Source organism: Loxodonta africana, chromosome 4 (assembly GCF_030014295.1).
Source record: "Loxodonta africana isolate mLoxAfr1 chromosome 4, mLoxAfr1.hap2, whole genome shotgun sequence".
In the NCBI taxonomy this organism is placed as follows: Eukaryota; Metazoa; Chordata; class Mammalia; order Proboscidea; family Elephantidae; genus Loxodonta; species Loxodonta africana.
This window is the reverse complement of record NC_087345.1, coordinates 130,965,553-131,024,414: the sequence shown is the minus strand read 5'-3', so window position 1 is coordinate 131,024,414 and position 58,862 is coordinate 130,965,553. Positions and strand designations below refer to the sequence as shown.

Sequence of the window (58,862 nt, the reverse complement as noted above, 5' to 3'; positions counted from 1 at the left end):
CTTCCTGGGGAGAAGAAAAATGCGCTTGAGGGGAAAAAAATGACTAGATCAGTTGGCAGGACACCTGAGCCATAGTTCTGCCTCAGCCATATGGTTCTGAGTAACTCGGTTAACCTTTCTGAGCCTTAGCTTCCACGACAATAAATGTAAGAATAATAATATCTGTAAGAGCCTGGTGGCACAAACGATTAAGTGCGTGACCACGAATTGAAAGTTTGGTGATTTGCATCTACCCAGAGGTGCCTTGAAGAAAGGCCTGGCAATCTGCTCTCCAAAGGTCACAACCTTGAAAGCCCTATGGAATGCAGTTGTACTCTGTACACATGGGGTCACCATGAGTCTATTGACTCAATGGCAATGGTATATATATATATATATATATATATATATATATATATATATATATATATATATATAGCAATATATATATATATATAGCAATATATATATATATATATATAGCAATAATGTCTTTGCTATCAGCTTAGTGGGGTAGTTTTTAAAACTGACAGAACATTTAAAACTGTAAACCTTACTCTACAAGCATAAGCTAATATTTATATTTTAAATCTTAAATTTTTTTATTGGGCTTTATATCTCATTCAAATTAATATCTCATTCAAAAATGTATATACGAATTGTTTTGTGACATTGGTTGCAATCCTTGCAAAGTGTCAGCACTCTCCCCCTTTCCATCCTGGGTTCACCATGTCTATTTGTCCAGTTTTCCTGTCCCTTCCTGCCTTCTCATTTTACTTTTGGGCAGGTGTTTCCCATTTGGTCTCATATTCTTGATTGAAACCAAGAAATACGTTCCTTCTGTGTTATTGTTTGTTTTGTAGGCCTGTCTGATCTTGGCTGAAAAGTGGATTTTGGGAGTGGCTTCAGTTCTGAGTTAGAAGGGTGTCCGGGGGCCATAGTCTCAGGAATTTCTCCAGTCTCTGTCAGACCAGTAAGTCTGTTCTTTCTTTTGTGAATTTGAATTTTTTTCTACATTTTTCTTCTGCTCTGTCCAGGACCCTTATTGTGATCCCTGCCAGAGAGCAGTTGGTGGTGGCAGCCAAGCGCCGTCTAGTTCTTCTGGGCTCAGGCTGGTGGAGGCTGTGGTTCATGTGGTCCATTAGTCCTTTGTATATTTTGAATGTTAGTGACTAAGGAGGAGGCCTATTTCATATCTGCTCTCTGTTTTTGTATAGGGACAGCATCACTCAGCATTTCCAGGAAATAAGTAAGTTGGGTTACCGGAGTAACAAGTGCTTGACAGAAAAGGAAGCAAACAAGTTGACAGATTCTATACGATTTTGATGTATTTAGCAAGTTATTACAGCTAGGAAGCCGAAGGGGTAAGAGAGAAAAGAAAGTAGGGGAAAGAAGAAAGGCAGTTCATAGACAAGAAAGCAGGGGAGCAAAATACAGGAAAACACATGACATAAAGAACGAAGGAGGAATATTTGAGAACTGAGAAAGAAAATAAGATTAAGCAGTAGATGGGCCCTAATAAAAATAAATACAAAAAAATACTTTTCCCTTGTATAGCTGTAGGAACAGTATTTCCAGGAACTGGGTGCTGTGGTTAGGTGCCATTGAATCAGTTCCAACTCATAGCAACCCCATACACAACAGAACGAAACACTGCCTGGTCCTGCGCAATGCTCACAGTCGTTGCTATGTTTGAGCTCAGTGTTGCAGCCACTGTGTCAATCCACCTTGTTAAGGGTCTTCCGCTGTTTCGCTGGCCCTCGACTTTATCAAGCATGATGGCCTTCTCCAGGGACTGGTCCTTCCTGACAACATGTCCAAAATACCTGAGACAAAGTTCCGACATCCTCGCTTCTAAGCAGCGTTCAGGCTGTGCTTCTTCCAAACCAGATTTGTTCATTCTTCAAGAATAGTCAATATTCTTCACCAACACCATAATTCAAAGGCGTCAATTCTTCTTTGGTCTTCCTTATTCATTGTCCAGCTTTGGCATGCATACGAGGAGATTGAAAATGCCATGGCTTGGATCAAGGTGCACTTTAGTCCTCGAAATGACATCTTTGCTGGATAGAGAGTTCTATTCAGTTCTTTTCGTGGATAGCAGTGGAACATGAAAGGAACTGGATAGAACTCTCTAATTTTAACAGTTGTACTCTTGGTTCACTTCGCATGAAAAAAGAGGACTTTAAGGCCACGTGTAGTTCCTGATAATAGTGATAATGAAGGACTTTTCAGCCTTTTACATATTAACCATCTTCAAAGTAAGAACGCTCACTAATGACACAATCATTTTTATCCTACCAGAGAGTGTGTATTCACTTTATCACTGCACAGAGTATCTTGGGCAAAACATGGAGTTAGAGAAATATTTACCTATAGAGATGTTCTTAAAGATCAGTGTTTCTCATTTGTGCTTCCTCACTCACCCATTTTCCCTAAATTTTAATGAGAGCAATATCTGAATGAACAAAGATAAAAGCATAACAAATTCTTCAATTGTTGCTATGTAAACAATATGCTTGCCGCACCTTCTCAAAATTATTAAAAAAAATTAATAATCATTTTACCTTTGCAATTAAAAACTGCTTGCCCCTTCAAGTTTCTAAAGAGGACTGATAACCATAAACGCTCAATTTTACTAAACCCTAGCTTGTGATATAGAGGAATTAGCACCTCAACTAAAATAATCTACTACAGACAATAAAATTCAATGACCATTCTTACATATACATACTTTTGGGCATGTAGAAGAATTTTTGTATGATGAATCTGTACTGTGAATTTGCTAGGTCAAAGAGCACGTACATTAAAAAATTTCATTGATAATGTCATATCACCTTTCTAAAATGACTGCCAATTTGTCTTCTCACCAGTAATACCTGAGAGTATGTATTTTCCCACAATGCATCTTTCTAAATTTTGCCAAATCTGATTGCTAGGGAGCATGATGTATTTTTCTTTTCTTTTTCAAGTTAATTTGACTAGTGATGTTGAGCCTCATTGTTGCTTGTGGAAGCTCTGTCTGCTGTTTGTGCTTTAGTTTTATTTATGTGTTTTGTTTTCAGATTAGGAAGTCCTGCTACATACCTAAATTATAAAAATAGTCTCCTAATTTATATTTTTGCATTGTATATTTTTAATTGCTAGCGGTTTATTTTTGAATATGGAGCAAGGTAGGGGTTATGTCACTGGGTGGATTTTCCTTTGGTGAAAGAAAAATGTACGTGTGTGTGTGTTTGCATGTGCAGCTGAGTACTTAACTGTTTGGACCACCTAGGGACTCTACCTAAACAGTACCTGGTATATACCTAATACTTGGTAAAAAAAAAAAAAAAAAATACTTGGTATATATTTGTATTTCGTTTAATGATGAAAGGATTATCTATATGCCTATCTATATTTATTTACATTTCTAAGATTTAACTTTTGAGCTGAGTCCCAAAAAATTAGAAGATATTTTCCAACCTGACCCTGGCAGACCGTGTTCCTTGGATGCATACAGCCTCCTTCCCCACACAACATCCTTCTCCCCAGCCATCTTTATACTATGTGTGGCTGTTTGGTATAGTCTGGCCAATGAGTTGTAAATGGAAAACTGCTGGGTGGGACTTATGGGGAAACTCTTGCTTTCTTGATGAAAACAAGTAGGCATACCAGTCAATGTCTTTCCTCCTTCTTCCTGCATCGAAAATTGATGTGATGTTTGGTTTCAATGGCCATTTTGAGACGAAGAAGCAATGAGCAGGAGCACGGAGGTCTGCATGCTAAGCAAGGCCAAAAGATAGAAGGGGCTTTGGTCCCTGCCAGCGGTATTGGGCAATTGCATCAACCTTGGAATCTCAACCTATAGACTTCTTGCCTATTTGTTTAAGCAACTGCTAGTTGCTTTTCTGTTATTTATTGCCAGAGGGATTCCCAGCTGACACACAGACAGATGGGAAATATATTCTGGATAGATAGGGCTGTGTGAGCAAAGGCAGAGAGTTGTGAAATAACGGGGAGTGTTAGGTAATCTGCAAGTCCAGAAAGGAGCTCACCTTGGCTGGAGTTTAGGGATAGGACTGGAGAGTCCAATAACTGTACTCCTCCAAAACTCCGATCTCAAACTCCTCCTCTGATGTTTCTCATTCTAATTTCTTGGCTCTTCTAGACTACTTATCACTTTTATATTATCTATCAAATCCCCATATCCTCACTTTCTACCTTTCTTAGCTGAGTTTTCATGGCTCACCATCAGCTTCTTTACCTGCTCGCCTAGAAGAAAGCCAGCCCTCTTAAAATCCAACTTCCTGCTTATTGTCTACTTGTACCAAAATTAAAGAGCATGCCTGATGAAGAACTTGCAAGCATATTGACAGACCTCACTTTCGATTCATGGCTACTCACTTTGATATAAACATCTAGTGCTTCCCTGCTGTCCTACTATATTCCTCAAGTAGCTTCACCCTCCTTCACTCTCCCAGGTAATCATTTTAGGCCTTTTATTTTCTCCTCAATGTCCCAAAAGACTTCCTTCCTTTATTCTCTCAACTAATGACTTTGTTTCTTATCTTATTGGGAGCACAAAAACAATCAGAAGAGAATGTTCATCTTCTTCCACAATGAAACTACCAACTAATCTGAATCGTACCTATGTACCCTTGTGTTACATTGGGTGAATTATCTGTGCTTCTAAATCCAACCTTTCAATTTTTTTTTTATTGAATCTTATCCTTTTTTGCATGCTGAAGGACTTCATTCCTGAAATTATTTCCCTCTTTCTAAAAAAAAATTTTTTTTTGATACATTATAAAATTTCCCCTCTTTATTATATCATTCTTATCAGCATATAAATATATATGCCATCCCTTGGAAAAAACAAAACAAAAGCAGAAATGAAATTCTTGACTTCACTTTTTCCTCTGCCTACTACTTCATTTTTCTGCTCTGTTTTACACAACTCTCCTCTCCAAAGTTGTCCACACTTACTGCTTCCACTTCCTCTTCTCTATAAACCCATTCTCATCAGGCTTTATCCCCTGACTCTACCTAAACAATTCTTGTGAAAGCCACAATTCCAGTGGTCAATTCTTAGCCCCATCTTTTTTCCATCTCTTAGAAGCAACTGACATAGTTGCTTACTCTGTCCTTGAAAGAATTTCTTCACTTGGATTTCAATACCACACGGTCCTTTGGTTTTCTTCCTGCCTCACTGAAAATCATTTTCAAAGTACTCTTAAATGTTGCTGTGTCTCAAAGTTCAGTCCTCTGACTTCTTGTCTTTTGCAGCTATTCTCTCCCTTAAGGAATCTCTTTTTGTCCTGGGGCTCTAAATATTGTATTGATAATGACTTCCAAACAGTTTCTCACTGCAAATAAAATTGCTCCCCTCAAATTCAGAATTATATTCCTATCTGCTTACTTTGACACTCCATTTAGATGTCTTACAGTCATTTTAACCTCAACTACCATCATCCTAGTCTAAACCACCATCATACCCTGCCTGGATTAGTGCCTCCTAACTGGCCTCCCTCCACTGCTCCAGTACAATCCATTCTCTTCATGCAAGCCAAAATAAGTTATTTAAAATGGAAATTTAATCATGTCATGTCCTGGAAAAAAATTTCCAACAGCTCCTCATTAACTGTAAAATAAAATCCAAAATTCTTTCCAAGCCTAAAAACTCTACAGGGTTTTCCTATTCCCTTCCATGGCCTTTTACTACTCATCGTCCACTCCACTCACCCTGCTACAGCCAGACTGGGCTCCTTCTTGTTCCTAGAATGTGGGACTCCTGCTTGTGCCTTAGGCCCTTTGCATTTTGTTTTTTCTTCCTGGGGCACTCCGGATATTTATATGGCTTTCTTTCTTGCTTCCTGTATTTCTCTGTCCAATGCCTCCTCACAAACACCTTTCTCGACTACTGTATCTAAAATAGCAGCTGCTCCACCCACTACCCTCTATTTTCTTACCCTGTTTTTTGCCTTCATAGCACATTTCACTACATGACATTTTATATATCTCTCTTTATATATACATATCCATCACCTGTCAGTTTGTCATACTGTGGTAGCGTGTGTGTTGCTGTGATGCTGGAAGCTATGTCACCAGTATTTCAAATGCCAGCAGGGTCGACTATGATGGACACGTTTCAACAGAGCTTACAAACTGAGACAGACTAGGAAGAAAGGTTTGGTGATCTTCTTCCAAAAAATAGCCAGTGAAAACCCTGTGGATCACAACAGAATATTGTCTGATACGATGCTGGAAGCTGAGGCCCCATAGGTTGGAAGGCACTCAAAATACACAATAGCAGCAACAGTGGACTGGAGCATACCAATAATTGTGAAGAGGGTACAGGACCAGGCGATGTTTTGTTCTGTTGTACCGTACATGGGGTCACCATGAGTAGGAGCTGACTCAACCGCAAATTCAACAACAACAATATGTACGTATATATGACTATGTGACATTATATACACAAAATACATGTGACTATATGACATATCGTAATGTGTGTGTGTGCCCGTGTGTGTGTATAATGTTGGCACCTGTGAGGGCAGGCATCATGTCTGCTTTATTACAGTATCCTTAGTGCCTAGAACAGTGCCAGGTTTGTATTAGGTATTCAATAAATAATTGTTGAAAATAAATGACTGAAATCATGTATAAAAAATACTGTGCACTGGCAACTGTTGGTCTCTACTATTAGTTTTTCAAATGTGATTCCAATGTCCACAGAGTTGTTGTCTTTCCCAGCACTGTGTTATTTGAAAAACTGATAAGTGTTCCTCTTGTGCGTTTAGTCACTGACGGAACATGTAGAACTAAACAGATTAAATATTCAGGGCCTGAAGTATTCTACCAGGGAACACTCTGTAAGTTAAAATTTATTAATTAACATTCTAGGTATTGTATTTTGACTATGTATTAAGTTATGAATTCACTATCAAATATGTAACTCACATTTCACTATTTTCTTGCACTAAGATATCTTGACTACATTCAATTCTTTGCCAGTATCTTGCTGTACAATGGCTGTATCTCCATCCTGCATTAGCAATTCACTCCTTGTCTTTCCATCTATCCATCCATACTTATTGAACACACACTAAGCTCAAGGGGAATAGGTGTCCCAAATGGAAACGAGGCTCTTTCTCTGTGAACTCCTGTGGGTATAAAACCTTGGCATACACAAAGCACTGGCAGTTGTATCTTGGACATTACTTGAACAAACATTTTAGTCAGGGTGGCACTGGTGAAGAATATCTCACAACAAGCTACCTGATAATATATTTCAAGGATGTTCAAGTTGTTTCACAGGACAGACAAACAGGAACTCAAAACTCTTCTATGGGCTGGGTGTAACGTTGATGTCAAAACCTGGGAAAGATAATGCCAAGAGATTAATTTCACTTGTGAATACTGAAAAAAAAAAATCTTAAATTCACCTTCTCAAAATTAGGAAACATAATCCATTCAGTACATTAAAGAATTATAAATTATACACCATGTTCAAGTTGATTTTATTTTCATAGAGATCAATCAAAAGGCATTTGACAAAATTAAATAGCCACTCTTTAGAAACATATACAGTAAAGCACTAATCAATGGATAATTCTATAATTATTTAGTGTATTATATACATACACTGTATATATGTCTATGTGTATAGATTATCTTCCCCTGAAAGCCAGTGACATGCTTAATTAAAAAAAAAAAAATTTACAGTATTTCCAAATAAGACAAAAAGGCCAACACTTTCCCCTACTCCTTAACTTTGTACTAGAGGTTTCAGTTAATACAAAAAAATAAATAAAATAAATTACAAGTATTAAATGTAAAAGGAAGAGTTACTATTATCACTATTTGCTTATGAGATAATTTTATACCCTGGAAACACAAAAGAATCAACTGAGAAGCTACTACAAGCAATAAGACAGTAGTGAGCTCACTGCACATAAAATTAATATGCAGCAATATTTGTCAAGCTATCAAAATACCTACATGACTATCAAAATCACACTTGCACAAATCACTTGACTCAGCATTCACATTTCTAGGAATTCATTCTATAGTTAGACTTGCACACTCACGAAATGATATATGATCAAGGTTATTCATTGCAGCATTGTTTGCAGCAGAAAAGATTGGAAACAGCCCAAATTTACATCAGTAAGATTCTAGTTAATAAATTTTGCGTCCATACAAAGTAATGGTGTGAAGGCTTAAAAATAAGATGAAAAGTCTCTGAACCAACATGGAAACATGTCTAAGATATATTGTTAAGTGAGAATAAAAATAGTGTGCTTACAATATTGTGCCTTTTGGGTTAAAAAAGTGAAATAAGAATCAATACTCATATATTTGCTTGGCTATGGAAAAAGAAACTCTGGAAGGTTACATAAAAAACTAAGACCAGAGGTTACCTAAGAGGAGGGGCAGTGGGGATTGGGCAAATCAGGAACAAGGGTTAGAGGGAGATTTCACCGTGTCCTTTTTGTACTTTCAAGTTTTTGAGCCACGTGACTATTACCCATCTAAAAACATCAGTTTAAAAAGTTTAACAAAAATGAAGTAAATCACTTTTGAATAGTTGTTTGAGTTCTGAAAATTTTTGATCACAGTCTCTGAAAATGCTCTTTAACGGGACAGTTTATAAACCCACAACAAAATTAAAATAATTTGTGTGGATCCACAATGCCACTTTGTGTAAAAGTGAATTCATTTCACAATAATTTGTTGCACGGTTACTCTATAGAAGGCGCTCTGTAAATCCTGAGGACAGAAAGCCCTGAGAGAACTTAAAATCTATTGAAAGACAAATGAGTAAATAAAAGATGACATCACTTTGTATCAAGTGCCCTGAAAGAATGAAATGTGGAATGTTTGGAAAGGAGGCGGGGAGGACCTAAATCTAGCAGGAGAGAAAGTTACTGGGAGCGATACCCCTGAATCTGAATTTAGAAGGAAGAGTAGGAGTTATCCAGGTGACAGAGTAGAGCGAAGAGACCACCCATGGAGATATGACAAGGCACGGCCTCACTGCATGGCATACAGCCTAGAACAGATGTGAGTAACAGAAGAGGAGGAGACGGGAACATATAAGGGTTTGGGGGCTACACTAGGAGACTTCACTCAAGGGTTCTAAAATAGGGAAGGGACGCGATCAATTTTGTACTTTGGAGCCGTCATCCTGGCAGCAATGCGGAAGTCCGATTAGCAGATATCCAGAAAAGAGGCAGGCATGGTCACTCATAAGCTATTGGTGTAATAGAAATAGAAGCGACAAAAGCCTGAAAAAGTTCCCATTAATGAGAATGATCAAAAGAGGATGGATTAGAGATAGATGAGGTACAGAAAATTATCACCACTTATTATTTCAGTAAATATTGAGAACCTACAATGTGGAAGACACTGCTGAATATAGAATACAACCCCAAACAGAGGTGACAGCCCTCATGGGATTTACATTTTAGTGGGGGAGACTTGACAACAAACACAAACATGTATAGGAAAAAAAATCAGTTCTTGATAAGTACATGAGAGAGTTGAAGTAGAGGTTATGAAAGCAAGTGCCTGCCTTTTTTGTAGACTGGGTGGTCAGGGACATCTTCTTTGAGAAGGTTATATTTAGGATGAGATCCGAAAGACAAGAAGACCTAGCCATATTAAAATAATGGGGATTGTCACTTAAGCAAACACACACAAAAAAAGAGCTGGCAAATTTGGGAAAACTTTCGGTAAGTAGGTTGATGTGGCAGGATCATGGTGGCAACAGAGAGAGTTAAGACAGAATGCCAGACAAGTAGGCAGGAGTGGGGTAATACAGGATTTTGTAATCTAAGGTAAAGAATTTGGATTTTATTCCAGGTACAATGTGAAGATAACAGGGGTTTTAAACTGGGAAGGTTTATGTTTGAAAAGTATTAAGATAATTCTATATTTCTATAGAACTCTAAAGGAGCCCTGGTAGCAAAGTGGTTAAAGAGCCAAGTGCTAATCAAAAGGTTGGCGGTTCAGCTCAGCCGGAGAAAGATGGGGTAGTCTGCTTCCATAAAGATCACAGCCTTGGAAACCCTATGGGGCAGTTCTACTCTGTCCTGTTGGGTTCCTAGGAGTCGGAATTGATTCCATGGCAAGGGGATTTTTATAGAAATCCACAAATTTCATTAGGTGGCTATTGCAGTTCTACAAATACAGTGGCAAAGGCAAAAATGGAGGAAGTGCACAGATTTAGGATGAGTTTTGTAGGTGTAGCGCACAAGAGGTTAATAGATTGGATTGTGGCATAAGAGAAGAGGAGAATCAAGGATTTCATTTTAAATAACTTGGATAGAGGGTGGTTGTGTTCACACACGCTGTATCTGTGATGCATTCCCTGGTTATTTCAGCAATACACATTTATTATTGTGGTGCACACAAGGTTGTTCACTAATAATATCACGTTCATCCGATCCAAACCAGAATGCACAGAACTCTCCCCAAAAGCAACACATGGAATGTAGATAACAAACAGTACATAGAGATAGCAAACAATACATACGAATCAATGCTCACTCTTAAATAACAGTTTAATGGTGAGGAAATGGAACTGGGCTGGCACATCGCTTGGCTCTGTCCCCTTCGCTGCTAATCCAGCCCTCAACCAGCAGCCTTGGGATTGTCCTAGGCTGCTGTCTTTCTATGGGGGGTGTGCCCAGGCTTGGTGGACAGGCCTCTCCCCGCTGCCGCCCTCGCCTGTGCCTCGGACAGCGCCCCCCGCCCCCCTTCGCCGCCTGCGCCTCAGACAGCACCCTGCCCCCCCGCCCCCTCGCCTGCTCCTCAGGTAGGGGCCCCCCTTGCCTACGCCTGGGACAGGCCACCCGCCTCCCCTCTCCTGGGCCTCGGACAACGCACCCCCCGGCTCTCGGCTGGGGTTTCTGCGGCGGCCTGGGCCAGCTGTGGCTGCACGGGCCTGCTGTGGTCTCAGTGGCCCGCGGTGCTGTCGCAGCCCCACCACGCCTGTTACAGTTCTCAGCCCGCTCCTCTCAGACTGCTCTGCTGCCGCTGCTCCGCTCAGCAGACGCTGGCTTCTGCTGCTTCTGGCCTCTGCTGCTGTTTTCTCCAGGCTCTGCCTTTTACCGGTTCCAGGGTTTCTGCTTTTACTGGCGTCGGTCCCTTCGGATGAATCGTCCAACTTCTTATCCTGCGGCTGACGTCTCCACCCCGGGACAAGGATTGGGGAAGGGGGCTGTCCCTCGGTACAGAGTTGCCGAGCTCTCAGGCAACGCGCTCAACGTTCGCGTTCTCCAGCCCAAGAAGCTCCAGTGAGCTTTTGGTTTCCTAGGCTTTTACTGGCGTCACCATGAGCCTCCAGGTGATGGCTCTTCGTTGGGTTGGCCCGCATCTGTTGCCCTCAGGTGTGGTCCTACTCTCAGAACCAGGACCACAGGCCAAATCATTCACTGCAATGGGACTCCATACCAGGCAGTGTTCACCCCCCAGTACTTTGGTCATGGTTATTTCACATGAAACAATAAATCTGATCATCATCGTAATAAAAATTCATGTAAGGAAGAGGGAGGGAAAAGCAGATTTTGGTGGGGGAGGGATTCCAGGGCCAAAGTTCTCTTTTAGACATGTTAAATTTGGGCTGCCTAGACGGCACTGGGTTTGTTTTTTTACTAGATATGTAAATAGAGATGTCAAGAAAGCTGTGGGGTATACAATCTGGGAGTGGGAGGTGTTAATTTTGGAGATGCTGTCATATAAACGCCATTGCCGGCAAGTCCATTCTGACTCATAGCAACCCTACAGGACACAGTGGAACTGCTCCATAGGGTTTCCAAGGAGCTGCTGGTAGATTCGAAATGCTGACTTTTTGGTTAGCAGCCAAATGCTTAACCACTGTGCCACCAGGCCTCCACTGTAAAATAGAAGTATTTAAAATCACAGGACTAGATGAAGTTGGAGTCCCTGAGTGGAACAAATGGTTTAGCACCCACCTACTAGCTGCAAGGCTGGCAGTTCAAACACTCCCAGAGGCACTTCAGGAGACAGGCCAGGCAATCTGTTCTGAAAGGTCACAGGCTTGAAAACCCTGTGGAGGAGTTCTACTCTGTACACATGGGGTCACCATGAATTGGAGTCAACTGTACGGCAACTAAAACAACAGATGAAATCACCTAGCATATTACGATGAAACCTGTCAGAGCAAAAACTCAACGCAACTGCCTGGTTTTTCCAGGGCTTGAAATTTTCTGCCTTTGACAGGATGCAGTCTTACCACTTTTCTATCACTCGTTTTAGTGGAAAATATTTGAGTTTTCCTTCTCTGACAGGTTTCTGCCTTACACAATTTCCAGCTTTCTCAGGTTTTACTTTTTTCTAAAAAGTTGGTTAAGGACTGAGCCCTAGGCCTCTCCAAAATTGAAAATGTCAGAGGACAGGGAGATAGACAAGGAGCCTAATGAACAACCAGTGAAGCAGCAGGATGACCACAAGAGTGTGGTGCCACTGAGGCAGAGATGAAAGTGTTCCAAGAAGGGGGGAGTGGGTGATTTTGATGACAGTCCACTGGAGCCTGGGAGGTCAGGTGAGATAAGAAAGTAAGATAAAAATTCTTAGTAATGAACCAGTCAGGGACCTTGTCCTCATGTAGCTTTAAGTCTGTTGAGAAAAATAGGCACAAAGAACATTAACAAATAAATGGATAAATCTTTACAAACAATACTAATTGACAGGACTGCATTCTATTGGGGGAACATAGTGGGTAATTCAGAATACCCGTTAAAACTCATTGCTATCAAGTCAATTCTGACTCATAGTGACCCTAAAGGACAGAGGAGAACTGCCCCATAGGGTTTCCAAGGAGCGGCTGGTGGATTCGAACTCTGACCTTTTGGTTAGCATCCAAGCTCTTAACCACTGCTTCAGTTCAGAATGGGAATCAGAAAAGACTTCCCTGAGGAAGTGACATTTGTGTTGATTCTTGAGATATATAACTGTCCAGCAAGAGTTAACCAGAGCATTCCAAGTAGATAGGTTAGCCTTTGTGAAAGACACAAGAGGAGAAGAATCTTGGAGCATTTAAGGGTACGAAGGAAAGCCAGTGTAACTGGAGCATAGTGAACAGCGAAGACGGTTTGGAGATGTAGGAGAGTGCAGACTAAGCAAACACAGATATTAATCTAAGTGTAATGAGAAGCCACTGAAAGCTTTTAAGCAAAGAGTAATATAATCTCATAGACATTTTAAAAAACATTACTTTGGTTGCTATGTGGGAGACGAGCAAAAAAGCAAAGCAAAGAAATTCTTGGAGTGGCAAGAGATAATAGTGCTCTGGATTAGGATTTAGAATGAGGGTGGAAAGAGTAAATTTGACTGATTAAATCATGATAGTGCCATTATTAAGATAATTCAAATAGGAAGAAAGGAAAAGTGAGGAGGAAGGAGCAAGGTGTTTATAAGACATTCATGTCCAGAAGGCATTTGCATCTTTGGCAGAAATATCTCGGAAATGACACTGTGTACTTCTCATTGCATGCTATCGGGGACGCTGTTTCAATTTATTCCATTTCTGGTGATGTTAACTTTGATTACTTGATTAAGGTGATGTGTGCCAGACTTCTTTTTGATTTATAATTAGCAAGTATTTTATGGGGATATATTTTCAGACTATGAAAATACCCTGTTTCTCATCAAATTTTTAATTTACTCATTTATTTGTTTATGTCAGTGTGGAGGAGGATCCAAAGACCAGGAATTTTTCTTCTTTTTAATATATATATTTCATCGATTTTGTTTCTGCACGTACAATTTGGTGACATTGATTACAGTCTTTGAGTTGCACAACCATTCGTACCCTCTTTTTCTGAGTTGTTTCCCCCTCATTAACATAAACTCACTGCTCCCTAAGGTTCCTATCTAATCTTTCCAGTTGCTCTTGTCGATTTGAGCCCATACAGATAGTTCTAACCCTTTCAAGGCCTGTGGGACAGGAGGTATCCCACCCATTTTTTATGTCTCCGGAGTTCTTCGGAAAGAGGGTTTTAACACATTTAGCCTCGAGGTGGTAGCCTTTTGAAACGTATGAAACTAAAAAGTCCTGAGCAGGAGCCTCATTTGTGTGTAGATTGAGCATTGTCTTAGGTGATGCCTCCCGAATGTGTGAATTTTCTAAACTTTTGACAGTTTTGCCTTTATTTCTGTGAGATAAGCATTCTCACTATATTTTCTAGTTACTAAGTTCTCATAAGAATGTACTTATCATAGGAACAAGCTATTGCCAGTCTTCATTCAGTCATAGTGGCCATTTTCTCCTTTATGCCATTCATCATTTCCAGGTATTACTGGCTCCCTTCTTTTCTAGCTTCTGAACAGTAAAAGCTACCTTTCCAATAGGGAATAATGCATTGCAACGGTACTTTTCAAGAGATTGGAACTCCTGTGTAGCTATTCTTAACCTACATTCAATCTTAGGACCCAATCATTGCTTCCATGTGTAGCAGGTGGAATGTACCATTGTGAACAGTTCTGCAGTATTTTAGGGCAGCTGTTTCAGCTTCTTAGCTGTTAGTACTGCTTTTGTTATAAGGAAGAATACGTAACTCAAAACCAAACCCCCTGCCACAGAGTCAATTCAGACTCCTAGTGACCCTATAAGACAGAATAGAACTGTTTCTAAGGAGCGCCTGATGGATTTGAACTACTGACCTTTTGGTTAGCAGCTGTAGCACTTAACCACTACACCACCGGGGTTTCCAAAGAATACATAGTAGTGATAATTTTCCTGAGATTCAAATTCTTTAGTTTTATTTATTTTGCCTCTAAGTACTACTTTTGCAGTAATGAAGAGGTAATTTTCCAGAGATAAAAGAAAATTCCTTGGTTTTATTTATTTGGGCTTTAACTATTGTTTTTGCAGTAAAGAGGAATGCATTATACCATTTTTAAAAGTTTCATGAAAAATAATAAAAAGGGTAAGAAGAAGGAGACTAAAATAAGATGCATGTTTTGCAAATTTTCAAGAAATCACAAAAAAAGATTTTAACTTGACTCATATTGGCAGGATTTTCATCGTCCATTAATCAGCATGCTTTCATTCGTGAAAACAAAAAGTATCAACAAAAAATTCAAAGAAGAAAATAATTGAGTCTTGAAAGGGTTTTAAAAGAGCCCAATGCTCAAGGCAGAACTAGTTAAGCTAAACTATTGCTTGGTTTTAAGAAGTCTTCAGGGGATATTTTTGGTTTAAGATTTAAAGATTATCTCAGGGCAGTAGTTTCAGGGGAAGACCAGAATCTTAACCCCTGTCTATTCTTTCTCCTTTTTCTTTGTCTTATTTTTTTTTCTTCAGCAACTATTCTGTGTTCCTGAGCAAGTAATACGAGAAGCTGGACTATATGAAGAACAGGGCATCAGGATTGGAGGAAGACTCATTAACAACCTGCATTATGCAGATGACACAACCTTGCTTGCTGAAAGTGAAGAGGACTTGAAGCACTTACTAATGAAGATCAAGGACCACAGCCTTCAGTATGGACTACACCTCAACATAAAGAAAACAAAAATCCTCACAAATGGACCAATGAGCAACATCATGATAAATGGAGAAAAGATTGACGTTGTTAAGGATTTCATTTTACTTGTATCCACAATTAACAGCCATGGAAACAGCAGTCAAGAAATCAAAAGGCATTGCATTGGGTAAATGTGCTGCAAAGAATCTCTTTAGAGTGTTGAAGAGCAAAGATGTCACCCTGAAGACTAAGATGCACCTGACCCAAGCCATGGTATTTTCAATTGCATCATATGCATGTGAAAGCTGTACAATGAATAAGGAAGACCGAAGAAGAATTGATGCCTTTGAATTGTGGTGTTGGTGAAGAATATTGAATATACCACGGACTGCCAAAAGAACGAACAAATCTGTCTTAGAAGTACAACCAGAATGCTTCTTAGAAGCAAGGATGGCGAGACTGTGTCTTACATACTTTGGATATGTTTTTAGGAGGGATCAGTCCCTGGAGAAAAACATTATGCTTGGCAGAGTACAGGGTCAGCAGAAAAGAGGAAGACCCTCAACGAGGTGGATTGACACAGTGGCTGTAGCAATGAGCTCAAGCATAACAACAATTGTAAGAATGGCTCAGGACTGGGCAGTGTTTCATTCTGTTGTGCATAGGGTTGCTATGAGTTGGAATTGACTCGATGGCACCTAACAACAGCAACAGCAATAAACAAAAAGACCCCTAATGGAACATAGAAAATTTCTAGAAGTCTTTTTTATTCATCATCTTTCTTGCAACACATTTCTTACATAAGAATTCTAGGATTAATTGATTAACAAGATATAAGAACTGACCATTGTCTTAGGCTGGGTTCTCTAGAGAAGCAAAACCAGTAAAGTGTGTATATACATATAGAGAGAGAGAGAGAGGAAGAGAGAGAGAGAGAGAGAGAGATTTATATCAAGGAAATGGCTCATGAGTTTATAGAGACTGCAGCATCTCAAGTCTGGATCAGGAAAGAGTCTTCTCCTGATTCATGTAGCTGCAGGGGCTGACAAACCCAAGATGGGCAGGCTGGAGAGTAGGGCTGTTGCTCACAGGCTGTGAAGATCGATGAATCCCAAGATTGGCAGGCAAACCCGCGGGTAAGCTGCTGGCTGAAGTTCCAAGAATCAGAGGTCAGTGGAACAGGAGCTAGCTGCAGGACCCAGAATGCAGCTAAAAGCCCCTGACCCTTGCCTGAACCTCTGCCTGCACTTAATGCAGGCCGTATGCCCAAGGTAATTCCCCTTCAACTGATTGGCTACTCACGGCAGTCCCATCATGGGGGTGATCATGTATCAAATCTTAACACGGAAGTGATCACAACATTATACAACTGCCAAGACACAAAGAATCATGGCCCAGCCAAGCTGGCACACAATCTTGACCATCACAACCATCCACTTTATGCTGGGCCCTGTATTAGTCACAGTGGTTTCACAGTTGTCACGGATTGAATTGTGTACCCCAAAAATATGTGTGAACTTGGTTAGGCCATGATTCTAAGTGTTGAGTGGTTGTCCTCCATTTTGTGATTGTAATTTTATGTTGAGAGGAATAGGTGGGGTTGTAGTGCCACCCTTACTTAGGTCACCTTCCTGATCCAAGGTAAAGGGAGTTTCCCTGGGATGTGGCCTGCTGAAAGGGAAGCAAGCAGAGAGTTGTGGACCTCATACAGCCAAGAAAGCAGCACCATGAACAGAGCGCATCCCTTGGACACGGGGTGCCTGCGCCTGAGAAGCTCCTTGACCAGGGGAAGTTTGAGAACAAGCAATCTTCCTCCAGAGCCAACAGAAAGGAAAAGTCTTTCCCTGGAGCCAATGCCCTGAATTTGGACTTACAACCTACTAGATTGTGAGAGAATAAATTTCTCTTTGTTAAAGCCATCCACTTGTGGTATTTCTGTTATGGCAGCACTATATGACTGAGACAATAGTGATGGTGAATGAAAATAATAATAATAAAAATTCAACTTTCGGTGACATATTTTTAAGAAGACTTAGCGCTAGAACAGATATGAATTTATAACCACAAACTCTGGCATTCAAAAAATAATCTATTGTTTTATTTCCTTTAGGTCAAATTAAATCTGACTCTGCTTTCCTTCTTCTAAATTTCCTGGTGGAAATAATGCTCAATTTTTACTAGAGCTTTCGAGCACTTGGGTTTTGTAAAGCAAAATATTTGGAGATATTGCTTTAGTCTTTGCCCCAAACTGGTTACTCTTGATGTGATCATACCACCGCCCAACTCCAAAGGCCATTTGAAGTCTGGCCACTTGGCTGGTACTGTGCCATATTGGGCCATGAGAATCTTTGCTGAGACTGAGTGCTCTGTGGCTCAGGGTCTGTCCCACACAGCCATTAAACTCAGAGGTCCTGCCCCTTCCCCTGGGTGCAGTAAGGGAAGGGGCTACCGGTACCACTGTTCTGGGTCCCACAAATGTCCACCTTCCTCCTGATTTTGGATTCTCTCCACAACTTGGGCTTCTGCCCTCACCTCCCTGAAAGTGTTACCAATAGCCAATCTGACACAAAGGGTCTTTGTCTTTTCCCAAGTAAGAATACACATGAAAGGCAAACTTTATCTTCAACAAGCTTTATTTTGCTTGTGTCAAGCAGAAGGAGTCAGCGGGGATCTAAGCCTCTCTAAAAGACTGACTTGAAAAGGGAAGCAAGGCTAGGGTTTATATGGGTTGGGTGGAAAAAACAGAGTAATGAATATTTAGTGGGCTTCTTTCAAGGGGCGCGTGCTTCTCAGAATGGGGGTGCATGTTAATTACGTTGCACACGCATCTGGAATCCAAGATGGAACCCGCTGATATTCAAGATGGAGTCCTCTCAGCAGCCCTTGCTATCACTTATTATGGGACATAGTGCAAGCACACTGATCTTTGGCACTACGTCATCATCTTCAGAGGGCTAAGAAAGGTTAAACAGTGGTCACATGCTGTTCTGTGCATGCAGGAGCCTGTAAAGAGGGAAAAAGAGACTAGAAAAAACTAAGAAGGAGAGAGCAATTTATGGCTTGTTTCAGCCTTATCTGATGTTGACAGGGTGTGGTTCTTGTTTACCCAACTTTTAGACGGTAATCTTTTAACAGCTCTTTTGTTCTGCCAGTAAAGTTAACCTTATCTGTCTCAAAAGGACCTCTTTCCCCTCTTCTCCAGGAATGTCTAGCATAATTTCCTCAATTAGCTGAGGCTTCCTACGTGGTGCAAATGGTTTGTGCTCGACTACCAACCTAAAGGTTGGCAGTTTGAACCTGCCCAACCGTAGTAGAGAAGAAAGTCCTAGTGATCTGCTTCTATAAAGATTATAGTCTATAAAACCCTATGGAACAGTTCTACTCTGTAACGCATGGGGTCACCTTAAGTCGGAATTGACTCAGCAGCAAAGGATTTGTTTGTTTGTTTTTTGGTTTTCACAAAGGCCAGGGAGTTATCTATAAGCAATGTCTGCTTCTAGCTTGAAAGTTCTTGAGGAAAAATAACACAATGGTCTGGCTCTCCTTTTGAAGTGGAGAAAGGAAAAATATTAGGGATCAACACTAATCCAGCTCACATTCTTCCTGAATCCCCTTCAGTAGGGAAAACAAACACCTGTTTCAATATATTATCTTGTCATACTAGTCAGAAGGAAAGCTAGGAAAAGCTGGGAAGCATTTTGTTCACTTTGGGTAAAGAAAAATGAGCATATATAATTTAAGTAAATTTAAGTACATTTTCAGAAAAAAAGATGAAAAGGGAAAGGAAGGGGGAGAATAGACTAGTTTTATTATCATTTTGGGAATTTTCATTCTCACACACATAATAATTAATTTAATATTTAAAACAGCATCACGTTGGCACATAAAATATAGAAAGACCAAGGAAAGAAAAAGTTCTCCTTGGGGACACTTGATATTTTTATGTTTAATTTTTAAAACAGGAAGCATGCTAATATATTTTAAAGTATGAAAAAGTATATGGTATATGTGCCTTCCCACATTGACCCACTTCCTACTATTTTCCTCCACACAAAACCATTAGAAACTTCTCGGGTATACATTAAGAGTTTCTTTGTATAGATAAAACAAAGCAAAACAACAAAAAAAAGTTGGTATCTACATATATGTACATACATACTTTTTTTCTTTTTCAATGCAAAAGCTAGCTTACAATATACACTGTTATGTGTTTTCCATTTTTCCTTACTTAATAACATGTCTGGTAGAACTTTTCAAATATACTGTTTTCTCAGTCTTTTGTTTTTGTTTTATTCTTACAGTTGCATGTTATTAAACCATAATTTAACCAGTCCCTTACTGATAGAAAAAGTTCTGTGGCAAACCTAAAATGAAGAAGGTCGTTCATATAGCCCAGATACGTGAAAAATAATATTGCAGTTTGGTTTTAATTTGTATTTCTTATTATGCGTGAAGTTGAACATTTAATTTTCGTGTTCCCTTCTCTGTTCTGTGAACTGTTTGCACACCTCCTTTACTCAATTTCTAGGTTCTTTTTCACTATTATTTCTGTATGTTTTATATATATAGATAGGTATTTTATATATATGTGTATATATATATTCCTGTGATATAAGTTGTAAATATTTTGTTTCCCATCTTGTCTTTTGAATTTGTGTATGATTTTTTACTCCACTAAATATTTTGGAACAAAATTCATAAATATTTAGTAATTTAATAAGTATCTCTAAAAAAGAGAATTATTTTAAAAAAGAAAAACAGCCCTGTACGTGATAAACACATAAACATTTAGCAAAATATTTTAGTATCACAAATATTCAGCCAGTGTGCAAATTTATAACTGGTTATTAAACATCATAATATATATTTTTAATTTTGTTTGAATCAAGATCTAAATTAGGTCCACACATTGTGATTGATATGCTTTTTATAGCTCTTTACTTTTATAGGTTCTTTCCCTTTCTGAGAAAATTTGTTTGTTGGAGAAAATGAGTTGTTTGTCTTACAGAGTTTTCCACAGTCTTAATTTTGCAAATTACATCCCATGATATAATTTAACATGTTCCTTTGAGCACTGTATTTTCTGTAAATTGGTAGATGTTACTTCATAGGCAGTATTGTATTCCTCTATCACCATTCACATAATGTTTGATTCTTTCTTTTTTTTTTTTGCATTTAACAAACAAATTTATTTTCTAACAGTTTAGGAAGCTAGAAGTTCGAATTCAGGGCACCGGTTCTAGGGGAAGGCTTCCTCTCTCTCTGTCGGCTCCGGGGAAAGGTCCTTGTCCTTCAGCTTCTGTTTCCTGGTTTCCTGGAAATCTTGGCATCTATTTTCCCCCATCTCTCCTTACTTTATCTGCTCTCTTTTTTTAATCTTTAGGTGAAAGTTTACAGAGCAAATAGTTTCTCATTAAACAATTAATACACAAATTGTTTTGTGACATTGGTTGCCAACCACGAAATGTGTCAACACTCTCTGGTTCTCCACTCCAGGTTCTCCTTTTCCATTCATCCAGTTTTTCTGTCCTTTCCGGCCTTCTCGACTCCTATACATGACTGAACTAGACGTACTTCCTCACATGTGCTATTGTTTGTTTTATAGACCTCTACAATTTTTGGCTGAAGGGAGAATTTTGGGAGTGACTTCAGTTTCTGAGTTAAAAGAGTATCCGGGGCCATACTCTTCGGGTTTCTCTAGTCTCTGTCAGACAAGTAAATCTGGTCATTTTGTGTGTGTGTGTGAGAATTTGAATTTTGTTCTACATTTTTTTCCAGCTTTCTCTAGGACCCTCTATTATGATCCCTGTCAGAGCTGTTGGTGGTGGTAGCCAGGTGCCATCTAGTTGTTTGGGGCTCAAGCTGGTGGAGGCTCTGTTACTTGTTGTCCCCTAGTTCTTTGGACCGATATTTCCACATGTCTTTGGTTTTCTTCATTCTCCTTTGCTCTGGACAGAATGGGACCAGTAGATGCCTCTTAAGTGGCCACTCACAGGCTTTTAAGACCCCGGATGCTACTCACCAAAGTTGAATGTAGACCATTTTCTTTATAAACTGTGTTATGCAAATTTATCTAGATGTCTGCCAAGACCATGGTCCCCAGCCCTCAGCCCAGTAACTCAGCCTTTCAGGAAGCGAGTGGATCTATGAAGTTTCTACGACTTTGCCTTGGTCAGGTTGTGCTGACTTCCCCTGTATCGTGTACTGTCTTTCCTTTCACCAGAGTCACCACTTGTCTACTATCTAGTTAGTGTTTTTCCCTCCCCACCCCTCCCCTCCCTCAGAACCATCAAGGATTGTTTCTTTCTGTGTGGGAATCTTTCCTTGATAATAATAGTGGTCTCATACAGTATTTGTCCTTTTGTGGTTGACTTATTTCACTTAACATAATGCCCTCCAGAGTCATCCATGTTATGAGATGTTTTGCAGATTCATCATTGTTCTTTATCATTGTGTAGTATTTCATTGTGTGTATGTACCAGAGTTTGTTTATCCATTCATCTGTTGATGGGCATTTAGGTTATTTCCATCTTTTTGCTATTGTGAATAGTGCTGCAATGAACATAGGTGTGCATATGTCTATTTGTGCAACAGCTCTTATTTCTCTAGGATATATTCCTAGGAGTAAGATTGCTGGATTGTATGATATTTCTATTTCTAGCTTTTTAACAAGCACCATATCATTTTCCAAAATGGCTATATCATTTTCCATTCCTGTCAACAGTGCACAAGAGTTCCAATCTCCCTGCAGCCTCTTCAACATTTATTATTTTTTGATTTGTGCCAGTAATGTCGGGATGAGGTGGTATCTCATCGCAGTTTTGATTTGCATTTCTCTAATAATTAATGATTACGAGCATTTGCTCATGTGTCTTAGCCACCTGAATGTCTTCTTTGGTGAAGTGTCTGTTCATATCCTTTGCCCATTTTTAAAAATGGATTTTTTGTCTTTTTGTTGTTGAGGTGTAGGAGTATCTAATAGATTTTAGAGATTAGACCTTTGTCAGATATGTCATAGCCAAAAATTTTTTCCCAGTCTGTATGTTCTCTTTTTGTGAAGTCTTTTGATCAGCGTGTTTAATTTTTAGAAGATCCCAGTTATCTAGTTTATCTTCTGGTGTTTGTGTATTGTTAATTATGGTTTGCATACAATTTTTGCTGTATATTAGGGCCCCTAGCACTGAGCCAATTTTTTTGCCATGATGTTTGTAGTTTTTGGTTTTATCTTTAGGTCTTTGATCCATTTGGTATTGGTTTTTGTGTTTGGTGTGACATATGGGTTCTGTTTCCTTTTTTTACAGATGGACATCCAGTTTTGTCAGCACCATTTTTTGAAAAGCCTGTCTTTTCGCTATTCAGTGGACTTTGGGCCTTTGTCAAATATCAGCTGACCATAGGTGGGTGGTTTTACATTTGAGTTCTTGATTCCATTCTATTGGTCAAAGTGTCTGCTGTTGTCCACTACCATTCTCTTTTGACTACCCTAGTTGTATAATAGGTTCTGAGGCCAGGTAGCATGAGGCCTCCTACTTTGTTCTTCTTCAATAGTGCTTTTACTTATCAGGGGCCTGTTTATAAAGTAGATTGTCTCTTTGTTCATTATATAATGATCTTCCTTGTCTTTCATTGTGGATTTTGCCTTAAAGTCTATTTTATCTGAGATTAGCATTGCCACTCCTGCTCTTTTTTTTGTTGCTGTTTGCTTGATAATTTTTTTTCCGCCCTTTAATTTTAAATATATTTATCTCTTTGTGTCTAACGTGTGTCTTTTGTAGACAGCATATTGATGGGTCTTTTTTTTTTTAATCCATTTTGTCACTTTCTGTCTCTTTATGGGTATATTTAAGCCATTTATATTTAGTGTGGATTATCAATAGGAGTGAGTTTATTGCTGTCCTTTTGTCATGCCGTTTTTGGTGGTGCTGACATTTTCTTTGTTCCTGTTACTTTCTTATGCTGAGTTCCTTTTGTTTGTGGAATTTCTTTCATTATTGTTTATTGAACCTTTATGGTTTTCTTCTTTTTTATTTTTCTGGATAGGTTTGTTAACTTTCTTTGTGGTTAGTTTGAAATTTATCTTTATCTTCCTAAGTTTGAACCAGTCTTTTATTACTTGATATCACCTTGACATCTTCTCCATTTGAAAGTTCTATACCTACACCATTTTTCCCCTTTTCATTGTTCTAATGTAGTTGTCATTTACAGATTAACATCTTTTGGTCCCTGTTTTAAATATTTCAGTTCTGTTTTACTATTGAAAATTCATTACCTGGGTTGATATCTGGCTGATGCTGTCCTGCGTCCTAGATTCAGGATTTTGTCTGATGTTGTTGGTTCTCTAACTGAAGGACTCTTTAATATTTCTTGTAAGTGTGTTTTCGTGTTTACAAATTTCCTTAATTCTGTTTATCTGGAAATGTCATAATTTTTACCATCATATTTGAGAGAGAGGTTTGCTGGATATATTATTCTAGGTTGGGAATTTTTTTCTTTCAAGGTTTTATATATGTCATCCCACTGCCTTCTTGCCTGCATAGTTTCTGCTGAGTAATCAGAGTCTAGTCTTATTGTTTCCCCTTTGTAAGTGACCTTTCATTTTTCTTGAGCTGTTCTCAGGAGTCTTTCTTGGTTTTTTGTTTTGGCAAATGTGATTATGATATGTCTTGGCAACTTTTTTGGGGGGGGACCTATCCAAATGGGGTTCATTGAGCTTCTTGGATGGTCAACTTTTCATTGTTCATTATATTAGGGAAATTATTGACAGAAAGTCTTCAATGATCTTCTCTGTGTTTTCCATTTTCTTCCCCTGTTTTGCAAATCCGATCACATGCCAATTTTTGCTGTTGATTTTATCTCACATAATTCTTAGGTTTGCTTCATTTTTCTTCATTCTTTTCTCTAATTTTTCCTCAAAACGGCATCAATGTATGTCTTCAATTTCACTGATTCTATCTTCCATTGTTTCAAATTTGCTCCTAAAACCTTCTATTGTCTATTCCTCAAATTTTGTTATCTTTTGAATTTATAAGTACTGTGTTTTTATGATTCTAATTTTTTTTTTTTTATTTTGATGCTTTGTTTCTGTATTATTTCCTGAATTCTTCTATTGCTTTTTCTGTGTTTTCCTTGATTTTGGCTGTGTTTTGGTTGGTTTTGTCTGTGTTTCCATGACTTTATCCTTAGTTTTGCCTGTGTTTTCCTTGATCGCTTTCCTAATCTCTTAAACAGTCCTGAATATTAGACTTTGGAATTCCTTATCAGGTAGTTCCAGTTCCTTTTTTTTTTTTTTTTTTACCAAAGGTCATCTGGTTCTTTATTTTGGTTACTTGCTGGAGCCATCTTGTCTTGTTTTTTAATAAATTTTCCTATTGTATGCTGTCTCCAAGACATTTAGTTATTATTTTCTTTCTTTATTGATTGTAGGTTTGTTTGTTTCATCCTGCTTTTTTATTTTGTTTGGTTATTCCTGGGTGGGTGAGCCAAGTGTGCATCTCACCACCTTGACCAGGTACCACGGGCTGGTCACTTAGCTATGCTGTAGCAGGGCAGATCCGGCAGGGATGGAAGATGGGTGGAGATGGGTCATTTGTCTTTGTTGCAGAGCTGGGGGAGGGAGAAGGGGGTGTCACAGGGCTGGTTCTGCTTGGGACTGCAGAGTGCAGCAGGGTGGAGCTGCCAGGGAAGCGTGTGTCATGAAGCCAGTTCTGCTTGGGGCAGTGGGATGTGGTGGGGTGGAGGAGAGAGTTGGGAAGGGGCGCTAAGGTAGGGGTGATAGGGTTGTATGGGGAAGGGAAGTAGGAGGGGTTCCTACTATTGCTCCCAGCAGTCGGGGCTGCTAGGATGGGGTGGTTAGTGCTGCTATTCACCAGAAGGGTGGGGGATGTAGGATTGTGCCCCTGTGGTTACTGTGTGAGAGTATCTTGGCACTTCCTTGAGCTGCAGCCAATATACATGGTCTTACTTTGTTGTAGGTACGTCTGCACTGTACCTCTATCTTCAATCAGGAATATCATGAGGGTGCCATTCTGTGCTCTTCATGTGGAGTTTTTAGCTTTATTCCAAAATACCCATGCTGTGTCAGGCTGGTTAGCAGAGAAGCTTCACTCTGTATCTGTACTCATTTGCTCTTTTGATCAGCTTCTTCTTCTTAGTGAATTATGATCTAGTACTTTATCCCTTTATTTAAGGTTCGGGGTTCTAGGATTGATATCTGAATCTGTTCTACTTGGTTTTTTTGGGTCTTTGTTGCAGGGGAATGGCTTAGTGAGTCTGACTAGTCCACCATCTTATCTCTGCCTCCCTGATTATTTCTCTTTTTGTGATGTTAGAGATTGCTTGTATTCAAGGTCTGGATCCATTATTTCATTAAGGGTTGCCAAAATGTGATTTTGGAGTTGTACTTCAGTGTAGAAAGCTGCAAGAAAACACCCTCACCCTAACAATGAGGAAGAACTGGGTAATCTACAAAATTATAACTTTTCTTGAGCCCATAAGAGATCTGCAGTTGCAAGGTAATTAAACTGAATTGCAAAGTGTGAGGAAGCCTTCTAAGTAGAGAAGGGAGAGATGGGCTGTTTCATCTTTGGCAAAGCTCAATACAAGTAGATAAGAGAAACTAGCTGAAATTTAAACTGTTTCATAAAGACCAAACACGGACTAGTTGATCAGTTTGGAATTGCTAAAAGCTCCAGACTCAATGGGGATTTGCACTCACTGGGTACTCAAGAAAAAGGTTGAGGGTAGGGCAGGAGAATGGAGATGGATTCTCCTGAACAAGTAGGTGTGTGGGATGTGATTGGCTGCTTCTAGGGGATGTTGGGAAAATAATTAAAAATAAGATATTGTGAAATCCTCTCCATAAAAGTAGAAAATAATTAAATGGTTTTATTATTGAATAAGCATTAATGCAAAGCTGATCACAGGCAACTTGCTGGAGAAATTGCAAATACAGAACAAAAGGAAGTCTTACCCTTTTATATAATCAGGCAGGTACAACCCATTATATACATGTTCTCAAGATAAACAATAACTTGTCCTCAAGTAAGACAATTTGATAGCACCATTTCCTACACATACCAAACTTGTTGCCTTTGAGTCAATTGCAACTCATAGTGACCCTATAGGACAGAGTAGAACTGCCCCATATGGTTTCTAAGGAGCACCTGCTGAATTTGAACTGCTGACCTCTTGGCTAGCAGCCGTAGCTCTTAACCACTATGCCACTAGGGTTTCCCTTGCTACACAAGTTCATCCTAAATTCACCTGGTAATAAGGGTGGCCATATGTGTTAGCTAATTACTTTTATTCAAAGGAAAAACAAAAATTCTCATATCTCTATGACAAGCAGGTAGTTACAACTTGGATTCAGGCACCTAGGTTAAATAAACTCCCACAGAGTCAGGGAGAAGAGGCACTACCTTCCTTGATGTTTACATTTCAGAGGTGGTGCCAAAGTTCTTAAAAAACACTCCCAGGTTGTAAAACTGGTGAGAAGCATTTGTAACTTATAAAAAGGCTTACAAATATCTCAAAGGAACAGAGAAAGAATTTACAAGGTTTTCTAAAGGAAATGCTAAAAAAAAAAAAAAAAAAAGAAGGCTCTTTTCCTTTTGGCATTAGGGAAAATTCTAGTTTTTTTTTTTTAAGATTTGTATTTATCCTTACAGGTATAGGTATAAGACCCCATCTGTTTTCTGAGATTCTTACGTCAAGCTAAGTAAAACCCTTAAGCTTCTAGAAAGGGGCCAGGAATGCATCCATCAACTAGGATATAAGCAAAGGTTCATTGTTGCCAGGAGAGGGGCAGGAAACCCTCTTGGCTCAAGGTTCTTAACAACCATACTCAGCGGAGGAGGGGGTGGTCCTACCCAAGATCACACAAGGCAGAGTGGGAGAAAGTTCTGTCCTCCTCTGTGGCCCAGGTGCCTAGGACCTGCCTAAGATGAAGGCTGGACCAGGACAACACCTTGAGCCTAGTACAGAGTGACAAACAATTAGAGTCTACTGCTGGGAGAGGGACAACAGTTTGGAGAGAGACTGTCTTAGTGACACAGGCATGCAGCAACTGCTGAAAGCAGAAGGTGGAGTAGAGACATCCAGACCCTACTCTAAGCATAAGTTAACAGCAGCCCACCTCTGGAGGAATTTGAAGCTTAAGCCATTAGCCATAACAGAAAAAAACTGGTTGTTGGACTTCATTAGAATTAAGAAACTTTATTCATCTAAAGACATGATTAGGACAATGAAAAGGGAAGTGATAGAGGGAAACAGGGTTTTTGTAATACATATATCTGACAATAAATATATATCCAGAATATATTAAAAAAATACTTGTACCTATCAATGAGAAAAAAACCCATACAATCTAATAAAAAATAGTAAAACTAACTTTAATAGATCCTTCTCAAAAGAGGATATCAAATGGGTATTTAATACATGAAAAGGTACACAACATTATGAGTCATCGGGAAATACAAATTAGAATTACAATGAAATTCCACTATATACTTAGAAGAATGGCTAAAATTTAAAACTCAATGATACCAAGTATTGATAAGGATGAGGAGCAGCATAAACTCTCAAATAGTGCTGGTTGCAGAACAAATTAGTACAACCACTCTGGAAAACTGTTTGCAGGATGAGTAAAGGTAAATACATATGCCCGTGACCCAACAATTCTGCTCAGGAGAAATACAAGCACAGTGGTACCCTGTGCATTGCTATGAGCTTCCAGACTAAGACAAACTAAGAAGATAAGGCCTCTCAAAAAATATTTACAACTTTCTAGTTACTAATCATGAGACACTGGTGTTTCAGTGGTAGAATTCTTGCCTTCCATGTGGGAGACATGGGTTCACATCCCAGACAATGTACCTCATGCATAGCCACAACCTGTCTGTCAGTGGAGGCTTGTGTGTTGATATGGTGAACAGGTTTCAGCAGAATGATGGAGTAGGTAGAAAGGCCTGGAGATCTACTTTGGAAAATCAACCAGTGAAAACCCTATGGACTACAAACCTGATCCACAACCAACCATGGGAATTGTGCTGAACTTGGTCGTGTTTCATTCCGTTGTGCATGGGGTTGCCACGAGATGGGGTTTGACTTGATGGCAGCTACAACAAGAGTTATTAATCAATAGTACTTACTTCTTTTCCCTTCAACTGCTAAGTGAAGACTTCCTAGACAAATAAACAATTTTATTCTAATGTCCCTTAGAATATCAATTATTTTAAATTAATCTTTATTGACTTTTACCTGTTATATACAAAGCTGGAATATAAACAGATATATTACAAATCTGTATTCTTCAGATTAGGTAAAATAATATGACTCATCATATAAATATGTAATTAATATTTGATGAATAAATGATGGAACAAATGATAGTTTGACCAGAAATATACATTTATTCAACAAGACTTTCTGGTGTCTGTTTTACAGAGACAAAGAAGCTCATTCCTAATACAGAGAAGTGTAGGCTAGAGAACACAGCAAAATATGTAGCCTAAGTACGATCCTCAAACATTTCCATGCCCTGTATCTATGGAGAGAAGAAAAACATAAGAAGGTTGTGGGGTTTCTTGAACAGTGAGTATTTCCTCGGTTAGTATGGGCTGCAGAGTGGACTAAAGCAAAGATTGACAAACTTTTTCTGTAAAAGGCCAGACAGTAAATATTTTAGGCTTTGAGGGCCATATGGCCCATGTCATAACTACTTAATCTATGAAGGCAGCCATAAAAACAGGAACAAAACAAAACAAAACAAAAAACAGTTGCCACAGAGTTGATTCCAGCCCTTGGTGACCCCATGTGTTTCAGAGTAGACCTGGGCTCCACAGGGTTTTCAATGGCTAATTTTTCAGAAGCAGATCACCAGATCTTTCTTCCAAGATGCCTTGGAACGGGCATGACTGTGCTCTAATAAAACTTCATTTACAAAAATAGGTTTTGGGGCAGGATTTGGCTCGAAAGCTATAATTAGTTGACCCACTAGCCCAAAGGAAACCCAACTAGCTGTGGTGTAAAATGTTACCTATTATAGAGAGCTGTCCTACAAACAACCAACCAAACAACCAACCAAACAAACAAACAAAGCATATTGACTTTTTCAATAATGGAGTGAATATCTAAAACTGGAGAGCTCACCTACCGAGTAAGTGCTTTTCCAAAATTTTCTTTTTGTGTGAGAACATGTCATGTGAATTGTGTCAGGTCTAGAAAAAGACTTGTAGAAAATTTAACTTTGTGAGGAAGTTTGGAGGGCAAGGTTAATGGGTTAATAGTCATGGCATGTGATCTCTTACATGTGCTACAAGAGATAGTATGCTCATCTACAGCAGATTCATCTAAAAGAAATATGGGGCAAAGAAAGAAACAAAATACCTATGAACTAGGGGCCATATGAGGCCTATTTGCTTTATTGTTGAAGAAAAGTGCATCATATCAAAATTTCCAAAACTCTATGTAAATGGACCAGAATTGAACAGGGTAGTTAAAATACCTATTCTTTTTCTCTAGGGAAGAAGTGAAGCCTGTTCAGATAACAGCAGTCAAAATTTTAAGTTCTTAGGGCAATTTATGGTTGGCGCTTCCATAGACTTTTTGCTTCTGCTCACTTTGCCCAGCTTACTTCCTTAGTCCTTTTCCTAAGATTATTGGTCTAGCCTAAAACATTCTTCCTACTCCTATCTACTCTAAAAATTATGCTCATTCTTCAGGATCCAACTCAGATCTTTTTTTCTCTGTTTGACCTTCTGGTGTACCAATCTTCTGTGCTGTTTTTAATCCCCCAAACTCTTTACCACTTAGCTCATCAACATTCTTGTCATTAACTGCCTTTCCTTGTTCTATTACCTTTTCACGTGTATTATGTCCTCCAAGTCTGCAAACTACTTGAGGGCATTGACTAGATATTAGCCTTCTTTTTAAAAATTTTAAGTTTCTAACTCAATAAAAACTAATTGATTAATTTGTTCTGCAGGTAATTTCTGCACTATATATCCTGGAGAAGAGAAACAAACAGATCTGATGTTGCCCTGATGAACTTAGCGATCTACTGTTGTAAGTGAGTCCTACCCACGTTTCAAATTCAGATTTCGTAGCTCTGGTTTGAGATTGTTAAATTGTCTCAATTTCTCTCACTCACCTTCTCATAGTAATCACAGACTTTCACTATGGCTGGTTTCAGATCTCTTACTGGGATGGTCTGCAGAACAGTGAAGGACAAGCTCAGGGTCTGATTTGTCACCTGAAAGGAAAGGTGGGAGTAATCAAGAGCTTGGAAACTTTCCCTCTTTCTTCATCAAATAAGACATAGTCTTTATTGTTCTGTGACTTTAATTTACATATGTCTCTTAGTTGAGCAAATATTTGTGGATTGTAAGATGGGTTTCAGGATGCAATCTTGGGAACTCCTTATAGTGAACAACAAAATTCTCCAGGCTTTCTCCTAAGTAACTGAGACAGTTCGTATTCTTTGTATATCTCTGTACAAGATTAACTCAATGGGCCTATCAACGTTTTCTAAGATGCAGAGACCTGGCTTTATACCATTTGTAATTATAATATCAAACTAGTCATTTCTGTATGGCTAGAGAAAATATTTCCTTTGCTTTATAGTCAGAGGTTTGAAGATAATTTATGAGATCTACGTTTTAATTTTATTCTATATAGTGATGTGTTCAAATATTAATGCTATCGTTAATCAACCACTGGGGTCATATTCCTTCCTTTTTGGAGGGGAGGTCTTTAAAATAATGGAATACTCAACTGACCATTTGTTCTATTGGCTTTGTACTTGAAATCTCATAGAAATACTAATATCCAAATTTTAACATAATTAAAGAGAGTAGAACAACTATGTATTTAAAAGGGGTTTTCTCAAAGTGAGGTGCTTGAGACACATAGAGGAACTTTCTGGAAGGGCATTATTAGTTATTGCTTTCTTCATATCAGCTGTTTCCCAGTGAAAAGACCAACTTAGAAAGATATGTACAATCTCAGCCAGGTTGTCAGGGTTGTCACCTGTTCCACACAAATGAGAACACGGTTGTTGCTCATTTCTGTTCTGCTCGTGTGGCTAAATCTTTCAAAGCTGAAGAAAATTAGATAATTCAAAATGTTTGAGAACTGAGGAAGCCACTGTGAGGCCTAGAGCAGATCACAGTAAGGGACAAAGGTTTATTCTTCAAATAAATTTCCTTTAAATTATTGCAAGAATTAAACAGCCAGGGTGCATTAGATGTAAGGGGTGGGGGGATGGTAGGAATCAAGTTTTGGAGACAGTATTCAATGCTGTCATGTCTTGATTGTGAGAAAATCTGACTTTCTATGAAAAGAAGGAAGTTAAATATTTGCAGGTCATGATTTCCACTGTTCTTCAATATGTGAGTAGTATTTTAGATCCTCTAGAGCCCTAGTGGAAGTCCTGGTGGCATAGTGGTTAAATGCCACGGCTGCTAACCAAAAGGTTGGCAGTTTGAATTCACCAGGTGCTCCTTGGAAACGCTATGGGGCAGTTCTATGCTGTCCTATAGGGTCGCTATAAGTCAGAATCAACTACATGGCAATGGGATGGATGGACGGAGCCCTGGTGGCACAGTGCTGAAGCATTTGGCTGCTAACCAAAAGGTCAGAGATTCAAACCCACCAGCTGCTCTGCAGGAGAAAGATATGGCAGGCCGCTTCCGATTTACAGCCTTGGAAACCCTATGGGGCAGTATTCTACCCTGTCCTATAGGGTCATTATGAATTGAAATCAGCTTGACAGCAGTGGGTTTTGGTTTGGCATCTTTGCTGATTTTAGTTCACATTGTTTTTATCATTCTCAAAGTTTTTAGTGCGTGTCAGTCAGCTTGAAACTTAATCATAGTTTTTATTTCTTGGATTGTTTTTTGGCTGTTTGTTGCCCATGTATTTTAAGTTCCTAGCTAGATTGTGAGTGGCTCAAGGATGGAGCTCTTTCTGTATTTCTTTTATACCACACATGCCTCTTAGTTTAGAGCCAAATAAGTAATTAATGAAATTAATTTATTGGGTTTGGAGAAAATATACTTTTTGGTACAGGATGATATTGTTGGGGTTTTGATATTGACATGGCCTTAGTTTGAGGATATAGAACATTCTATTGTATGAGTTCTACCAGGCTTAAAACATACCTACCACAGTGCTTAAGTGTTTGGCTGCTAACCAAAAGGTTGGCAGTTTGAATCCACCGGTCGCTCCTTGGACACCCTGTGGGGTAGTTCTATTCTGAGTCGGAATCCACTCAATTGCAATGGATTTGGTTTTTTGTTTTTTCAGAAGAATAAAACAAGATATCATTCCCATCAACAATCACCATGTTGGAGACAAGATGGCTCCCTGTGTAGCTGCAGTGTCAAAAAAAAAAAAAGGGTTTAATTTTTGTTAGGAAATGTCCTTCAAGACTCACCAGGAACCTTTTATCTCCATGAAAATTTCCATAACATTATCCACAGTGATCTGTAGTCTCTGAACATGTGTATTAATGTTTGACACCTATTGTTTGGAACTCTGTGCATCCGAATCCACAGCTTGCTAAAACCACGGATGCCCAAGCCTTCCTCCAAAGCTATTAAATCAGAATCTTTGGGAGTGGAGTTTGGGAATCTGCATTTTAAACACATCTATAGCTTTTGGACCTATCATGTATGCTATTCATTTGTTATTTAGAGTGCATTATTTTTATATTTTTAGTTAACTTGAATGTATCACGTCTTCCCAGAGAGGCTCCGAAATGTGGTGAGTTCAGATATTATGCTTTATAAAAAAAAAGAATAATAATTTATACTTTGACTAAATCGATGGCTAATAACTGGCTCGGTTTCTGAAATAAGGCCTATTTTATAATATTAGAGTCATCAGTATTAGATACAGAGCAATACGATTTGATGCTACATTTTTTAGGATTCCCATAAAGATTTTGACAGGTTATGATGGGGTGACTGCTGTATTTTATATTTAATTTCTACTTTGTATTAACATTAGCATTTTGTGTTTATCCTTTTGATGAGAGAAAGAATAAAAGAGAATTCAGTTATTCAGAAAAGGTAAGGAAGACATTTTAACTTAAGGTGTATATTCTGGAGGAAAATAATTTATTCTTTAGCAGTGAGGCGAATCTAAATTACTGTAAAGGAAAAGTAGGCATTGATTGACCAGGACATCTGAATATGCCCTATTGTTTTTATTTGACAGATTTAATACCAGGCTTTGCTAAGCAACGTATTTACTCTCAGTCTCTTTGATCTATAAAGCATTATGAAGAACTGAAGAAAACAAAATTACTAGAGAAAAAGATAACTTCATAATGTTAAGTGGCTACATGTATTAAGTAACTCTATCAATTTTAAATTATATTTATCTAATAGCATTTTTTTTTTAATAGCATAGCTTTCACATTTATCCTATTAATTACCAATGGTTCCAGTTAGCCTTTGTATTCAGAATTAGTTGACACTAATTCCAATTCTAGTCAGTCAATACTAATTCTATTCAGTGAGATCGGAAAGCCGGTGTGAGCTTTGGGTCTATTACAGGTTTGGGGCAGAGTCTGTACCTTTAAAGCAAATGGGGAGTCCTTATCTCTGGACAAATACTGTATATCAAGGATGTCTGTAGAACACCAAGAATATCATCAGTTTCTCTCTTTTCCTGAGACTGTCCACTTTTTCTTTTTTATCATTAACTTCTCCAGATTTGCCCTTTACTTGCTCAGGAAGGAAAGAGAGGACCTTACAAATCCATGAGAGGTTAAAGCCGAATCTCTCCAATATAACTTAGAAATCTCACCTGAAGATACATACATCTTTTCTGGTCACTGCTGTGGTATATTCTCCAGGCAGCTCTGGCAATGAGACCTGCTATAGTAACAGGAGGTTGTTGTTGCCTTGGAAATTTGTGAAAAAGATCCGTGAATCCTAAATAGTTGTTACCTGAGCAGCTTTCCCAGTCCTGGAGAACGTGGCTGCTCTGTGTCTGGACAGGGCATGGAGTGCCACCCCTGTATCCCAGGGGAGATGAGTGGAGAATTGCCCCCAAGAGCAAGTTTTTGGTAGCTGGGATTTTTTCCGAAAGTCTAACTAAACTGACCACCATGTGAGGACGCTGGCTTTTTTCCCCTAAAGTACACATCTAATTGGTTTCTTTTTTTCTCCGTCTTTCAGGCGTTATCAAAGTCAGTTACAGTGTTTCCAAATGAAATAAAAACTACTAAGCTAATTAGCCCCACAGTTTATTTTCACCTGCATTGATTGGTATTGTCTTAGGGAACTAGGCTCTTTGCTCCTTCTCGTCAACCATCCTTTTGGACATAACCTTCAAAGGACTAGTCTAAAATTAAGAAACTAGAACAAAAGTAGAAACTGTTGTTAACTAGATGATTAAGGAAAATTTAGATGTAAGAGTGAAAAAAATTGTGCATAAAAAGAGTGGTATAGGACACGTCGCACTTTCCCGATTTTCTTTTTCCCTTTATAAATTTTGCCGTTTCTCCCTACCTAATCTCTCCGAAAACCAAAAGTTTCACTATGCTCACCCTGGATATTTAAAGAGGACTTGCAGGAGGGGAAACCCAGGCTCTCGGGATGTTTAACACAATCATTCATGCCGTTAGTAAAAAATTTCCAGAATTATGATAGGTAGAAAAAGAAATTTTTAAGAGTTTCAGCTTTCAAAAAAAAAAAAAAATCAATTTAAAGGGAAGTAAAAAAATTTTTTTTTTTTTTAAGAAGGCAGCTCTCAGTGCAAATTTTTGAGGTAGAGAGGAGAGACTGAGTTCCTTGGAGCACTTTAAATGGAGCTTCTCAATCATTTCATAAAGATCAAAGTGAGCTCTACTTGGTCACTTTCCTTTTAATTGGACCATTTTCTGGCTCCCTTTAGAGGATTCCTATAGGATTCTAAAGACGTAGTCTGTAGTCCAGAGCAGTGATTCTCAGCCACGGGTGAGTGTGCTTGTGAAAACGGGGAATGGAGTGCTACTGGCATCTAGCGGTGAGAGGCTGGGATGCTGCTAAACACCTTAAAATGCACAGGATAGCCACGCACAGCAGTTAATTATCCGGTACAAATTGTCAATAGTACCGACGTTGAGAAATCTTGTCTAGAGCGTGGCCAATGGCCAACGTGTGCTGATGATATAACACAGCTTTAGAGAGGGATAAACATAGGACTTAGTGAAAGTTGTTTCAGGGAATTTCTTAGGTTGTTTTCCTCCATATTCCACTGTTCTCAAATATGCCTAAATAATTTTTCAATGATTTAATTTTTCCCTTCTCTTTTCCTCGTAACTGTTCTATTTTCAAGCCTCCTACTTGCAAAGCGAATGTGGAGAAGACCCTTTGGTAGCCACAGGCCTGGGTGGAGGAGAAATCCCCATGGGAATTCTGTTGCTTTGTGATCCACTTTAGGATGTGTGATGCAGCAGTCAGTTCCCCTGAGGATGAGGTAGGCTGGGCAGTGAGGTGAGCGAGGAGCCGTAGGATGTCATCTCCACCTCAGCAGAGGGAGCCTGGGGTTGGTACAAAGGCTCCACTGGTGCCCTGGGTTTCTAAGGTTACTCCCAATAGACTGAGTTGTAAGGGTAAGAAAAAGGAGAGAATGATAGCTATTGGTAGATGAATAGTGAATGCTCATTCATATCATATGGAGTTAAAATAAAAATACTAACACTGGAGATGAAGTGAGGACATAAGCTTCCAAAACTCATTTACCACATTCCCTTGCTGAACTTGGTTTTGTTCTGTGGGGCTGAGACAGACAGTGTTGTTGGAGGAAGAAGCGTAGACCATACTTACCAACCTCTCAAATGTTGTTTTAACTGAGTTGTTGCAAGAGAAAAGTGACAGAGAGAGTTCTCTCACTGTTTGGGATATTTCCTGGGAATTGGACTATAAACTGAAGTATAAAACCTACCTATTGATCTCAGAAGACTTTTGTGAGAATATCTCCAGCAGACCCAGACAAAAATACTTGGAAAATGGTACTGCATTTCCTTTTTTTTTTTTTTAATAATTTTTATTATGCTTTAAGTGAAAGTTCACAAATCAAGTCAGTCTCTCACACAAAAACCCATATACACGTTGCTACACACTCCCAATTACTCTCCCCCTAACGAGACAGCCCGGTCTCTCCCTCCACTCTCTCTTTTCATGTCCATTTTGCCAGCTTCTAACCCCCTCCACGCTCTTATCTCCCGTCCAGGCAGGAGATGCCAACATAGTCTCAAGTGTCCACCTAATCCAAGAAGCTCACTCCTCACCAGCATCCCTCTCCACCCTCTCCAACCCATTGTCCAGTCCAATCCATGTCTGAAGAGTTGGCTTTGGGAGTGGTTCCTGTCCTGGGCCAACAGAAGGTCTGGGGGCCATGACCACCGGGGTCCTTCTAGTCTCAGTCAGACCATTAAGTCTGGTCTTACGAGAATTTGGGGTCTGCATCCCGTTGCTCTCCTGCTCCCTCAGGGGTTCTCTGTTGTGTGTTGACCAGCCATGGGTTATAGCCAGGCACCATCTAGTTCTTCTGGTCTCAGGCTGATGTAGTCTCTGGTTCACGTTGCCCTTTCTGTCTCCTGGGCTCGTAATTGCCTTTTGTCCTTGGTGTTCTTCATTCTCTTTTGTTCCAGGTGGGTTGAGACCAATTGATGCATCTTGGATGGCTGCTTGCTAGCGTTTAAGACCCCAGAAGCCACTCTTCAAAGCGGGATGTGGAATGTTTTCTTAATAGATTTAATTAAGCCAATTGACTTAGATGTCCCCTGAAACCATGGTCCCCAGACCCCTGCCCCTGCTACCCTGGTTTTGTACGGGAAACTTCTTTGCTTTAGTCCAGTTGTGCTGGCCTCCCCTGTATTGTGTGCTGTCTTTCCCTTCACCTAAAGTAGTTCTTAGCTACTTTCTAATTAGTGAAACTGCATTTCTTTTACTATGGCTTTTTGTTGCACCTCTTTTCATCCAAGTATATAGGCAGACATCAGGTGAAAATATACATATTTGTCTAATATTTTGGTCGTAGGTAGGGATAAATTCCCATACTCTACCTGTAGTGCTATGTCTACTAGGTCTATTATGCTGTGCTCTGTGCAACATACGCAATCCCAGAGAAGATATTTTTGATAAGAAGTGCCCTGATCTCACAATGGTGACTTGGCTAAGGAATTCCACATGAAGCTCATTGACTCAGAGGGAGTGTATTTCTCTTCTTTTTGTAGAATCAGTGTAAGTGGAAGAGGAAAAATATTGTGATTTTCTTTCACCTTCTTTAACAGCTTCCTCATCAAGTGAGTTTAGACTTTCTCTCTTTTACCTTGGTTTCCCACCAGGGTGAAAGTATAGGCCATCAATGCCTGGGTGTAGACATGGCTCTCACGGGCCCCCTCCTTCGCTGTGTTCCAGGCTGACTACAGGCAGAACAGAGCATTGTATATAACAAAGTGCTGTAAAGGAAAAAAAAAAAAAAAAAAGGTGGTATCAAATTAAGGTCACTGGGTTGTGCAAAGGTTTGAGCTTGGTTACTAACTGAAAGGTTGATGGTTTGAATCCACCCAGTGCACCGTGGAAGATTACAGCCATTGAAAACCCTATGGAGTGTAATTCTACTTTGACACACATGGGGTTGCCATGAGTCAGAATAGATCCAATGACGATGAGTTTGGTATCATATTAGAGTGAATAGAGGAGGGAGAAAGCCCTGAGCTGGATATTACTAGAGAGGTGTCATTAATGGTTTTCAGTCAGCCAGGTATACAGCCAGATATCCATCGTGTATAAATAGAAGAATATTTTAGATGTCTTAACTTCATAGTTGGAGTCCCTGGGTAGTGCAAATGGTTAAGTGCTTGATTTCTACATGCAAGTTTGGAGATTCACATCTACTCTGAAGTACCTTGGAAGAAATGCCTGGTGATCTACTTCCAAAAAATCAACCATTGAAAACCCTGTGGAGCACAGCTCTACTCTGACACAACTGGGGTTGCCAGGAGTCATCATCAACTTGATGACAACTGTTTATTTATTTTTTTAACTTCATAGTTGAGTCCTAAACAATAAGGCTAAAGAACTAGTGTTCTTAGGATTAGTTTTGGACTACTTTAGCAACATGATCCAAGGGCATTACTGGACAAGTATAAATCCTCCCTAATGGATTGACCAAAGAGCTCATCTATCTGAGAAATACCTCAGCATTAAGCAAACAGAAAGTTAAGACTTGGCTTTTAGTAAGGTGGTATTCTAGATAGCAGGTCTATATTTTCCTCATAGGGAAGTAGAGGATTGAGGTAGATCTTACAGTAACTGGAGGAGAAATCTCCAGAAGGGCAATGGTGACATAGGCAGAGAGGGTCACTTCATCATTTACTCCATCCTGTGAGAGAGAGAGAGAGAGAGAGAGAGAGAGAGAGAGAGAGAGAGACAGACAGACATTGAGATTGATTTTGATTAATTCTCTGCCCCAATTTTAGTGTATTCTCTTCTGTTGTTCCATGGAAATTCTCCTCAGTATCTATCAGGCAAAGTACCATCACCAAGGTACCATTTCATTTTTCTTTATAATTTCCCTGTTTCATACTCCTCGCCCAGATGCCCTCCTACGTTATCCTGGACTCTATTGTTGCAATTTCTCTGTGCCTTTCTCCCCTTGCTTTTGAGAAATGTTATATTGATGTATCACAAGGTTCAGGAACAGTTCACCTTAATGGCATTGTTGAGCAGTGCCCCTGAGCTCCTAAAACAGCCATTGTCCTTTTGTTCTGGGAGAGCCAGGTGAGGGCTTGGGCAATGTGTGCTTCATCAATAAAGGTGAGGGTTTGAGCCTGGGCCAAAGTCTTCAGTACAAAGGCTGTGAGCCTGTGGTGGCAGGAAGAGTGGGGTGTTCAGGCCATTTAATTTCATGTAGCACCTTTGTGCTCTGTTTGCAAACACAGGCTTCATAATCTCTTCCCTCCTCCAACACACACACCCATGAAAGTCAGTAAACTTACTGAGGGTCTGGAGACTTCTTTTAACCTGACAGCTTCCTTGTTCTTTGTGTTTTGCTGCCTCTTGTTAAATCTATTACCAACTGACTCTTGCTTCCAAGAGCATTTCTTTGTTGGTTTTGGGATTTATGTTCCTTCTAGTTTCCTTGGGTGGTTGACTAAGTTTTTTCCCTTTCATTCTGGGCTTTTTGTAGTGTTTTCTTTTCACAGATTTCTTACCTTCTCTTCTGCAGCTTATATGGAGAATGGAGTAACTTTTTCTAATGTCCTGCTTCAAAGATGTAAACATTTCCTTCCGTATCACTCTGCCCCTCCACCAGGTTCCTGGTCATTGATCTTCTCTTGCTTCCCTGTGTGGTTAGATTTTGTTGAGAGAGAGAATTCTCTGTTAGAAAGTAGTAAGGTCTCCAGCTCAGAGAGCTCAGTCCCTTATCAATATTAAATTCACGTTTATTCTTTCTCTTGCTAAATGGATAAGAAAAACCTCCATTGTATCCAAATGCCTTACCAAAACCAAAAACCCAGTGCCGTTGAGTCAATTCCGACTCATAGCAACCCTGTAGGACAGAGTAGAACTGCCCTATAGAGTTTCCAAGGAGCGCCTGGCGGATTCAAACTGCCGACCCTTTGGTTAGCAGCCATAGCACTTAACCACTACGCCACCCGGGTTTCCTCCAAATGCCTTAGGTGTGGTTTAATTTCTCTCTCTCTCCCTAAAATAATATTATATACCAAAAATATAAAAAGTAATTATGTGACAACTCTTCATTCTCTTAATCCTGATGTTATAGAATATTTAGAAAATCCTCTCTATATGCATTTTAAACATTCTATAACGTTCGATGGCACTGGGTTTGGTTTTTTTTTTTTATATGCATTTTAAAGAGATTCCTAGAAGGCCTTCTCTGGTCAGTGGAGCTCGGGAGAGAAATAATTCTAAGAGGTCTAAGTGCTCTCAGAACAAGTGCCTCTGACACTGGGAAAGTCTGTCTGATAGTCAGAACATCTTGAAACATCTCTCAATCTTTAAAGAGACACTGCAGCATCATTGTATCTGACACCCTTAGAATAGTAATGCTCTGGAAATGCATGAGACAAAAAGGGATTTGATTATAAAGAGTTCTGTAAACACCATTCAAAAACTTTTCTTATTGTTGTAAGCAGTATAAAGATTAATAAAAAAGAAGAAAAAAGAGAAAAAAAGTAGTAAGGTCTGCTCTGAGGGTAATGAATAAGCAATGGCTGCAGCTTTTCTAGCCTGTTTCTAGCACCTTTTGGGGCTAAGCAACAACTTAAGAGGCCAAATCATAAATTTATAATGGGCCTTTAGCAACACGAGAAGAAAGAGATGCTTGGTGTATTGGATATAAAAAGAATCAATCTTCAAATGTTCTTAGTTCTGCCATGCATTAGTTGTTACACCAGACACATTTATTTATACACATTGAATGTTAGTTCCTTTCTGTGTAAAATGAAGGTAATAACTCTCACTTCATAGGGTTGCTGTAAGAATTAAAAAAGGTAATATATGTATATGCCTTAAACTCATAGTTGAAACTCAGAATAGATTTCTTTTCTTACCAAACGTTGCCTTGGTTCCTCCCATGTTGCTCCTCAAAGGTGCTATAGGAGCTGTCTTGGTGCTTGTAGTTCAGCTGTCTCTGGTAAACTGGAACAGCAAAAGGTTTCAATTGGTTCATGAAGCATTAGGGAAAGGTTGGTGTGATGGTTAAGATTGTGTGTCAACTTGGCTGGGCCATGATTCTCAGTGTTTATATGTGATCACTCACATGATTGAATCTGCTATGAGTAGCCAATCAGTTGAAAGGGAGTTTCCTTGGGGGTGTGGCCTGCATCTGAATATAAGCAGACATTCTGGCTTTTTTGCTCTCTCTGGATCCTGTGGTTACTTCCTGTTCGGCTGACCTCCGGCTCTGGGGACTTGAGCTACCAGCTTATGTGCAGACCTTGGGATTCGTCAATCTTCACAGTGTGAGAGTGGGAGCCCTGCTCTCCGACCTGCCGATCTTGGGTTTGCCAGCCCCTGCAGCTACCTGAATCAAGAGAAGTTCAATCCTGATCCACCTACTTGGGACATTCCAGCCTCTACAAATGTGTGAGCCATTTCCTTAACATAAATCTCTTTCTATATGTATTTATATGCTTTAGTGGTTTTGCTTTTCTAGAGAACCCAGTCTAAGACAACAGGATTCTCATATTAACAGATGAATGCACCCCAGGAGCCACTGACATTACATGGTCTTCTTTTGCACTATCCACCATGGTTTTGTGGATATTGTGGATATGTCAAATCAAAACATTCTATTAGAGCATGGTAATATTATTATTGCCATAAAATCACCAACATTGGCTTACTATCTGGTGACATAACTCAAGGCTAATTGGGAAATATTTCATTACAGTACCAAAGTAAAAGTTTTTCTGCCCTACTTACCAGTGATAAGCTAGCTAGTGACCTTGGACTTTATCTCCTTAATCAGCTGTTGAGTTTCATTCAGATAGTTCAGGACGTAGATATTAGGAACAAATAGAACCATATTCTGTTCTCCACAGCCACAGGGCATCTATATTTTGTATATTTTGCGTAGCAGAACCTAGTATGTCATCTGGGGAATGTGAAAGATTAGATGCCAGAGTAATTTTGGTTCATAAGTGGCCAACATTGTTAAGGACAAATGACCATCATATTTAGAACCACATGCCAAACTATCGTTTAGGCAAAGGAAAAGTTATATTTACAAAAATGAGCCTTCCAGAACCCTAAAACAAATAAACATTATCAATAGGTTGATTATTAGAATATAAGCTTATAGATAAGATATATGGTAACAACTCTTTTGTCCAAAGTTTCCTAAGTGTGAGATGACTCACCCAAAACTGAGAAGGAGGCTCTGGCAGATCCTTTGACCAGTTTTGGTGGGAGCTTCAAGGATAGTTGCTCAGATACTTCAGTACCTTTGAAAACAGACAGCCCATGTCGGAGGAGCACACTTATCTGTGATTACAATATAATGTAGTGGTTAGGAGTGGGGGCTCCAGAGCCACACTGCATGAATATGGAATTGGCTTTGTCACTTACTAGCTATGTGACCTGGGGTAAATTACTTAACCTCTTCATGGTCTGGTTTGCACCTATTGTGATGATTTAATGAAATAATACATGGAAAACCTTCAGAACAGTATCTGCAAGGTATTAAATGTCAATAAATGTGAGCAGTTGTAATTATTATTGTTGTCATAAGAGTTGACAGTAGTATTATTATATCTCATTGAGGAACCCTGGGTCCAAGGATTAGAGTTTTGGCTTAGTGATGAAATTAGCTTTTAGTAGTCCAGCTCCTCTTGGCACTATGTGATACAGAACCCTTTCCCCTCTCTCTTAACTATGTTATGCCTTGCTGTGCATCATAGGTCTCAGAAAGAAGGCTAGGGACCTATAGCTCTCAGGTTTAATTATAACATCATTAAGACTTCTTACATCCATTAGAAAATATTTAACTTCCTCCCTTGTTCTGTACAACATTTGAATGGATCCTCATGTTTATGAACAGATACCATGAACTTACCTTAAATTGGCAAGTGCAATGTCATACGCACTATGGGCATAAAGCTAATACTAATGTGGCAATACTGTTTAAAATCTGCAAATGTTTCTTAATGTTATGATGAAGTCCAAACATAATGTGGTTTTTTTTGTTTGTGTGTGTGTTTTGCCATGAAAAAATCAGTGCCTTAGTGAGAAGAGTATAAAACCAAAAAAACCAAACCTAGTGCCGTCAAGTCAATTCCGACTCATAGCGACCCTATAGGACAGAGTAGAACTGCCCCATAGAGCTTCCAAGGAGTGCCTGGCAGATTCAAACTGCCGACCCTTTGGTTAGCAGCCGTAGCACTTAACCACTATGCCACCAGAATTTCCGAGATGAATATAGAGTACCATGTATTTCATCATCAGTTCTTTTCTAGAATATCTCCTTTGATTCAAACTTGTCATGACTCTGCTGTCTTGTCCAGGGACATCTAAACTCTTGTCTCCAGGCTCTTTAATGAGAAACCACTGGGCTATGGAGGTAGAGGGCTAAATGTGAACCAAGAAAGTACCAGCGTTAGTCTTGTCTGTACCGCCTGAGCCGTGTTAACCTGCTCTCTTAGGCTTGGTGTCCTCATCTGTAAAATGTGTCTAAAGAAATACTTAGTATTATGCCAACTTTAATGGACCATTCTGAAAATTATGGGAGATAATACATGTGGACATGCATTTTAACTTGAAGTATATATACTTGTGAGGCATTGTTCTTACTATGATTATAAGGATGGACTCTTACCTGAAGCCCAGGCCAAGGAGTTGAGTCTTCCCTTGCTCAACACCTTCAGACTTGTTGTTGTTGTTAGGTGCCATTGAGTAGGTCTGACTCATAGCGACCTGTCATGGATTGAATTATGTCCCCCCCAAAAATGTGTGTATCAACTTGGTTAGGCCATGATTCCCAGTATTCTGTGGTTGTTCTCCATTTTGTGATTGTAATTTTATGTTAGAAGGATTAGGGTGGGATGGTAACACCACCCTTACTCAGGTCACCTCCCTAACCCAATGTAAAGGGAGTTTCCCGGGGGTGTGGCCTGAACCACCTTTTATCTCTCAAGAGATAAAAGGAAAGGGAAGTAAGCAGAGAGTTGGGGACCTCATACCACCAAGAAAGCAGTGCTGGGAGCAGAGCACGTCCTTTGGATCTGAGTTCCTGCACCGAGATGCTCCCAGATCAAGAGAAGACTGATGATGAGGCCCTTCCTACAGAGTCAACAGAGAAGGCCTTCCCCTGGAGCCGGCACCCTGAGTTTGGACTTCTAGCTTACTGTACTTTGAGAGAATAAACATCTCTTTGTTAAAGCCATCCACTTGTTGTATTTCTGTCATAGCAGCACTAGAAGACTAAGACATGACCCTATGCACAACAGAATGAAACACTGCCTGGTCCCATGCCATCCTCATAATTGTTGCGATGCTTGAGCCCATTGTTACAGCCACTGTGTCAATCTATCTCGCTGAAGGTCTTCCTCTTTTTACTGACCCTCTACTTTACCAAGCATGATGTCCTTATCCAGGGACTGATCCCTCCTGATAACAGGTCTGTCTTAGTCATTTAGTGCTGCTATAACAGATGTACCACAAGTGGATGGCTTTAACAAAGAGAAGTTTATTCTCTCAAGGTCCAGTAGGCTAGAAGTCCAAATTCAGGATGTCAGCTCCAGGGGAAAGCTTTTTCTCTCTGTTGTCTCTGGAGGAAGGTCCTCATCGTCAGCCTTCCCTTGGTCTGGGAACATCTCAGCACAGAAACCTCAGGTCCAAAGGATTCACTCTGCTCCTGGCACAGCTTTCTTGGTGGTATGAGGTCCCCCTCTCTCTGCTTGCTTCCTTTTCCTTTTTACCTCTTGAGAAATAAAAGGTGGTGCAGGCCACACTCCAGGGAAACTCCCTTTACACTGGATCAGAGATGTGACCTGGTAAGGGTGTTACAGTCCCACCCTAATCTTCTTTAACATAAAATTAGAATCACAAACTGGAGGACAACCACAGAATACTGGACATCATGGCCTAGCCAAGGTAATACAGACATTTTTTGGAGGGACATATTCAATCCACGACAATGTCCAAAGTATGTGAGAGTAGTCTTGCCATCCTTGCTTCTAAGGAGCATTCTGGCTGTATTTCTTCCAAGACAGATTTGTTTGGTCTTGTGGAATATTCAGCATTCTTTGCTAACACCACAATTCAAAGGCATCAGTTCTTCTAGGTCTTCCTTAATCATTGTTCGGCTTTTGCATGCATATGAGGCAATTGAAAATACAATGGCTTGGGTCAGGTGCACCTTAGTTCTCAAGGTGACTTCTTTGCTTTTCAACACTTTAAAGAGAACCAGGATGATTTGCAGAGGAGAAAATGAGAAGGGACAATAAGGGCAGGGAATCAAAGGTAATAAGTGTGAGAAATACATGAATCTTACGTCAGAAGTGGAGATCAAGAAAAGAAAATAGTTCTCACATAATTTATGGAAGAATTATTCACAATAAATGAGCAATGTTTCCTGCCATTCTTTTGGGATAGGGAATTATATTAGTTTATGGGATGGATTGTATGAGTATGATATTAATTGTCCTTTATTAGCTCAAGAATGACCATAGTAGTTTTTGTTATTATTGTTGGGGAGTCAGAAACATGTCAAACAGGCCAGACTGACTTACCTTCACCCACAGGGTTTTCATGACTGTGTCTTTCCACCCAACCTCAGGGACCTCAGCAACCTCGTTTCCACACAGCTCTAGGGACTGTATTGCCTCTGAACTCACTGCGAAGTTCACATTTCCTGAAACTAAGAACCTAGAAAAAATGAATATTCAACTTGATAGTAGTCTAAGTCTTCCTTATAGCTGAAAGTGAATATAGGCTCTGTAATCACTTTGTGGGGCTGTACTTTAACCTTAAACCTGACTGGAATAAGAAATAAAGCTAAAAAATACAAGGCTAATGTATGCTGAGTAACTAGTGTCCAAAGATAGTGATTATGGGGCCTAGGTGGGGTTGAGGTTATGAGAGACAATCATTGTAGATAAAAATCAAAAGAAGAAAAGAAATAACCTTTATATAATTACACTTGTGGGAAGCAAAAAGGAGAACATGATATAAGGCGTGTTCAGATATCCACCACCCTTGCTGGTTGGTAGACCTTTTTGTCCCTCACCCAGAGTTTTAGGAGTTATTGTCCAAGACAAGGTTTGCTGCTCAGTTCCACAAATGCAATAGGAATGTTTTCCCTTTGTGCTTTGGGAAGCTGGGAAGGCTGAAGAGGCTTTCAGCTGCAGGCTGATCTATCACCCATAAAGGAACAAAAAGACAGAAATGATCAGAAGATAGAAAGACAATGAATGCATGGAATTAGGGCCAAGTGTGAGATGCTGCAGTGAATTCAGATTTTGGGAAAAAATGTAGGAGACAGAAGTTCATACATGCTTTGAGAAGCATGAGAATGGGCAATGATAAAAATCAAGACTGATTATCTACTAGAAAGATCTTGTATTTGCATTGGGGCAGATTGGAGAAATCCGCAGATGCAGCAGCAATGGAGAGGAGGGAAAAGCAGCCAGTACTACATACTGGTTCCTATGCAGATTTTCTTCTTGACTTTCTTTCTTCCTCCCTCCACTTTCTCCAACATATATGTCTACTGTATACAAGACACAGCAAATTATGAATGATATATAAGGGTTCCTGACATTGACATTGTGTGTTACAAAGGAGATAAACCAAAAAAACCCAAACCCACTGCTGTTGAGTCGATTCTGACTCATTGCGACCCTACAGGACAGAGTAGAACTGCCCCATAGAGTTTCCAAGGAGCGCCTGGTGGATTTGAACTGCCAGCCTCTTGGTTAGCAGCTGTAACACTTAACCACTACCTCACCAGGGCTTCCACAAAGGAGATAATTTATACAAAAAAGTGTTAACTAATTTACAAACAGATAAGTGCTACATATTGTGGCAGTTTAGCTCTGAGGGAAGAATGACACTCATGGAATTGAGAAAACTGAGCTTTGTGTCGGCATCAAGGATCTTCCTGGCACAAAGTCTAACTTGTAGAAAAGGATTCTGTGAGCTTCAGGAAATTAAAAAACAAAAACAAAAACGAAAAACCAAAACTGGTCTGTGGTTTGGCAAGCCATGGTTTCCGCAGCTGGGGCTCATGTATCATCATTTTGTCTCTCAGATCATGTCCTGCCTTGATTAGCACTGTTTATTTGTAGTGCTAACACATGATTCCCAGATTTACTCATAGCTTTGGGAACAGAATCAGGAGCAGACTTGCTAATAGAGTCTTTTATTCCATCCACTCTTTCAGTTCACCCTCATTTTCCTCACCTGGCTGCATTTGGGAAGGTAGTTTAAGACAGTGGCCTTGAGTGTGAAGGACTCTCCATGGACTATGGAGTAGGGCATTGTGAGCTCCACAAAGAGGGACTGGAAGGCTTGGAAAGTGGCAGGAAGAGAAAGATCAAGTCCAGTGTCATCAGACAGGCAGAGGGCCCCTGCTTTCCACTTGATGACGGTATCAGGGACTGTTACTCCTACTTTAGCCACATCTGATGAGCTGGGGAGGATGACAATGTGATGAACAGAAATTAAGCATGTGAATGCATTTTTTTCTCGAGTAAGAATCAATATGTGTAAAGCTAATGTCAAGAACTGGATCCACTCAAATGTGCGTGTGTGTGTGTGTGTGTACTAGATTGGGTATTGGGGACTAAGTTGGGGAAATAAAAGGCCCTAATTGGTACCTCTTTTTCTTATCAGTCTATGGTCACATCATGCATGTCTGTACCTTAAATACAAACATTTGAAAGTTATTTATTTTGCTTCTTGAACTACCCTCATTATTACGTTGTTGTTGTTGTTAGGTGCCGTCAAGTCGGTTCCGACTCATAGCGACCCTATGCACAACAGAACGCTGCCTGGTCCTGTGCCATCCTTACAATCGTTCTTATGCTTGAGCTCATTGTTGCAGCCACTGTGTCAATCACCTCGTTGAGGGTCTTCCTCTTTTCTGCTGACCCTGTACTCTGCCAAGCATGATGTCCTTCCCCAGGGACTGATTCCTCCTCACAACATGTCCAAAGTATGTAAGATGTAGTCTTGCCATCCTTGCGTCTAAGGAGCATTCTAGTTGCACTTCTTCCAAGACAGATTTGTTCGTTCTTTTGGCAGTCCATGGTATATTCAATATTCTTCGCCAACACCACAGTTCAAAGGCTTCAACTCTTCTTCAGTCTTCCTTATTCATTGTCTAGTTTTCACATGCATACAGTTGAAAATACCATGGCTTGGGTCAGGCGCACCTTAGTCTTCAGGGTGACATCTTTGCTCTTCAACACTTTGAAGAGGTCCATTGCGGCAGATTTACCCAATGCAATGTGTCTTTTCATTTCTTGACTGCTGTTTCCATGGCTGTTGATTGTGAATCCAAGTAAAATGAAATCCTTGACAACTTCAATCTTTTCTCCATTTATCATGATGTCGCTCATTGGTCCAGTTGTGAGGATTTTTGTTTTCTTTATGTTGAGGTGCAATCCATACTGAAGGCCATGGTCTTTTATCTTCATTAGTAAGTACTTCAAGTCCTCTTCCCTTTCAGCAAGCAAGGTTGTGTAGTCTGCACAACACAGGTTGTTAATGAGTCTTTCTCCAATCCTGATGCCCCATTCTTCTTCATATAGTCCAGCTTGTTGTATTATTTGTTCACCAAACAGATTAAATAGGTATGATGAAAGAATATAACCCTGACGCACTCCTTTCCTGACTTTAAACTAATCAATATCCCCTTGTTCTGTGCAAACAACTGCCTCTTGATCTATGTAGAGGTTCCTCATGAGCACAGTTAAGTGTTCTGTAATTCCCATTCTTCGAAATGTTATCCATAGTTTGTTATGATCCGCACAGTTGAATGCCTTTGTATAGTCAATAAAACACAGGAAAACATCCTTCTGGTATCTCTGCTTTTGGCCAGGATCCATCTGACATCAGCAATGATATCTCTGGTTTCATGTCTTCTTCTGAAACCGGCCTGAATTTCTGGCAGTTCCCTGTTGATATACTGCTGCAGCCATTTTTGAATGATCTTCATCAAAATTTTGCTTGGGTGTGATATTAATGATATTGTTCTATAATTTTCACATGCGGTTGGATCACCTTTCTTGGGAATGGGAATAAATATGGATCTCTTCCAGTCAGTTGGCCAGGAAGCTGTCTTCCATATTTCTTGGCACAGATGAGTGAGCACTTCCAGCGCTGCATCTGTTTGTTGAAACATCTCAATTGATAGTCCATCAATTTCGCCAATACCTTCAGAGCAGCTTGGACTTCTTCCTTCTGTACCATCTGTTCAGTGGTTGGATATTGACTAATTCTTTTTGGTATAATGACTCTGTATTCCTTCCATCTTCTTTCGATGCTTCTTGCGTCATTTAATATTTTCCCCATGGAATCCTTCACTATTGCATCTCGAGGCTTGAATTTTTTCTTCAGTTCTTTCAGCTTGAAAAATGCCGAGTGTGTTCTTTCCTTTTGGTTTTCCATCTCCAGCTCTTTGCACATGTCATTATAATACTTTACTTTGTCTTCTCGAGAGGCCCTTTGAAATCTTCTGTTCAGTTCTTTTACTTCATCAATTCTTCCTTTTGCTATAGCTGCTCGATGCTCAAGAGCAAGTTTCTCTGTTATATCATCCCATAGAAGAACACATTTAAGAAACATGATCTACGAAATCAAACACTGTATTTATGTAACCTGACTTATCTGATTGTGCACTTTTCCAATCTTACTGTTTATTGAAGGCTCCCTAAAAGGCATTGGACACTATAGGACTTGGATATATTTCGTTCCCAAGTCTATTTTCTGGCAGCCTCCAGAATAATTGTTTTAGAATTGCTCAGCTTTGAGCAATTCTTTTGCCTTAATATTGAAAGCTAATTTGAGGAAGGGACACCTGATTAGCATAAATTTTTTCTATTATATATAAAAATATATTTTAGAATACATTTGTTGAATAAATTATAATAATATATATAAAATTCTAAGCTATTAGCCAGAATAAGCAAAATTTTTTGGTACTTCATTTAATTATAAACTCTTCGAGAGTGTGGATGTTGTTGTTTTTTCTTGTGTCTCTTCACTATTCTTAATACAGTATGTCTAGAGCAATAAACGTAGCTGACTCTGGCCAGGCTGATTAGCTACTGTTATAAGAGAAAGAAGTGCCTCATCTCTTGTTCCTCAATTATGCTATGTGTAAATTTTTTTTTTTTTTTTTTAAGAGTCTAGATCTCTGGTGAGACTGAAGGGGTATGCTTTTGGTGTGCCAGGTTCCAGAAAGAATGTCTTTCATCTTCTTGCTTTTCCTGGACCTGTCCCCCCCACTCTGGGTGAACATCCCCCTTCCCCTATCCAAACCATAGATGTTGGGATGCTTACCATTTCATTTGTTGTTGTTAGGTGCCGTCGAGTCAGTTTCTACCCATAGCAACCCTATGTAAAACAGAACAGGATTTCACTGCCCAATTTTTTCAGAAGTAGACCACTGGGTCCTTCTTCCTAGCCTTAGTCTAGAGGCCACACTGAATCCTGTCCACTATGGGTGACCCTGCTGATACCTGAAATACTGATGGCATAGCTTCCAGCATCACAGCAACACACAAGCCAGCACAGTATGACAAACTGACAGATGTGTGAGGCTAGTTCATTTAGGAGGTGAAAATTTTCGTCCACAGAGACAACGTGAAATTTTACTGAAAAAGAATTTCTGTCATAAGACTGAGACGTGATAAAGCAGGTAACTTGGGTAACAAGACAAGAGGGTAAGGGATCAGGAAAATGGTGATTTGGGGGTGGAAAAGCAGCTGAGGAGGTGGCCCCAACCAGAGAATTTTTTCTACATACCTGTCTGTCCTGGTTTATAGATGGGTTTGTCTGTCTGGACAAAGACCAGACTTTGAGCATTCTTTACCAGCACTGTTTTCCTCTTCCTGAAATATTGTGTTGGTCCTTATATCTAGACAGAGAGGAATGCCACCTCTAAAGAGGATGAAATCTTTGGGAGCTGAAAAATAAAGGATGCTCCTGAAAAACTGCAGTCTTCTCCCTCTAAATCCTTCGTCCTTTATTATTAACCGTCTCTCCTTCAGCCTCACCAAAGAGCTAGGTAGGCATAAATATTTCTCTAGATATAAGAGTGAAGATATTAATAATAAAAAATAGGGGAAATAATAGGAGCAGCCGTAAGTGAAACCCAGCTCTCCATATAGCTCGCCTAGAGGTGTAGTTATTAATTCATACTCTTTTTAACTAAGTAGATGTTATATTTTGAAGTGATGGGGAGAAACACTTCTGAAAAATATAGGAGAGTATAGGAGCTAAGTGTCATAAGTTGGGCAACCTCCAGGAGGCACTGGATATTTTCTTGGAATATCTTGCACCGTTTATACATTACACATTCAGAAGACCAAAGGCAACTAACATCTGTCATAAAAAAAGAAAAAAAAATTCTGCTGTATGCTGCTCCATCATGAGATTTTTAAAAAATATAGTTTGTTTTCCAAGCATTACCCAACCCTGACCTTAAAGAGATGGTTACATATCAAAGCTAGAATACTCCTCTGACTATCTGTCATATTATTTCTGTGACTAGTAGGATTTTTATTTAGGAATTAAATTGAACTTGCGTATACCTAAAAATATTTCTCACCTAGTCTGGTGGAAGGAGCCTTAGTGGCGCAGTGGTTAAGACCTTAGCTGCTAACCAAAAGGTCGGCGGCCCAAATCCACCAGCTGCTTCTTGGAAATGCTATGGGGCAGTTCTACTCTGTCCTGTAGGGTTGCTATGAGTCAGAATCAACTCGACAGAAACGGATTTGGTTTTAATCTGATGGAAAGTCTATGCTTTGTTCATTAGTGGCTGAAAACGTACTCTCTGAAATTCTTACCACCTTCTTAAAGTCTTCCCTTGGAATTGAACACTAGATTTCCACCACCTCGACTGATAGAACACAATATAACTAATCAAACAGGTACGGGCAGCCAGTGCTCATAGTGAAGGCGACGCAGTGGAACAAGTTCTTCTTGGTCATGAGGTCAGTGAAGAGGCTCCTGTTTCCCCTGACAGACTCCAAGGAAGCACTCACAGTCATGGTCTCATTCAGGTTGCTCAGAAGGAGGCAGCCCTTCTCAGGGGTCCCAGTGTGGAGCAGGGAAGGGACAACCAGCACCATATACTGCCTGGGGTGGGGTGAGGGGGGAGAAGACAAATCAGAGAAAAACTGAGGCTAGCAAGCATTTTTGTGGACAAATGTTTTTTGTAAATCCTGTATTTGTTGCTGCAGTTGGTTCTGTATTGCATCAATGCACTAAGAACAATGATATGGAGGTTCTGCCATTGATTGGCACAAGAATTATATCTTTTACTTATCAGTGGTGACATGTAATCATTCTACTAGAGGCTGACTTAAAAGATGTTAGAATTTTACAGGCATTCCTTGCTTTAAGGAGCCCCTGTATCTGAACTCCTAAATACCGATCCATGTACATGTATACCATAAACTGGAGGGGAGTGGGTATTCATTTCCTACAAAGTTATACATTAAAATCTGCCCAAATAAAGATCTCTAGTGCATGTATACCATAACTAGGTTTACGCAAATTCAACTGAAAGAACTTCAGTGAGCATATGTATTTATTACCAAAAAGAACACCTATATATATATTGCAAAATAACTTTATGTATGACAGGAACATTGAAAAAATAAGTTATTTGTTATTTCTCTTAAGTTTCTCAGGTACAGCTTAACAAATAGAAATATTAATATTTTAAAGTTTATCCATTCATGAATGTATGCTCTTGTCAAGCATATATGGATAGGATATCTTATTAAAAAAGAAAGCATGTGCAATATATATTATCTTTTTATTGTGGTAAATATTTATATAACAAAAATGTTGCCATTTCAACATTTTTTTACTTGTATAATTCAGTGACATTAATTACATTCATCACGTTGGGCAACCATCATCACTATTCGTTTCCAAAGTTTTCCATCATGCTTAAGAGAAACTCAGTGCCCCCAAGCAATGACTCCCCAATACATATTATTTTGCAAAGTATTTTGCTTTTTCTTTTTAATTCTTGATTTTTTTTTTTTTTAATTCAGAAGCATAGGCAATTCTTTGTGTGAGTTTTTCTTGTCTTGACCTCAGTGATGAGTTTCCTTTGTCTATAATATAATATTCTTTACCCCCAGTATTTGCCTGGCACAATCCTATCCATGCTTCAAGAATCATCCAAAATGGCACCTTTGTCACTAAACCTTTGCCAAAGCATCCACCTCAGGATAATCTCCCGGTGCTCTGAACCCCTATGGCCTGAAAAGGAATGTGCCTTTTCTGAGTATCTGCTACCTGCCAGGCATTGTGTTAAGCAGTCTCCACATTAAGCTGTTTAATCCTCCCAGAACCCACATTATACTCTCCACACTCATGACAGCTAAAACATGAGATCCTCGTCAATTCCCAGATTTGTGTATTTAATAAACCAAAAAAACCAAACCCATTGCCACTGAGTCAATTCCAACTCATAGCGGCACCATAGGATAGAGTAGAACTGCCCAATAGGGGTTCCAAGAAGTACCTGGTGGATTCGAACTGCCAACCCTTTGGTTAGCAGCCGTAGCTCTTAACAACTATACCACCAGGATTTCTGAGTATATAACAGTAGAATAAATTTCTCACCCCCTCACCAAATCAATCAGTAAAGTGTACTTAGAAATGTGAATCCATAAAGTTTTAATAAACCAATACCAGCAGGTTTAAGCCATTTGTAGAGTTAATTTGGAACTAAGAACATTATGTTCATGTAATTTTACTACTCTTTCCCTTCCATCACCAACATGAACACTTAACTTAAAAAAAATGAAACAAGACAGGCTATTTGACAAACGACAAGGAAGTAGAACTCCTAAGTTAACAGATGTGGAACTAGGAGTGAGAATATCAGAGACAGTTGTGAAGTTTGGAAATAAAGTTCAGCTGTCTCATTCTCCACAGTGGTCTGCTGGAGCACATCCGTCTTGCTGTATGTTTAAAATGATGTCTTAACAAAAACAAAAACATGCCATGAATCTTTAGGGCCTTTTTTTTTTTTTTTTAATTGTGCTTTAGGTGGAAGTTAACAGTTCAAGTTATTTTCTCATACAAAAATTTATACACATACACATATTTTTATGTGACCCTGTTTGCAATCCCTGTGACGTGACAGCACACTCGCCCTTTCCACTCCAGGCTTTCCATGTCTACTCGACCGGCTTCCCTCCCTTCTTACCTTCTCATCTTGCCTCTGGGCGGGAGCTGCACATTTAGTCTCGTGTGTCTACTTGACTAAGCACACTCTTCACAAGTATTATTTTATGTTTTGTAGTCCAGCCTAATCTTTGAAAAGTTGGCTTCAGGAGTGGTTTTAGTTCTGGATTAACATATGAGAAGGTTCAGTTCTGAAGCAGAGAGGCTCAGAGCAGTTTAGTGACTTGCGATTCGTCTCCATGGAGTCTGCTCCTAGTCATGGCGACCCTAGGTGTAACAAAACGAAACGATGCCCAGTCCTTTGCTAGCTCCATGATCTGTAATATGCTTGAGCCCATTGCTGAGGGTCTTGTAAGTAATTTACTTGTGGCTGTTCAACTCATAACTCTCACCTAACCCCTTCTGGCATCTGGATATTTCTGATTCCCTGAATATCTTCCCTTTCCAGGATGTGATTAAAAAAAAAAAACTTTTTTTTTTTACCTGCCCGTGCACACCTTTTTCTTTCATTATAATAGAAAAAAAGGCATTGGCATATTATAATCTATTCAATAAAATATTTTTATTCTTATTATTAATTATAAGCCTCATTGATATCACAATGAAAAAAAATTCCACATATATATTTTTTTATTGTGATTTAGGTTAAAGTTTTCAGAGCAAATTAGTTTCTCATTATAAACAGTTAATACACAGATTGTTTTGTGACATTGGTTGACAACCCCATGATATGTCAAGGTTCTTCCCTTCTCCTCCTCAGGCTCCCTGTTTCCATTTGTACAGTTTTCCTGTCCCTTCTTGCCTTTTCGCCTTTGCTTTTGTGTTGGTGTGTCCATTAGTCTCATATACATGAATGAACTATAAAGCACATCCCTCACGTATGTTATTGTTGGCCCTATAGACTTGTCTAATCTTTGGCTGAAGCGTGAATCTCAGGAGTGACTTCAGCACTGAGTTAAAAGGATGTCCAGGAGTCCCACATATACTTGATATTTCAAAAAATAATTTCACAAAGGTTTGGTTAGTATTCATTTTACTGAAATTGGAACCCATCAGGATTAAGTAACTTGCCCAAGATTTTGTTTGTAGTAAGCAACTAAAATGTTTTAATATATTACGCAACCATGATAGTTTGCATTTTAAATGTTTGCCTTTGTAGCAGGTACTAAAGTTTTCAAATACTAAACTGATGCCCTTTAATTTCATCCCTTGAATCATGCACTCCTGCAACCTCCACCTTCCTGTGGCTTACTGCTCCAAGGCAGGGGAGAAAAATAACTGATATTTCTTGGGCAATAGCTATCATTATTCACATCAAGGAGGGATAAAACAAAAACAAACAAGAACCGAAAACAAAACAAAACAAAAACAAAGAACCAGTTCCTACCCAGTAGATTCTGACTCATGACAACCGTATGTGTTTCAGAGTAGGGTTTTCAACGGCTGTGATTTTTGGAAGTAGATAGCCAGGCCTTTCTTCCAAGGCACCTCTGGGTGGATTTGCACTGCTAACCTTTCAGTTAATAGTCAAGTGCTTAACCATTCTCGCAACCCAGAGCTGGTGCTAGAGGGATAAGATAAGGTTTTCTCCATGGTGAGAAGATACCCTTCCTGTTTATGATAACTAGGTCATGAGGCTTGTTGTTCTATGTTAAATGGTGGACATGACGTAAAGTAATGATTTTCGATGGGCAAGATAATCCTATGTTGTGTAGGACCATTCCTGAAAATATAGACTGCTTAATGTCTCAGGCCCCACTAAATGCCACTCACTTCATCCATTCAGCCTGGACTCAGGAAACCAAACAGCTCCGACATATTTACAAATGCTCTTCTAATGACGTGCAGTGGGAAGTGGTACCATTCACAGTTGGAGACGAAATAGAGAATGGTAGGGGAGAAAAGTGTCCTACTGGTTACTAGGAAATTGTGCAAGAAGAAGTGGAAAAGTGAGTTGGTCAGAGCCCTGATTTGTGCTTCCTGTGCTTTGGCCTGCAGAGAGTAACACACAGAGCAGAGGGTCTTCTTACACCCCTCCTGGGGGAGGAGAAGGGTCATTGGAGCTCTGGAGGCTGCTTTATATCAACCAGGAATGTAGCTATATATGGGTAGGCAAGGGAGGACTAGAAAAGCTAACCTCTCTAGGACACTCTAGTGCCTATGTGGTATTATTGGATCCAAGAGTTCTCAAATTTCCCAAGAAGGAAGGTAAAGTCAGCTGAGTTGAGGCAAGGACCTCAAATGGGCCTGGACTGCCAAGGGGCAAGGTGACCTGCAGCAGGGGCTATGTTGGAACAATAGCTATGGGATTGGGTATAGGATGCAGTGGAAAGCTGGAGGTTCTACAGCATAAGATACAGCTAAGGTGAGACAGAATCAACTAGAGAAGAGTTTTGGGTCTTGACTAAACTGAGAGAAACCAACTAGTTAAAGACTCCAACAATTCATGCTAGCAGGCAAAGAGAAGCCAGGTGGCAGTGACCAAGGAAGACAGAGAACTCTGAAGCCCAAGGACTCTGACCCTTCCCCTCCTCCCGGAGGCGGTGGAGATCACAACCCTTTAGACACTATCTTGGAAAGAGGTAGAAGGGAAGTCTTAAAATTATTGAATTTCACCAGCTTTTCAGTTGAATTTAACTGTGGTTTAGCAGGATTAAAATTTTCTCCCCACTGACCTGTTAGTTATTGAGGGCTCTTGATGGAGACCCAGTAAGTTATTGAAAAACATAGGAGGTATATTGTCTCTACACATATGAGCTACAATGTGAGTTAAATTGCACTCCACTAAGTTTTTAAAACATTTGAAATATTTTTATAGCCAATGCCCTCCCCCCAAAAGAATGATTTATAGGTGGGATCTGAGGTTTTAATTTCTAACTAAATCATGCTTCTAGTGACTACTTATTGTATTTATGACTATGATTGGCCCAATAAAAGAAAAATATTTCAAGAGTGGGGGATAGATGACAGAGGGAAAAAAAAAAGGATTAACCAGTGTTATGGATTGAATTATGTCCCCCCAAAATGTGTGTCAACTTGGCTAGTTCATGATTCCCAGTATTGTGTGATTGTCCATGATTTTGTCATCTGATGTGATTTTCCTGCATGTTGTAAACCTATCTCTATGATGTTAATGAGGTGGAATTCGTGGCAGTTATTTTTTTTTATGTTAATAAGGCAGGATTCAATCTACAAGATTAGGTTGTGTTTTAAGTCAATTTCTTTTGACATAAAAAAGACAGAAGTAAGCAGAGAGACATGGGGACCTCATACCGCCAAGAAACAAGAGCCAGGAGAATAGCAGTCCTTTGGACCCAGGGTCCCTGTGCTGAGAAGCTCCTTGACCAGGGACAATTGATGTCAAAGAGTTTCCCCCAGAGCCAAAAGACAGAGAAATCCTTCCCCTGGGGATGGCATCCTGAATTCAGACTTCTAGCCTCCTGTCTTAGTTATCTAGTGCTGCTATAACAGAAATACCACGAGTGGATGGCTTTAACAAACAGAAGTTTATTTTCTCACAGTAAAGCAGGCTAAAAGTCCAAATTCAGGGCGTCAGCTCCAGGGAAAAGCTTTGTCTCTCTGTCAACCTGCTCATCAATCTTTCCCTGGACTAGGAGCTTCTCAGCCCAGGGATCTGAGGTCTAAATGACGCACTCTGTTTCCGGCACTGCTTTCTTGGTAGTATGAGGTCACCTGTCTCTCTGTTTGCTTCTTTCTTTTATATCTCAAGAGATTGCCTCAAGACACAAGTCTTGTAGGTTGAGTCCTGCTTCGCTAACACAACTGCTGCCTGCCCATTCTCCCTCATTAATGTCACAGAGGCAGAATTTACAACATGTAGGAAAATCACACATTACCAGGAATCATGGCCCAGCCAAATTGATACACACGTTTTTGGGGAGGACATAATTCAATCCATGACACTTAAACTGTGAGAGAATAAATTCACTTTGTTAAAGCTATCCACTTGTGGTATTTCTGTTATAGCAGCACTAGGTAACTAAGACAACCAGAATCTCTCTTATGATTGGAAGATATCTTAAGGAATGGAAGGGTAGCATTTAACAGGAAAGGCAAAGCAAAGACGTAAGGGAGAAACTGAAATGTGGAAAGGACTCTTGGGGAAGGAGTTTTGAGGGAAACTTATGGTTCTGTAGACCCTGATAAAATGTCAAGAAACAGGACAAGGAGAAGTAGCATGAGGCATGACTGAGGGGGTCTGTCTTTCTCCATAAAAAAAAAAAAAAAGAGGGACAAATCTCTGGGACCTTACTGGGCAAATCTCCCTGCCCTCAGCCTGGTCCCTGAGCAGTATTTATCAGGGTTTATGTGGCTGCAGTTTGCAAAAAAGCCCCACCTCAAGGCTCCTGGATAAAGTTCAGAGTTGGGCACAGATTCCCTAAGAGGACATTGCTTTCAGTGACAGCTCCATTGCCTTTAAAGCTAAGTTCTGACAGGCTCTGAGGCATTTTGGAAGGATAAAATTCATATTTAT

The 58,862-nt window shown here is 39.6% G+C and overlaps 1 pseudogene; it reads right to left on the bottom strand.

The window, feature by feature from the left end:
- Positions 1-30,503: 30,503 nt before the first annotated feature.
- On the bottom strand, positions 30,504-58,600 carry LOC100657535 (pregnancy zone protein-like; annotated as a pseudogene).
- Positions 58,601-58,862: the final 262 nt, after the last annotated feature.